Genomic DNA, 72,089 nt, shown 5'->3' on the forward strand with positions numbered 1-72,089 from the left:
TTTCAGTACACTTCTCTACATCACTATCACAATATGATTTAATGAACATCTTGTCCATTAATTGATAGTGTTCAAAACTAATCCATTACAGGAAACAGTGTAATCTTGCAATTGTTCAACCGCATCTGTAGTCTTGAAGGTTTAATTGCTGGCACACTTGTATCGTACCAACTCAAAGATATCCAGTAGAGCTGGTTTCACTGTATATACAGCAAGATCAAACTGTGCCATTGACGAAAACCATCAATTGTTATCAATTTCTCACCATTTATAAGAAGGAAATACATTGGACTTTCCGTTTCGGCGGCCATTTTGGCGGCCATCTTGCATCATCCAGATTCGGATTCAGCACCCTCGAAATAGGGTAAAACCATCAACTGTTTTCTATTTCTCACCATTTAAAAGCTAATACATAAAAATTTCCGGTTTTGATTGGCGGCCATTTTGGCGGCCATTTTGGCGGCCATTTTGGCGGCCATCTTGAATATCTCAATACCCTCAAGGATGCAAGGTTTGCATCATCCAGACTCGGATTCAACACCATAGAAATAGGGTAGATCCATCAATTGTTTTCAATTTCTCACCATTCAGAAGGAAATACATGGGAATTTTCGGTTTTGGCGGCCATTTTGGCGGCCATCTTGAATATCTCAAAATCCTCAAGGATGCAAGAGTTGCATTATCTAGATTCGGATTCAGCACCCTCGAAATAGGGTAAAACCATCAATTGTTTTCAATATCTCACCTTTTAGAAGGAAATACGTGGGAATTTCCGGTTTTGGCGGCTATTTTGGCGGCTATCTTGAATATCTCAAAATCCTCAAGGATGCAAGAGTTGCATCATTCAGATTCGGATTCAGCACCCTCGAAATAGGGTAAAACCATCAATTGTTTTCAATATCTCGCCTTTTAAATAATAATAATAATAATAATAATAAATATCATTTATAAAGCGCTTATTACGATGTTTCTAAGCGCTGAAGGAAATACGTGGGAATTTCCGGTTTTGGCGGCCATTTAGGCGGCGATCTTGAATATCTCAAAATCCTCAAGGATGCAAGAGTTGCATCATCCAGATTCGGATTCAGCACCCTCGAAATAGGGTAAATCCATCAATTGTTTTCAATATCTCACCACTTAGAAGGAAATACGTGGGAATTTCCGGTTTGGGCGGCCATTTTGGCGGCCATCTTGAATATCTCAAAACCCTCAAGGATGCAAGAGTTGCATCATCCAGATTCGGATTCAGCACCCTCGAAATAGGGTAAAACCATCAATTGTTTTCAAAATCTCACCTTTTAGAAGGAAATACGTGGGAATTTCCGGTTTTGGCGGCCATTTGGGCGGCCATCTTGAATATCTCAAAATCCTCAAGGATGCAGGAGTTGCATCATCCAGATTCGGATTCAGCACCCTCGAAATAGGGTGAAACCATCAATTGTTTTCAATATCTCACCTTCTAGAAGGAAATACGTGGGAATTTCCGGTTTTGGCGGCTATTTAGGCGGCCATCTTGAATATCTCAAAATCCTCAAGAATGCAAGAGTTGCATCATCCAGATTCGGATTCAGCACCCTCGAAATAGGGTAAATCCATCAATTGTTTTCAATATCTCACCACTTATAAGGAAATATGTGGGAATTTCCGGTTTTGGCGCCATTTTGGCGGCCATCTTGAATATCTCAAAACCCTCAAGGATGCAAGAGTTGCATCATCCAGATTCGGATTCAGCACCCCCGAAATAGGGTAAAACCATCAAAAAACATTGGGTGGACGGTAAAACAAGGTTAGACCCAAAAAGTGGCTTTGGCACCCAGACTATTATACTGACGATGCCAATTGTCTGTATTCTATTCCTTATCTCATAGTTAAGGCAGCCAGTTGAGCCCGGCCTACTGCTGTGGCAAATCTCTTCTCCTCCTCAGCCTCCCGAATCACAAGATCGTGTTGCTCCTGGACTGTAGCTGTTGCCCACCAATAATGGTTGAGGTTCATCCCAGACCCTAACGACCTATTTGTTTTTGCGAGGTTTTTTTAATCACCATATTTTATGCTTGTTTGGCTTCACTCGCTCTCCTCGACAGCTATCTGAGCACGTCATTTCTGCATGATTTCAACTGTGGCTGATAATTCTTTATGATATAGGCCTATTGTAGATAATGGACGATCTAGCCTTGGCCACATTGACCTCTTCAACCAAGGGGGCAACATCAGTCAGGCAACTGGGAACGCTAAGCAACCTCTTGGCACAGTCATTGATCTTCCGTTTCATAGGTTCAACATAGGATAACCCAACATTATAGACAGTCAACGGCCAATTGATGTCTGGCCTCAAACCAAGTGAATGACATCCAACCAAACTGAAGTCATTAGAGTTTAAGTTTACCCGGGAGACCACACTTATCAATTTCCCTGCAGACCTTTGCCCATCTACTACTCTGTCACCTGAATTCCTCCTGTGACCTTCGATTCTTCAGTGTACCACCGACTTGATAGGCTCCCTTTTACCGGTTGTTCTTGTGTCGACGGGATTCGATGGGTGCACGTCACGAGACCGACACCCATGAGTCATACAGCCCACAAGTCATACAGCTCACAAGTCATACAGCCCACGAGTCATACAGCTCACAAGTCATACAGCCCACTAGTTATACAGTCCACGGGTTCGACACTGAGTAAATAAAGCCCACGAGTTCGACATCAAGTAAAATAAGCCCACGAGTTATACAGCCCATGAGTTCGACACTACGCACAAAAGGCTCACGAGACCGACACTAGGCAAAAGAGGCTCACGAGACCGACACTAAGCAAAGAAAGCCCACGAGACCGACAGGATGAACAGCGCCACCTATGGACCAATTAATTGTTTAGGGTGTCCAGATAATGGCATAGGGAAGATATAAGAGATGTAAAAGGAGAGTTGTTAGGGTATTACAACGTCAATTGCCCCCTTTCACCCCCTCGACGGTTCTTTGACTGTGTTTGTGTATTGAGTGTTTGTGAGAAATACACAAAATTCAGTAAAAGTGCAAAAGATGTTTCAACATTAATTTCGAAAATGCCAAAACACGTTCGTTTCCTTTTCCGCAAAGCCAATACCGGTATACACCTACAAACTGTACTTAGAAAAGAAATATAATAAAAGGGTGTGGACATTCAGATCAAACAACTAGAAAAATACCCAGGTATGAAATGAAGTTCACTACAAGAAACTTACTCACAAAATGGTCAATGTTGCAGTGCACACCTGCTTTACACTATGGGGGGGGGGGGGGAGTCATCTGCAAAGGTGTTGATTTAGCATAAATTCACAATAAATAATGTAATCGTCTATTATGGTAGTTTTATTAAGAATTCGGAAAAAGAGGATGCATCCATTAAAACAACTATTCTATTTCCTGAAAAATGTACCGTTTTGAGAATAATTTTACAAAGACAAGTCACAAACCGAGGTCAATCGCTGCGATATTAAACGTTTTCATCCGTTGAATTTCACACATTATAGTTACATAGAAAATCACAAATGTATTACTCTAAGCAGGCGGGTATAAGCAGGCGGATAGGATATCAAAATGTAATAAGGCCTACTTAACTTTTGAAGCAAGAAAGAAAAGAGTGAAAAAATCCTGTCCACACGTTTAGCTAGAAATTAGGAAAGCTTATTGAAAATAGCACGATGGCATCTAAAATTAAACCACACATCGTTCTTGTCCTCTATTATTTTTCATACTTTTCTTTCTTTCCTTTTTTTTTGGGGGGGGGTCCCATGATGAGGACAATTTTATTTTAAAAAAAGAAAAATTGGTCACAATGTCGCTCCCCGAAGTGTGACAGAGCTGCCCCATAAAAGCCACACGTGTAGAGATACATACTTAATGTCGTTGATATGCAGATGGTGCAGTTCAATTAGTTACAATCTCTCGCTTGACCGCGTGACGAAATTGCACCCGCCAGTTTGTAATTTTCCCCTTCATGGAACACCCTGTACAGGTACATATTTGTAATTGACATGTAGATGGCGCTGTTCATCCTGTCGGTCTCGTGAGCCTTCTTTGCCTAGTGTCGGTCTCGTGAGCCTTCTGTGCCTAGTGTCGGTCTCGTGGGCTTTCTTTTCCTAGTGTCGGTCTCGTGAGCCTCTTTTGCGTACTGTCGGTCTCATGAGCCTTAATTGTGTAGTGTCGGTCTCGTGGACTTTCTTTGCTCAAGGCTCGGTCACAAATACCTTTACGAACTGCTACGAACGCCATACGAACGATTTTTAGAAAATTTCTTAAGATCTTCTTAAGAAGGCCGTACGAAACCAGCGTTCGTAGACGGTCCGTAGACCGTTCGTAAGTTCGTAGCCTGGTCGATGGTCTTGTCCAAGATTTTATTTTAACTTCGTACGAAACCCTCTCTTCGTAAGGCGGGAGTAGGAACGTCGTACGATCATTGTAAGAACTACGCAAGATTTTGTAGGATCGAGAGACAATTCTAGAAGCATTCTTACGATGATTGTAAGAACGTCTTAAGTTGTTCATAGAGGGCTCTTACGTCTTTCGTAAGATGGCCGTAAGTCTAACGAAAGTATAAAGCTACGGTCACAAAGCTTTGTACGAACGATGCGAATGTTACTGTTCTTACGAATTCTGGAATTCTTAGAGATTCGTACATCGGACACAGATTCTTTAGGCCTTCTTACGAATTTCGTACGAACGCTTTTTAATTCGCAAGAACAACTTAAGACCTTTTAGAGAAACGAAATGATTTTCAGTTATACAATGGCCGTAGAATTCGTAAGTTATTCGTAAGAATGCCTTGAGTTATTCTTTCGTCAGACCTACGGGCATCTTATGATTTCTTTTTGTCGTAAATTGGTCGTACCTGCAACTCACGGCACTCTTAAGTCATTCGTAAGAAGATTTCACTATTTTTTGTATCTGTAATCATCTGCTTCCTACAAACCAGTCAGCATACCGCAACCTCCACTCAACAGAAACTGCCTTGTTGAAAGTGCTCAACGATCTCCTTCTTGCTGTCGACAAGGGCAATGAGGCTGCTCTTCTTCTTCTTGACTATTCGGCTGCGTTTGACACGCTCGACCACACGTTGCTACTACAACGACTTAGTAATGACTATTCCATCACAGGCACTGCCATCCAATGGATCAAGTCATATCTTCAAGATCGCAGACAGAGGGTGATAATCAATGGGACCTGGTCACGTCCTAGTCCTATCAGCTGCGGAGTTCCGCAAGGATCCGTTGCCGGCCCCCTTCTTTTTCTCCTCTATACAGGTCCACTCACCAGAATCATCAATTGTCATCATGGAGTCAACTACGCTATGTATGCTGATGACACTCAAATTTACATAACTATGTCACCTGGCGACAGGATTGCTGCTGTTAATTCACTGAGAGAATGTCTCAACGACATCAAAACCTGGTCCACTGCCAACAGACTCCGTCTGAACGAAGACAAGTCTGAACTCATCCATTTCTCTTCACAGTTTAGGAGCACAGTTCCTCTACCAGATCTAACTACTCGGGATGGGATTATTAAGGTCTCTGACTGTGTTAGAGACCTTGGCTTTACTTTGGACAAACACTTAACTCTTAAACACCATATCACAAACATTTGTAAGTCTGCATCATGGGGTATTTTCAAAATAGGGAAGATCAGGCGTCTGCTTGATCAATCATCAGCTGAGCGGCTCGTCCATGCCTTCGTCTCCTCCTATCTGGACTACTGCAACTCCCTCCTTGCCGGCCTCCCTCTTTCTCACATATCCCCTCTCCAACGTATCCAAAATTCAGCCGCTAGATTAGTCTCCCTTAGTAGGAGACATGACCATATATCTCCTGTTCTCCGCTCACTCCATTGGCTTCCAGTACATTCCCGTATTACTTGCAAGATCCTACTTCTGACGTACAAAATCACACGTAATCTTGCACCCATATATCTTCAAAACCTAGTCTCTCTCCGCTCCTCCTCTTCTGCCAGACCCCTCCGTTCATCTTCCTCTCTCCAATTACTTCATGGCCCACGTACAAAAACCCGTGATGGTGACCGAGTCTTCTCTTCCATTGCTCCCACTCTTTGGAATAAACTTCCTCTTTATATTCAGAATGCCTCATCTGTCGAATCATTTAAAATTCTTCTTAAAACTCACCTGTTTAATCAGCTGTAATATTTTTTTTTCTGGAGGCGCACACAGTTATTAATTATTGTACCATTGTATCACATGTATTTTATTTTATTTTCTTTCTTCTTCTTTTGTTACTGTTAACGTTAATGTTGTTAATGTTATTGTGTTTTCTAGTCTATTTGTATGAGTAGCAAAGTGCGCTTAGAAACGTCAGTATGAAGCGCCATATAAATGCAATTATTATTATTATTATTATTATTTTAAGGCTTCTAGAATTGTCTCTCGATCCTAAAAAATCTTGCGTAGTTCTTACAATGTTCGCACGCCGTTCATACGGCCGTCTTACGAAGAGAGGGTTTCGTACGAAGTTAAAAAAAATCTTGGACAAGACCATCGACCGGGCTACGAACTTACGGTCTACGAATGGTCTACGAACGCTGGTTTCGTACGGCCTTCTTAAGAAGATCTTACGAAATCGTTTAAAAATCGTTCGTACGGCGTTCGTAGCAGTTCGTAAAGGCATTTTTGACCGAGCCTTAACTCAAGGCATTCTTACGAAAAACGTACGAATTCTACGGCCATTGTATAACTGAAAATCATTGTGTTTCTCTAAGAGGTCTTTAGTTGTTCTTGCGAATTAAACAGCGTTCGTACGAAATTTGTAAGAAGGCCGTAAGAATCTGTGCCCCATCTCTACGAATCTCTATACGAACTCCAGAATTCGTACGAACAGTTACATTCGTACGAACGCATCGTTCGTACGAAGCTTTGTGATCGTAGCTTCAGTGTCGGTCTCGTGAGCCTTTTGTGTGTAGTGTCGAACTCATGGGCTGTATGACTCACGGACATATTTTTGATGTTGGTCTCGTGGACCGTATGACTCGTGGGTGTCGGACTCGTGGGATGACCCCAAACTAATGCCCGTTTGTTTTCATTTTGCTTTGTGTTAGAGAAAAAAAAGTTGGAGATTTGAATTAATCAGTCATTTGTTTTAACTGTCAGATTCAATTTATACTGTCCTCAATTAGTTCGTTCTATTGACTTTGTATTTCTTTTAAGAATGAAAAAGAAATTCATAAATAAAATCAGATCAATCAATCAATCAATCGATCAAAAAGAAATAAGGTCAGTTATTCCAAAAATGAAAAGTACTTCGTTCCAATATTCTGAAGGTTTGTTGATCTGAAAACGAGAAGTGGTTTGTAATTCTGAACGTTTGTTAGTATTCACATTTTTTTAAAATTTAGGATGAACTAGCATTGTTTATTTTTGGACTATCGAACCAATTCCTGTCATTTAACGAACCTTCGGGATAACGCCACAAAATTTAATTCGTGATGACGAAAGCTTCATTTCTGGCTTAACGAACATCTATATAAGTAAATTCGCGTGTTTCGGAATAACGAACATTATGTCATCTTGGGAACAATGCACCTTCTGAATAACGAAAATCATCCTATAGGATTCCAAGTGTGTTTTCTAGTCGTAACGTGTAATAACACAAGGTCTCCTCGGAAACGATGTGTAGCAAATTGTATTAAAACACAGAAATGCAAAGCGTTCGCCCACGCAAAGACACTGTTTCAATGTTTGTTCTGCTATATAATTTCGTAAGCGAGCAGCATTTCGTGAAAATATTTTACATTCTTTTTGTATTTCTTTATTAGTAGCGCTTGGAAATTAATTTGTTATAACGAGAATTTTGCTATAACCGCGCTCGTTGTTAGCAAATGTTGCACCATAGTCTTTATTGACGATGATTTTGTGACCTGTAATTTTACTTCGTTGTTACAAATGTTTGTTATAATCAAAGTAAACCTATCATTTGTAACAGGAGCGCACTGTAATAAAAGTGTGTATTTGGTGATCATCACTTCTAAACATCATCAGACATAAACGTAACCAATGGAAACAAAATATTTGGGTTTGATTTGCTAACGTGAAAATAACTGAGTTTCCCTGACGACCAGCGGAAAGTATGTCTCGAAATTGATTCAACTTATTAATTATTCGAGGAAGGGCATGATCATTAATTGAAATCACGATGATGCTTTCATGTAGCACGTTATCTACAAGGTTACTCCTCGTAAAGTGGTGCAATAGTACTACTCGGGACCCTATCGTTAAAAAAAACATAAAGACCGAGAGAGCAGACCTCTGTCAAGCAGGTGTGCCTAAATTATGTTGTTGTTGTTCATTTTCCATCTGTGAAGATGGCTGGATAGCCCATATTCAGCTACAATAAGCTGGTCTTCCATGGGGTCCAGTTGGATGTGGGGTGGGACCACTTCACCGGGTTAGACACCCTGCTCTTTTCGATGAATGAATGAAGCGGGATCTTTTACGTGCATGAGCTGTGACTCTCTCATACACGGGACCTCCATTTTATGTCTTATCCGAGGGACAGAGTGTTTTGCCTCTTGCTAGAGGGGACGGTATGTTTACACACAACATTGCTCAGTCCAGACTCGGGTTCGAACCCGGGCCGCGTGGTCGTGAGGCAGACGCGCTACCGACTGAGCCAACTCACCGCCCTCTGACCACTTCGTAGGCAGTATCAGTGTATTTTCAGCACACACAAAAAAAGATTGATCTTTGACCTCGTGACCCTACTACATGCTATATTTATAGTTTCTTTCTCACTCTGTCATAATCACGTAGAGCAAGTTTGGTGAAAATCCAATCATTCGTTCTTGAGTTATTGGAGAAATTAAGCTTATATCGTTTACGATCTCTGTGACCTTTGACCTATGATCCCCCAAAGCAAAGTGTTCTTTATGACTTCATTATTAACATACCCTGCAATTTGGGTGAAAATCTGATCATCCGTTCTTGAGTTATTAGGAGATTAGGAGATTCATGTCCTCTATAGGCATGTGACTTTTGACCTCGTGACCCCCAAATTAAATAGTTTATTTCCTACTTCACCTTGAAAACACCCTGCATGTTTGGTTAAAATCTGATAATCCATTCTCGGGTTATTGGAAAATTAAGTTTATTTTGCACGTTTCCCTTTTGCTTTTGCTCTGTGGAATTCACTGCCGCCTCAAAAAAGAAATGCATCATCGACGGAATTCATCTAAGGCTCAGGGTAACTACTACAAAAAATTGTTTATTGTTTGAATGCACACACTAGATTGATTGTAATTATACCTGATATTAGATTATAATTTTAGGATATTTCATTTGGGTTACATTTTAAACAATCATTATTGATTCGGGTTTTTTTAGGATCTATTGATTTTTGTTAAATCAGATGAAATTAACAAAAATACTAAACATTTTTTCTCTATTATTTTTTTTTTTACCTTGAGAGATTTCTATCTTTCGCTCTCCCTACAGAGGTACTTTTATTATTCTTTTTGAAAACTTCATCGAACGAACTTTCCTAACAATTTATTGAATGGATATATATTCAGAAAAATACACAATCTCCACTGGTTAAAATGATCTCCGCATGTTTGATATAATCTCAGAAACATTGTCTGACAGTATTTCATTTCTTAAGCTAATCCATATTTTCAAACCATTGTATGAATGTCCTTCAAATAAAACATGCATTATGCAGGCCCTACGCTTTACAGATTGGATACTGGGCATTTATCTTTTTTTTACATTCGTTTCATTTGGACTCTTTGATTCCACTCTCATTTAATACAATCGAATTGAATAAGATTAGTGACATTTTCCCAAAACATAGTCACTTTAGGACACCCAAGAAAACATGACTAAACAATTCTATTTTAGAACAAAATGTACACAAATTATCACTTACAATTGTCATTTTGAAAAGGTTATTTATAAGGTAAAATACAGTGTAATGTCCTAAAGCAGCATTGCTTTACGTTGTTGTTCCTTAGTTTTCAAAACGTTTGTTTCAAACATCATTCCAACCAATTGAAATGTTCAAAACCAGCCGAATCCCTCCACGAATTTTTCAGAATCCCTCCCGAACCCATTCGGGGGAGGAGAACGAAATGCTCCCGAATCTTCCCGAATACGTGTCTTTGGGTGGATTCGCAGCTTATTCGGTTCCTGTGTAACCGAGGCTTAACACACGTAGGCCTACGTACAAAGCTGCCTTTAAAGTGAATGTAAGAAGTATGCTTTGTGGGTCGCTACTTACAGATACACTATTATGACATCAGTATACTTTACAATACAGGCATTATTTTATTCCTGCCACCAAAAGCACGTTTGCAGATTGCTTTTGTGCAGAAAATGCATAGAATGCACCTCCCATCAATCCATAGCAGATTCATTCAACTCAATACTGCTTCATTGCTGGAAAGAACACAGTATTTTAAAGTGTGAAACACAATGTGAAACTACGGTGTATTCACACTGTTAAATTCAAGCGTTTTAACATTGTTAATAATTGTTTATCACCAATTCACTGTGTGAAACAGAACACTACATTGTGAACTCTTTGTATAAACCACACAACACTGTGGCCTCACACTATGCGGTTTTTTCTTGCGACTGCTTGCGGTTTCGAGAAGTCGCACGCGGTTCTCGACCGCATGCGACTTCTCGCGACTTGGAGGCGTCTGCAAGCCTTGCGACCTCCTTGCGGTTGCTATCAAATTTTGAAGATGTTCAAAACCTTTCGATCGTCTGCGGTTGCCTCTGCGAACTCTTGCGACTCTTTCAAATCCACAAAAAATGACATTAAGTCTACTTTGAAAATTATACATGATGTATTAAAAAAGAATGATGGAAAGAAACTAGGAATTGATAAAATAATACAAAATGGAATGATAATAATTGTTTACTCCCATTGAATTGCTGAAGCTTTCAACACGTATTTTGTAAATATTGGTTTAATTTGACCAGAAATATTCCAGTAAAGGGAAAAAAGTATTCATTTTTAGTGAATCCCAATCCTAGTTCTATGTTTTTTATGCCCATAAATGAATTGGATGCTATTAATATTGTAAAAAGATTTTAAAGCTAAAAAAAGCTCAGATTATGACGGCATGTCAATGTTTCTTATCAAACAAATTATTTATGAAGTAGCCGCTCCTTTGACCCATGCATTTAGTTTGATTTTAATTACTGGTGTTTTTCCAAGTAACATGAAAGTGGCCAAGATTATTTCTGTTTTTAAGAAGGGCAGTCAGGACGACCTGTGCAATTACAGACTTATATCTCTTTTATCATCATTTTCCAAAGTTATACTTTAAATGTTGTCTACGCCCGAAATATCAAGTTTTAAATGATCATAATATCCTAGTAAACACTCAATTTGGTTTTCGGGAAAAAACGCTCGACTACTCACGCCGTTTTGTTGTTAATAGATAAAGTTGTTCAAGCTTTCGTAGCTAAACCACACACTGTTGGAGTTTTTCTGGACCACTCCAAGGCGTTTGACACAATTGATAATGAAATATTACTGTAAACACTGTCTCATTACGGGATTCATGGCAGCGCCTTGGAGTGGTTCAGAGATTACCTCACAAATCGATCACAATTTGTATACATTAATGATTCCAATTCAAGCACAGCAAATATGAAATGTGGTGTTCCACAAAGTTTCCTTTCGGAATACTTCTTTTTATTGAGTACATATATGATTTGCCCAGGTCGTCCGCTCCTCTTGTTAGCGGACGTTCCAAGTCTTTCTTTCTTTTTTTCACGCACCAAAATCCTACTGAGTTACTTGATATGCTTAATTCTGAGTTGAGTCGCAATGATTGGATTCAAGGCAGCAAATTATCCCTAAATCTAAACAAAACTAATTTTATGGTGTTTAGTAATACAATTACTTGTTTACCTGGCTCAATTTCAATCAAAGGGGTTAACTTACAACAGACAAACTCAGTTAAATTTCTTGGCCTTTTAATTGATTGTAACTTATCTTGACAGGAACAAACAAATCATTTATGCAAGTCACTGTCAAGAAATTTGGGTGTTAAACAGAAGCTTAAGCATGTTTTTCCCATATATATATATATATATATATATATATATATATATATATATGAGTATATGAATATAAGAACGACCCAAGTCCATGGAAGATCATTTCGAGTAAACTAAAAAAAACTTCATATCTTTTTTATTTGTCCAATAATATTCTATTTAACTGTGATGGGAAGGCAACATTGTATATACAAATTAGAACATATATTATTATGACAATTAACATTTACATTAATTGTGGAGAGGCCATTTTGTGTGGTGGACTTGGGTCGTTCTTTGATTCATATACATGATATTCTGCTATAGAGATGGGAGAAGGATGAGAGAGGGCGCTATTATATGAATGTAAGAATGACCCAAGTCCTTCATTCTTACATTAATATAAGATTTAACTCATTCATTTCAGGCACTTCCGGGGGTAATTAGGATTTATCATTTACACACAAGATGAGTCCATGCATAAGCTACAATTTCCAATGTCAAACTAAATTTGGCCAAAAATTGGACTTGGGTCGTTCTTATATTCATATACTCATATATATATATATATATATATATATATATATATATATATATATATCGTAGTTCATATTCGACTTTATTACTTCCGTATCTGCATTATATAGCACACTGGCCTAGGGGGGAATTGTTCCAAAGTGCGCATGGAGTCTATCTTCAGAATACAAAAGCGACCTATAAGGATTATCAATTGTACACATTTGTTAGCACCAACAAGCCCACTTTTCGATAGTAACAACCTTACTAAAGATTTTTGATATATTTTCTTACTCCCTTGGGATATTCATGTACCAGTTAACTAAAGACGAATAACCTTATGCTTTTACTCCCATGTTTGTAAAAAATAAAGTTATACATTCCTACCCTACAAGACAGGAAAACTCATACCACTTTTCCCCAGTAAGAACTGCATTTGCGCTTAAAACAATAGTACACACAGGTCCGACATTCTGGAATAGCCTTGACTTTAACATCACTGAATCGTTTTCACTGAATTGTTTTAAACGCAAACAAAAAAAAAATCCTCATGCGGGCTTATGTTTATCTCATAAAACATGCAATTTTATTCGAACTTCCTCTTCCCTATCAGATGCGTTGTTTATTAGGTATTCCGGATTTGTTTTTCGTTCTCTTTACTGAGTCGTTCATGTCAAGGCAATTCCTGAATTCATGAATCATTATGTAATGTCCTTTTATGCGCGCTCTTAGTTACGTAACTATGTTGCTCGGGTGTCGAGGAATCTTGCAAGCGCATTACAGGTGGCTATTTCGCTTTACTCTGATGTATCTTATTTGTTTCTCTTGCTTTTATTTTTGGGTCTCTTTTCCTTCACGTCTCTTTCTTTCCTTTCATAGGTTGGTGGTTTAACAGGACTAACATTTTCATCTATATAGGGACCTATACATTACAAGCTCCGCTTTTTAGTAGGTCCCCCACATTTCATGTTTGTAAAAGTTGTCTTCTCTTGTATTCTTTATACTTACGACGTTATGTCCAGTCGTATGTTGAATCGATTGTATCATGTAATTTTTTTGAGATGTGGAACTATACAATAAAATCAAGTCACATCGTAGTAGAAATATGTTGGCATACTATACAGATGTGCTACATAACCATTGCCAGTCTCATTCCTTTACAATAGTTAACGGTACTCGATGCAATGCAGACATAAACAGCTAATTATACAACACCAGACTGTGTGTTAAATCGTTATTTACAACAATTTGCTTCATCTGTAAAAAAAAAATGTCTCCAAATATTTTGGAAAGCAAATCAGAGCAATTTTGACCATTTCCCTTTCTTTGCTTTTAGAGAAAAGAAGGGAGAAAAAATCTCATCCAAACTTTGATACTTTATTCATCCAGCGAATTTTGAATAATGTAGACAATACGTAGGGACTTTTCAGTAGGGAATCAAAACTGAACCCACTTTCAGAGTGCTACTTTTTACTTTTGTGGTGCCTTTCTTTTTACTCTCTACTACTATACAGTCGTATGTCACATTCCTTGATAATTCCGAAGAGTTCAGCATGAGCCCGCAAACGACAAACAATGAAAATCAGTGAATGGATATGGCACAACTGCAAGCCCATCATACCCTCATTATTAACCTATATACTGCCCCGATCTCGGTTAATTTGGAAAACTGTATAACCATGCAGTTCTGTCAGCACCCTTTTCATTTCTCCTCTATGTCTGAGAAGAGTGGGAAAGAATACATCATTTTAATGTGCGCCAGTTGGCACACGATCATGAACAACGGGTTTGAATAATAATGCCCTGAATGAAGGTCTTTCTTGACACTAACATCATTCCTGGAAAACAAATCACTTACATTTTTACAATTATTATCACTTTTCTATGATTGGCTAATAATGAAGAATGTATTATAGGTGTAGAGTATAGACTTTGGATGAAAAAGAAAATATTGTTCAAGATATTCTGTCAAGTGATATAAAAGCTATACCGCTTAATTACAATTGTAATTAATTTGTTGTCTGCCAATACTGTCCGCATGCATGATTACAGTTCATTAATCCGAAGCTTCGTTATTCCGAAGGCTCGTTAATCCGGAAAAAAAAATGTTCGTTATTCCGAAGATGAAATAAGATTCGTTTAATTCGGAAGATTCGTAAATCCGAAGGTTCTTAAGCATCTTCCTGCCAGTTTTGGACTACCAAACCTTATTTCATTTTGGGATTAACAAACCATCGGAATAGCGAACCTCACTTCGTTATCAGACTAACGAACCTTTGAAACAACGAAGAGAAGTTGCTGCTGTCATAAACAGTATCAACTTATTGATGTTGAATGTCATTATTGGGCATTCGTTGAATAGAATATGTAAAGGATAATATGGTTTCATAATGACGGCAGTTGACGATTTTCGTTGTTCTGAAGTACACAAATTCCCTTTAGGCCTACAGGTATACCTAGATCTTTGTTAATCAGAAAATCACATAAGATAAGTTATTCTGAAGGTTTAATAGTCAGAAAATGAAATATCTCAGGGTTCGTTAATCCGAAGTGGGGGAAAGAGGTCCGTATACCAACGAACATTCTCTTCCCCCCTTTCCCCAAAAGAGCATCTTCCGAGTAACGAACTATGCATACATCATTATTCATCGAGTCAAAATAATCCAATCCAGATCTAGTCCATTGGCAGCTTTCAAAATGGGATAAATGATTCATACCTGGAATAAACATGGAATAAACAAACATTCGGGTTTCACTTTTCTTTAATTGTCATGAGATCCATGAGAAGCATTATTCTAAATCAGAAATGTCTGGAGGTCCTCCATTCAACGAACGCAAAGTATTCTTAAATGACCATTTGTGCATCTATTCAATTGATAGCAATATCATACATGTCATAGTAACGGTGTATTTTCGCAGCAACCTTACCTGTGAGGAGCGTAAAGGTGTACACCGGGCTGCTACAGTAGCCGCTACAGTGTTGATAGTATAAGCAAGAAATCATTCAAACCTGATCTTTTTCCCCTTCTGAACCTGAACACACTCCCATTTGATGAGAGAGCAGTTCACACAGAAATTAGATGCAAGAAATTTATTGTCAACTGTTTCGCAATAAATTATGTTTATATAGTTCTTACTTATTCTTCTTTAATGTGTGGTGTTTTTTTTTTTTTTTTTTGGGGGGGGGGGTTCCATATCGGACTTCGACATCGGAATTACGTGGTTAGAGCCTTTAACTATTGTACACTGTACCATGATGTTCCCCATCAGATCAAGTAGGCGTGTAGAGTAATCAAGATCTTGTCGTTCATTTCATAATTCTAAATTCTTTTCTTCTTTTGTTTTTACATCATTTTCAGAACTCGTCTTTTTCTGGCGAGCACAAATTTCTAAACATGATGCAGGTCCCTGTTCACATGGCAATGTGTGATGGGTGATGAAATTTCGATCTCAAGTCGATGAGTAAACAAACGGACACAACCATGACAACGTATGTTATCACGTGCATTTTTCAGAGTAAAGTGCAATGTTTATGACTGCTCTTCTGTTGTATTGATCATGTAAACAGATTCAAACCCACTTAAAACCAAAAAGGCAATCTATAAAACTCCTCGAAATAATACACGGTTGTTGATTTTTGCTCAATGATATAGATCAAAGTATCACAAGGGTATCACCCTCCACACAGACACACACACAGACACACACACACGGCATTTCAGTTCATGTTCTCTGACCCGGATCGATACCTTGTTTTTCGTAGTGTTGCAATGCCGTAATATTGATATCTTATTTTCATTTCCCTGTACTGTGAAACAAGTACTGTTTCTGATATACTTTTACATTATATACGTACAGTACATAATCAGTTATCAAATGCTCTAGTCATGCATATAATCCATTTTCGGATATATACTTTATTTGCATATTGTTTATCAAACGAAATGAATCTTACAAGCTCTGCTCTTCAGTATAGATCACTCGTGCCCATCGCTGTTTTACTTTTGTCGTCCTTGCAAAGTAAACATTGTTTCTTTCATCGTAGGTTCATTCGTACATTCTAATTCTGTATCATACTTTTGTGACTCTCACTTTTTACAGATTGTTGAACAATATGATTTGAAAAATGTATACGTTGTGTTATGTATTACATTTGGTTGAATGTATAAGGTATACTTCGACTGAATTAATTGAATTGAAGCAAACTGGATTAAATGTCGAGGTACTCGTTTCCAACGTTCTCTGTCTAATATCTGTATTTAGCTTTATTATGATATCTTACTCTCTCTATCGTATTTTCAACCATTTTCTTTATTCTACTATTCTTAAGAAATGCACACACACAAGATGAACGCACAAAGAAAATATTCTGGAAAATTTTGCAAATAGTTGATGCTCATTCTTGGCAGAATACATGCTTTTATTCGAAATTTAATACGAGCACGTTTGGTTATCAAATTCAGGTGAAGTTGATTCAGTTATAGTATCATGATAACATCTTTAACCTTCAGGTTGTTGGGATGACTTCTAGGTTATGACGGTTGCAGCAATCAATAATAATTATCAACAATGTAGTATGCATCACGAATCATTCCAAAATAGCACTCTAATACATTACTTTTGAATATTCTACATGCTTCATGCCTAAGTAAATGAAAATGTTATAAAAAAGAGCACTCAAAGGTAAAGGTGAACTTCGTGCGACATTATGTCCCATATTTTTGTGCAACACCTACATGACGTTGTTGTTAGATTATCATGATTCTTTCATCAAGGTTAATAACCGGCCTATGTACTGAAGTTAGCAGTGCTTTAGTGGTCGGGATCGACCGTACGTGATAATAATATAATAATAACAAGGTCTTATTTACCCAGGGTAGCCTCTTCAGTGTTGCCACTGCTCTACCAGAGGGCCCTGCTATTATTATTACCCTAGTGTTGCCAGGTACCCATTTATACACCTGGGTCGAGAGGGACATTGTGGGTAAAAACATCTTGTCCAAGGATGTAAGCACTGGGCGGGATTCGAACTCACGGTCCTCCGTTCGGGAGTCGGGAGTCTTATCCACTATGCCACAGCGATGGTGAGGAGAAAGCAAATAAAAGAACAGCAACAAAGCTACAATAGCACAAACACGACAAAGGATATTGATAACTTTGAATCAACGCCAAGGAATGTGCAGTATCAATGTGTTGATCCTTGGAGAATGGGAATTTTTTATCAATATTCTTAAAATTATTATGGCATTTACACTGCGAAAGGATTAAAGAATGCAGTGCAACACATTGATATTCCAATAAATCAAAATCAAAATCAACATTATCAAATCGAATCTCAAGTCAACCTATCAAATGCGAAAAGGTTGAGTGTTTTTCTTTTTCTCAATAACGATTTCTGCGTACTAATATAAGTACAAGTTATAGGCCTGCCTACCCAAGCAAGTATATCAACGTTATGATGGTTGTCAACAAGACTGAAAGTACTTTATCTTCTTGCCGATCTGGTAAAATGCTCTGTCCGGCAGTTTGAAAATCAATTCAAATATCCACGTTATGCAATTGACCAATTTCAAGTCTTCTTCGGTATTTGCGCATTTATTATCATTATTTTTTTTTTTTGGATATGTCAAATACCATTTTGAGTCATTTCATGATCACTCATGTTCAACAACGTCCCATTTGCAGACTGAAATTGTAGACTCGTATGCAACACAATGGAATGTATATTGATGGGTTATCTTAATACATCATACGGCACCTGGCATTGGTGATATTGTCAACGTTCATCCTTTTCTATCGATAATATCATGGTACAATTTCAAATATTGTCGAGAAGCTAAACAAATCTATAGATCTCTTTGACCTTCACGTCAAGTGGTCAAATTGATAATGTTGCTTAACTTGTTAATGGTACATGAATATGGAAGATAGTCACTACACCACCTTAATAGACAATAGCGCGTCTTACGTAAGTGGAAACCAAATTGTAGGAATATAATACTGCGGGTTTTTTTTTTTTAAAATTCTGAGTTGTCCCTCAATAAAGTTAATTTTCCACTCCACTGTAACAATTCAAATGAACAACGAAACCAATACTTAAGAATATGGTAAAAGAAACGGTGTCCCTTAGAAAGAAACATAAAGGTTTTACAATCATCTACTGACACTAGTTCAGGGATATATATATATATATATATATATATATATATATATAATGCCACATCATGATTACTCATAATTCAGATATATGGCTTGTCGCAAATCTTACGATTAATTTTTCATTTTACGATGCTAATTGTAGTTAGTTGGCTGTAAAAGCTGCATGGGCGGAAATTATACACAATAGAACATGGATACCAGACATGATTACGTCGACAACTTAGACATCAGCTGATACCACTCTTCAGCTCTTTCTCCGCCTACTCCGTCGGCGAACTTCTGCGACATCCGGCCTCGCGAGTAGTCGCTGGTTCCATAACGAATCTTTGGTTGTTCCTCCCGCAGACACTCGACCACGACATCGGCGACATCGGGGGCTTGCTGAGCGGTATTCTTCATGTGACTTGGGACCATCTCCAAGAAGGAGCTCATCAACTATTAGGGGAAGATATACGGTAATGTGATCACTGGAGTCATTGAATCATCATCATGTTCATAATCATCACAGTTGATTTGACAATGTTGCCAATGTTGACATGATTACGTTGTTAAACCAAGGTTGACAATAATTACCTCCGCCAAGGAAGGAGGTTATGTTTTCATCGACGTTGGTTTATTCGTTTGTCTGTTTGTCTCCGTGCTGAATAAGGTTGTGAATGGATTTGAATGAAACTTGCAGGAAAGGTCGATAATGACACAAGGAAAAGATGATTAAATTCTGGTAGTGATCCGGCAATTGTTATGGATTTTTGAAGGACTTTTTTCTAATCTTTTAGCATATAGGTTCAGTGGACTTGGGAGTTCATAAGTGCGTGTGATCTGCTCGGGCGTGGCGCCGCGTACCTGGTGGAAGCTGATGACGTAAACACAAGTCTTCTATTACACACTGTATTTGGAAATTGGGCGATCTTCATCATGGGTGTATGGGTGGTGATGAGCGGTGCTTTCATAGCGACTTTCTAGTGACCTCTGCCAAGGAAGGAGGTTATGTTTTTATCGGTGTTTGTTTGTCAGTTTGTTTGTTTGTTCGTTTGTCTGTGCCAAAAATAAATCCAAAACTTGAGGACGGATCTGGTTGAAACTTGCAGGAACAGACAAGGAACAAATTATTAAATTTTGGTAGTGACCCGGAAACTTTTATGACTTTTTGAAGGATTTTCTTGCATATGCTTGTGTGTGTGTGTGTGTGTGTGTGTGTGTGTGTGTGTGTGTGTGTGTGTTGTGAGAGAAAGAAAGAGAGAGAAAGACGGTAGAGGTATATGTGTATGTGTAATTATGTTAGACATTTAAAAGAATGGTGTATTATTGGATAGGGTGATGATTCAACTTTTAATGTTTTGTGAGATATTCATTTAGAAACCACTCTATGAAATGTTAAAGAGCATACAATTCTAAGGGGACTTGAAAGTTAATTTAATGGAAATCGGATTTGAAATGTGACTGAGATATCCAAAACTAAGGAGCAACAAAGAGATCCTGATAAAAGTCATGGCCTGTCACATTTTATTGGGATCGCGTTTTTTTTTTTTTTTTTTTGATATCCCAGCCATTTCAAGACCAATTTTCATCAAATAAAATTTGAATTCCTTTAAGGATTACAGGTGGTTTTTTTTTTATTATCTCACAAGCACACACAGACAAAAGTTAGAAACCTGCAGCCCCATCCAAACCAAAACTGTACCACTGATGGTAAGATTTGAATTCAGACACCTACCTTTCCCGAATGGGAATCGGGGTCGTTGGCGCGAGCTGCGAACTCGCCCGAAGCTTTGTTCGATGACAAGTTCTTGACAAAGTTTGTTGTGACTGCTCCCGGACAAATGCTGCTGATCCTTCGGGTGGAAGATGTAATGAAAGAAAAAAAAACACAATGTTAACCTCGATGATGTGCCTCACACTAAAATCCCTCTAGATTACACACAAGCAGGAATGTACCTTCTAGGTTTAGTCTTTTATGCCTCAATACGTTTTATCCTTCTGCCATACGCATGTATACAGGTGTGTTTCTCTCCGACATGAAATGAACGGTGATATAAAACAAGAACAAGGCTAGACAACATATTTCGAACAAGAGAATGAGAGAGAGAGGGAGAGAGAGAGAGAGATAGATAAAGTGAGAAGGGGAAAGAGAGCTCATAGATTTATCATCGCGCCCTCTATCGGTCTGATGCCTCAATATTAAATACCTATTTAATGAGTCCTGCTATTGGCTTGTAATATTTGTAGACAGAATAAAGATGTTTTAATGGAATCCACTGACATATCTTTCGAGGGAGACAGTCTGCTGCATGCGTAAATATAATATTCTCTATATACATAATTTGATATTTTATCTTTTGACGGGAAAGTAGCTTCTCTGAATGAAAACATAACAATAGCAGAATATGACAACTCATTTGATCCACATCGTCCACATCAGACCATTTCCTGACTGCAGCAGATCAATGAAACAAGAGTACAACATAGACAGTGTCAGATGATGTTAATAATTCAGGAGGAAGCGAACTGTCAGGTAGCTTGTCAAAATTAGACAGTTTGTCGTTTATTTCCTTCCTCTGTGACAGAATGAGATCATTTTAGGGAGGCACCGAATCTAAACACGAGCTACTAACAACGATTGAAATGCAACAATTGTCTGACCGACTGGAAAAGTCAAGATGAGATGGTAGATAGCATTTGGAGAAACCATTAACAAAATTGTTATGGGGGGGGGGGTCTCCGTCATTACAGGCTTTTTTAGCCATTGGGAGCAGTAATTTAAGACTATGTTCGAGTTATCACATTTTAGACATATGTGTTTATAGGTCAGTTGTGTCACAGAACACCCTACATTGTAAAAAAATCACAATAAAGCCTAACATATTAAAGAAATAATCCTAAGACTATTTTCTCAATAAACCATTGTTACTGTATAAACAGTTTATTCTAGAAACAATTTTATTGTAGCTATATTTAACATGCTGTATATTTAGCAATACTTAACATTGTTTACATTGATTAACATTTTTTACATTGGTTGCTTCTATCCCTAAGTCATATTTTAGAAGTCTTTTGAAGCAATAAAGCTGGGTTTCGTTTCATCTGCAAATGGTAGATAATGCCTTTAACATTTATCCTCTTGGACTAGGTACACCTTCGTTCGATTCAATTCTATTGCAGTGTAGTTCACCGTGATAGCAACTTGAAGTGACCGCAATGAATGTGACATAAGATTACAGTAATCCTTTCAGAAACAAATATGTTTTTTCCATAAAACCACTTTTTCGAGAATTTGGTTGAATATTTCTAGTTGAACATTTCCTCTTCCTTTATTGGTAAATATTCTTTTATATCACCTGAAAATGTACATTATTTTTTTTACGTGAATAACAAGGTAAAAGTGCGATTCATTTTGCTTTTTGTTTGTGTGCTTGCTTGCTTTTTTGCATTATCAAGCCTTGATAAATATCTGTATAGATGTTATTGCATTTATATCATTGGATTGGCAACGACTATTAAATTATCATCATTTTTTCATCAAATTCTTATCATTTTTAGTAATCGTTACGTTCATTCTTAGATATACAATGATCATCAGCTACGAATTATTTATTTGTGTCATAATCAAATAACTCGTACTTTTTTTTTCTTTTCTTTCTTATTTGGGGGAGAGGTTATAAGGTTTCTTTATTGTTTGTGTGGGTTTCTTATTTGCTTTTTTATTAGGATTGATCATTTTGGAACACATTGATCAATCGGAAAGCTTACCAAACTTTAAAGCACTTCAGTTCTGGATAGAGAGCCTCCGTTAAGCCTTCCATTGCAAACTTTGTAGCGCAATAAACTGCACTATACGGGGATCCTGGATGAGAGATGACAAATATGATATCCAAAATTGGCCTATCAATTTTCAAAATGCGTATTTTTGTATGTTTTCATGTTGTATCCTTTAATTGTAATTTTATTTATTATTTTCAGCATTCTTACAGTGAAACAAAAACATCTATGTCGTGTAAGCACTACTATGATAAATACCATTCTTTAATTCTGTTGCAGAATCATGAACAGGCTTGAAATCATTAATTTCATTTTTATCCTTAAATTGGCAACATATTCTATATAACTGACTTTAGTGTTCCTGTATGAAATTTATACTTTTTTTTGTTTTTGCTTTATTCCTGTGTAGACTCAATCGTCTCAATCGATGCAAATTGTCGGTAATAATCTTTATTTTTCTTTTCTTTTCCTTTTTGCATTATAGATTACTGAGGTACAATTTAGAGTTGCCGGTGTCATTGTAGGTATTGTTAGGACGACATGGTAATTCCTGACCCTATATTAACCTTGGACTTGATTGGTTAGCGCAACAGCCATTTAAGGGCTTTTTACACTTAACACAGTTAAACAAAATGTGTCTACAGATGAGAAAAGCATCTCGAGTGTAAGATACGAAATGCACACGGCAGAATATTGCTGAACACGGGTCGTTGCTTACCACAAACTCCTCCAATACTGCTGATGTTGACGATGCGTCCAGACATTTGTTTCTTCATAATTGGAATCACTTCCTGGGTCAAGCGGTAAGTCCCGATCATGTTAGTCTCCAACATAGACCTCATGTCATCCTCGCTCATTTCTTCGAATAGCCCAAAGTAGCCAAATGCAGCGTTGTTAACTGTTTCAGGAAGAAAAAAAAACAACCATGGAATTTGTAGATCAACGCATATTTCTTACAAGATATGCATTTTGTCAAATCCACTGTGTTTTACATCGAATCAAACAATAAAGGAAAAGAAACAATAACGAAGTAAATTAAAGGATGAATTAGAGTTTAAAGAAAACAGATTAGGCCCTAAGACAGGTTTTATGTCGACAGTGAGACTGCAATTTGTATACGAGACCGACGAAGATAACAAGAAAGTAAAACCTATACTCGCTTAAGACATCGAGTTTTCCGTGTTTTTCTACAATTTCCTTCACAGTTGAGACAACTTGGTCCCCTTTGTTAATGTCAAGCTCCCTGACAAAGAGAGTGTCGTTGAGGGCGTTGTCAGCTTCCTTCTCCAGGGCGTCTTTCTTGGACAGGTTCCTCATGGTGGCATAGACCAGGTACGACTTATTGGGGTCCTGGGCCAGCTTGACGGCAGTGGAGAGACCGATTCCTGACGAGCAGCCGGTGATAAGGGTGATTAGAGGTGCCATACTTTTGGAATTTAAGGCTGTGTGAAACCAGGGTATGCTGAAATGGAATGAAGACAAAATATAACTATTTATGAATGGAGCACTGCCTACAAGCTATGCGCACGTGCACTACATAGAGAGCTACCGTTGTTCTGAATCAGACAGCTTCAGACACAGACGTTTGACATGGAACTGCTTCGGCAGAGAAATCGACAGAATCGATAACAGCTGTCAGGCGATATAACAATTAACGGAATTCCTGTTTCCCTTTCTCAGCGGGTGTTCCCGCGTTGTTATACTTCATTCTCTCGAATGTACTCGGACACATTCAGTTTCATACTGTAACCATGTTGAGTCTCATTGAATTTACCTGTTCGCATTTACCGTTGCATTTTTAGTTCTTTAATACATGTATTATAGTAGTAATATATCACTGCTTTTGGAATCGCATCAAAGGACAAATAGCATTATGTCATGGTATCTGCGCATAGATCATTAATTTGACTCTGGAAATTTTATATGTGCATCTATTTCTGGTCATCGGAATTGATAATCCATCATCCCGATATCATACCTAAGTTGGAACCTTTACCTAGATAGGTTTGCAGGTTATATCATAATAATTGCTGTGGGACATGTTTGTTTCTCAATGAAAATGAGACTTCAGTCGTAAAGGTGATTTTACAGAAAAAGACAACGTCATTAACGCAACATGGAGTCCAACTAAAGAGACAGTAAATGTAATATGACAATGTTATCTGTTATTTACAATTACGTGTGTTATGACAAATTAGAATATGAGAAACGAAATTGGATGAATTTCTTGCTGATCATGTGAACATAAAAAGAATTGTAAATTGTGCACTGGAAGCGTCATCTGGATCATTTTTTTATGAACTAACTACTATCCTCTAGCAGAAGAAGAATTTAAAGGGAAATATACACAAAAGTGATGGCGAAGGCACTGTTATGAAAGCCATGTGAAGTTAATACCAATATTTGCTCATTTTCAGTGGAATCCATGCAGCTTGCGCGTTATTTTTTTTTTTTTAAGAGAGTGCAAATATTAACTCGACGGGGCTCCATTATTAGACTTCGCCCGGTACCGAATCTAACAATGCATGTATTAAGTTATGCACTTAATGAGATCGTATATCGTATATCTATATAGCGTACATTTTATATACTTTGGGGGTTTTTTTGTCCATCATGGTCAGCCGTTGATATAGTCCAATAAAATTATACATAATCAGCGCTCCACACTAATCTTTCTTTTACTGTTGTTGTTGTTGCTGCTGCTGTTGCCGTTTTCATGAATCGTTATGATGATAAAGAATCATAATATATGTTTAATATTTCACAATAAAAAATCGAGTTATAGGCCTACATCTCAGTGCGGTTATGATAATTAATAGGGTAAACTTTTTGAAAGACCCTGAGTGTATTATACAAAATACTCTAATCAAATTTTCCATGGAAATCACTGAAAAGGAATGTTGACCATAATATACAAAATGTACTTGACTTGTTTGTCAATTACCCAGGTGCGACACCGAGGGAATTCCTGTCCATGTAATATGTTGCTCTCATTACAACCTACTTCATGAGACTTGTTCCATTTTGTTAAAATCCCATATGCAATGGACACAATATATAAAGGCACATAGGTTATGGAAAGACCACGTGACTCTGCAACCTATAGCCCTATATTCATACGCGTACTTTGGACTCGGCAATGATTGCTCCTAGCTCTTGACCTTACACAAGAATAACCTGCTTTCATTTCTCAAGTAACAATGGACGACTAGCGAATTGAAAAAATATGAGAAAATATACATGATGAGCAGCAAAGCAGCAGAGAAACACGGTTCATATCACGCACAAGAAAATAAGATCTGCTTTATGAATTGGAATGATGGGAGGATTAATCAGACGAGTCTGTATTCATACGTGTGCCCTACATCTAATAAAATCATATAACAAAAATTACTATGCACCTAGATGTAAATAATTAGTCTACATCGCAGCCCGAGCTTTCCTTCGTATGTAGTGTATGTATGCATCACGCCCCCCCCCCCCGAAAATATGAAATAAGAATAGAAAATAAGTCGTGAATAGTGGTTGGTATACATCATATGTTGCAGATGGGTGAAAAATCAAGTGCCTGAAAATTATCTTTCTGGAGTGAATCAGGAATTCACCGATCTTCATCAAAAAAAAAAAAAAAATCAAGTAACCTAGCTTTTTCAATACCGGGTAATATTATTGCGTGCGAAGTTGCATTGTCACCATGCGTGCATAATATTATCATCATGCACCACAGTAGAGACATGTGGACAGACAGACGAGAATAATGGACAATACACACACACACACACACACACACACACACACACACATACACACACACACACACCGAAGCATACAACCTTTCTTTGTGTAATACCCAATGTAAACATTATGATACAAATATGAACTGTATTCTTTTTTTCTTTTCCGGGATATTATTGTTGCCCTGAGGGATGTCAACTCCATGCTATGACCCGAGGAGCTTGCTCGGAGGGTCATAGCGTGGAGTGAACAAGGGGCAGTTATTTATCACTTCTAATGCCCATACAGATTAAAGCAATTCATGTCTGACTGATATAAACAGAATAAAAGTGGTTACAGTTTTGCTTGGTTGATAGCGATCGCGCTAGCCAATTTACACACATTTATAATTGTAAAACTAATTGTCTTATATGCTCTGCCTTCGCATTGCGATCGAATCGGACAGGGGTAACCTCAAGCGTTGGAAGCCAAGCGTTCACAGCAAAATGTATAACATAACTTTTGCGAACCAAAAAGAGGGCGTTTTGTTGCTTACTAGTATACAACTGTATGGGGCAGTAGGGGACGCCGACATATACGGACACTACTGGGGTGGTTTAGCACGATCTTTAAAAGATTGAAGGCAATTATTGAAGTTATTCCTCTATTTGCAACCAACTAGAACCAAGGAACCATCAAACAGTAAATGAGGTATACTAGTATAATGTCCCCTAGCTACGACTATATAGGTGCTTCGCTTTAGTGTGAAGCATGATACGAATATTAGGTGTAACCTATATTAGTCACACTTTCGTTATTTCGGTGTCATGCTGTTGCTGTTGCTGTTGCTTATAGTTTTATCACGTAACCAATAAGTCTTGTAGTATTTTTGGATGGGGCAGAAAGAGCATCGTATAATGATAAAAATAGGCTTGTCAATGTATGCACCTACGTATGAGAAATGTGCATATTCATTGCATGTATGTAGCCTATGTATAAGCAGCATACAAACTATAGCATGTATTATCATGTAATGTTATACATTATGCATGTAGGTAGCCTATATGTAGGCTTATACCAGTATGTATTTTGTAAGTTTTTACCATACTGTTCTGTTTACTATACCCATACGTCACATAACACACAGATAAATGCCATGCAAAAAGAATAATGGTGCCATGTGAAACTACATACAATCCACATGATCTAATACTTATTTGTAGGCTTCCTACCGGTTGTACGTGTAACGGAAAAGATGGATAGGGCACAGAAAGGGACTTGTAAGGTTTCATCAGGCATCGAACATAGTCACGGGATGTGCTCTCGTGACAGCAACACAAACGGGCAAACACAGTCCTTGCAACTCGGTTGTTCTCGCTGCGGGACTACATTTTGAACATGACATTCATACACATGAAGGTACTCGTAACTACATTGTGTGTAACAAGTGGTCGTGATTGGGTTGGCCCCCGGGAAATCCCCACTCCGCAGCTCCGTCATTAACTGCATATTTATGTACTATTAATGTGACAGAAATTGGTGATTTCGTGTGAGCTTTACCGGACTATGCATGAAGCAAGATTTAAAAGTCTTACCTGGGAAAGCAGGGAGCAGTCAGCTTATACTTGGTGTTCGCTGGTTGATACCAAAGCTTGGACTGTGAAACGACCAACGACAGCCAGATGTGTCGGCAGCTGGCAGTGGTGGCGGGGGGGGGGGATGGAAATTTAGGGAATCAACGACACTGATTTACAGGCCATTGACTTTGAACGTTGTTCTGAATATCAAGTAACCAACAACCCACGTTAATCACGTTAGTAAGTGTTGCTTCATTACAGCATAAAGGAGATAAGATATGCCATGATTTATTGTTGTAATGTACATGATGTTCAGTGTCATTATGATGCACGAATTGTTATGATATCATTTTGCCTTTTTTTAAAGATTGTTCAGAGTGTCATTTCGTTGGATATTGTCAACAATTTGTGCGTGTCCTCCATTACCGGTGTTTGCTTTTACACTTCCTACCTGCTCTTTTAGTCAAGACAGGGTCAAAGACTCGATAATGACTTGATATGTTATCAGGTCAGGGCCATGTTTTATGAAGATTTATATTTGATTATAGTTGATTTCTATCATAAGTCTATAGCAGCCTGTGTGGTAAGGAAATTTATAATCGATTATATCTTTTTTATAAAACGGGGCCCAGGACAATTCGGACCATGGAGTAATTCCATGTTCGGACCTTGATCGAGACCCGACGTGAAAGGGGGGGGGGGGGGGGGGGCAAATTAAAATGAAACGGCAGCACCCTCTACAAAGTCTCTGTAAATCCGTCAACTCGACGGGTTGTTTTTCAAATGTTACTTTACGTTACAAAGAATTGCGAATACAATGGACTCCCGTTGTAACGAAATCCCCGGTACCAGCAGTTTTCTTCCGTTACATCGAAATTTCGTTACAACTGAACAATATCCTAAGTAAACAATAAAAAACAAAGGGAGAATAATGTTGCGGCCTGAATTTTTATTTCGTTGTTACCGGAATTTCGTTATAACCGTGTTTGTTATAACTGGAGTGCACTATATTACATATGCTCAATCCTTTCAAATGTTTTGTGTCTTTGCATTCTGAAGAGAAAATTTAATTTTTATTGATCATTTTTCTTCATTAGGAGTATGACATGATTGCACGCTATACAAAGTAAACTATGAAACTGAATATATTGAGGATTTTGTATCATCATTCGCGTTATACGCGGCACAATTATTATGTAAGCCTATACTCATAGAAGATCTCATGATAGGGAGGGATCTCACAAAGGAACACGAGTGCTTGATTTCTAAGCAACAAATGAAACGGATATGAATTGTGCTTTTAGTCCGTTCTGAGATATAGAATCCAGGCGTTTGGTGAAATAGTAAAACAACTATTTTAATGAATATCTTTCATTTTCTCGTCTCGCTTTCTTGGCGATATTTCCTTCATTCTTTGTTCACTTATCGTATGTATATATTTCAGTACATCTTCGCGTTTTTCTTTGTTTTTTATATTTAACTTTTTTTCCTTTTTATCTCTTTATTTCAAATTATATCACTCGTATTTCTTTTATTACTGTTAATTTGTCATCAGTTTTGGGGGTCTTTCTCACTCTTCAATCTTCCACTCCATTTTTCCTCTATCTCTCTCTCTCTCTCTATCTCTCTCTCTCTCTTTCTCTCTCTCTCTCTCTCGTCATATTGTCCTTCCTCGTTTTTGTTCACTATATCGTGTATATTTATAAACATTTTTCCCTTTTCATCGATTGTATTCCACTCTTGTTGACTTTATTATAGTTATTTGTATATTTTTAAAGTGATATGAAACTAAGCTTGTAATACTGACTTGATAATGTGAAAACAATCGTGTTTACATTGGACTCCGATACCCAACGTATGGGTTGTTAAGTATTATAAACTCTCAAACGCTCAAACTTTCCTATCACGTTTTAGACGAGTAAAGGACCTGCTAAAATAAATAAAAGTTATAGGCCTACCTACCCGAGCGGGTACCAATTAGCTTTTATGATGGTTGTCAGCAACATTGAAACTTCTTTAGCCCCTTGCCTATACCTGCTTGCATGCTGTGGTCGGCAATTTGAAAATCAATTCAAATATCCACGTCATGCAATTGACTAATTTCAAGTCTGAGACGGCATTAGATTTGCGCATTAATGGAAACGAATGCACTGGATAACATGAAGGACTGAAGGAAAATGATAGGAGTTAATGGTTTTTCCAAAAGCAAATGGTCATGAAATTATTGAAAAAAAAAGATATCAATTACCATTTTGTGTCATTTTATAATCACTCATGTTTAACAACGCCTAATTTGCAGGCGAAATTGTAGAATAGTAGCTATACATGTAGACTAGTATACAACACAGTTGAATGTATGATATTGGTGGGTTATCGTAAGCATGGTACGGCACCAGACATTGGTGAAAATGACTTGTAAACGTTAATCCTTTGCTATCGATAGTAGTATGCTACAGTTTCAAATATTGTATAGCAACTAAATAAATCCATACGTCACTCATTCATTCATTCATTCATTCATTTATTTCTTTTCCATTTCAAACAGAAACATAAAAGTATTTTACAGAAAATGAATACATAAACTACATCACAATGCATAATAAAACATAAGTCTTCGGAATATTGTAAGTATACGGAAATGCTAAAAATCAGTGCTTGTAGGGTTCATCCCCCCCCCCCCCCACACACACACACACACACAAACACATACGTAATACAATTTACAAGGCATATGATTGATACACTTTTGTACATAAGAAGCGGAATTACAAAAGAAACTAAAATATGGAAACCTATTAAACTAACCTGAAACGGACACCCTGGACAAATCCTTATACCCTATGTTGCTGTCATGCAGTAAGAGAGAAGGAAAATAATGTCAAAGAGAGAAAAGAGAGAGAGAGAAAAAAAAACTGACTACGTGGTGTGAAGATAAAAAGTTAGAAGACTATAACAAAACGAGAGTTAATGGATGGTTGGAGTCGCTCAGCAATAATCGATTGGTGATTTTTTAAAGAAAGAATAAAGCTGTACATTCCGGTCCTTTTGCAACCTTTAAAGATTCAGCGATTCAGCGATACGATTCCATGAGGTTAAGTATAACATATCAATATATTTAACATGTTTAGACAAAACTCAGACCGACACGTCAAATGACCAAATTGATAATGTTGCTTTAAAGACCTTGTTAATAGTACATGAATATGGAAACTGGTCATTATATCAACTAAAAAGATAATAGCCACATTTTTGGAATTTAATACTGGATTGTGTGTGTGTGTGTGTGTGTGTGTGTGAACTTTCTTATGAGTTGTCCCTGAATAAAGTCAATTTTTCACTCTTCTGTAACAATCCTAATGAACATTGTGTACCAATATTACTGCTTCAGGATAAGGCAAAAAGAAATGGTGTCCCGTAGGATATAACATACTGGTATCATCTACGAATACTGGTCGAGGGTCATACATAGATATACCCCATAAGGAATACTAAAATTCAAATTAATGGTCTGTCACAAATCTTACTAATATATATATATATATATATATATATATATATATATATATTAATTTACGATACACTCTAACAAATTTGGTACAATTTGCAATTACTTGGCTGTTAGAACTGTAGAGGCGGAAATGACAAACAGCAGCCCCCAAACGGACGTAATTACGTCGACAACTTGGACATCAGTTGATACCACACCTCAGCTCTCTCTCCGCCTACTCCGTCGGCGTACTTCTGCGACATCCGGCGTCGCGAATAGTCGCTGGTTCCGTAACGAATCTTCGGTTGTTCATCCTGCAGACACTCGACCACGACATCGGCGACGTCGGGGGCTTCCTGACCGTAATTCTTCGTGTGGTTTGGAACCATCTCCACGAAGGATCTCATCAACTGTTAGGAGAATATACGGTAATGTAATTACTAAAATCATTGATTCATCATTTCATTTCATTTATTTTCCATTGGAAATCTTAATGAATCAACATACACAGTTATACATATATAGAGCACACATTTCAAAATGAGATACAAAAGGTGATAACACACATTTGTTTAATCATTGTATAAATAACACAGAAATCATTACTTTCTAAAACAAAAAATACATCCACGACATATACATTACACTTGTTTCTTCTCAAATCCACAACATACATAAATGAGTGTGAAAAAAAAATCTAAGCGTATGTTTGCCTATATATTTCTATAAATTTTTGTGTATGTGTGTGTCTGTGAAGATATATAAAAATTACATGGTATAGATATATACGTTTATAAAATCCACATTTACATAAGATTATCATGTTTGTTATCATCGTACATACTTTGACAACGTTGACATAATTACGTCATTACACCAGGGTTTGCAATTATAATAAAGGCATATTCACATTGCTGTTTTATTTCATTACATTTCATTTCACTCGTTTTATTTCTTATGAACGTAGACGTAGAGCTACCAAGATTTTGTTTTTTCATTGATGGCAGTGTCGATGATACTGAAATGATTATTGTAAAGGGCTTATCCACATTGTCGTACTATTCGATTGAAATGTGATATTCGACGATGGAGTTGCATATAAAGGGCTCCTTGCGATGTAAGAGTAAACATATGCCTGTTTGCATATTCTTGTGATTGTGTGTGTTTGTGTGTGACTGTGTGCGTGAGAGAGATAGGCTTATGCGTATGTGTATTTATGTCAGACATTTCGTTTGCAGTACTCGTATCATTGAGGGTAAAATTTAAAATCAGACGCCTACCTTTCCCGAAGGGGAGTCGGGGTTGTTCGCGCGAAATATGGACTCGCTCGAAGCTTCGTTCGATACCACGTTCTTGAAAAAGTTTGTTGTGACTGCTCCGGGGCAAATGCTGCTGATCCTGCCATCCGAAGATGTAATGAAAAAAAAAATAAATGCCAACATGATTGCCTTAATGTTATGCCTCAGACCAAAACCCCTCAAAATTGCGCGTAATGTAGGGATGTACCTTCTAATCTTAGTCGCTTATGATATCTACTTCTTATCCCTTTGAGATACACATGTATGCGTGTGTCTCTTCAAGATGAAACGAACGGTGATTAAAAAAAAAAATCAGAAGAAAAGACAAAACGAAAAGTAAGAAAATACAACAAAACCCAGACGAGAGAGAAAGAGAGAGATAGAAAGTGAGAAAGGAAGGGGGGATCACAGACCCAACACAGCGCTTTCTTCTCGACGTGATGTCTTAATGTTAAATGCCTAGTCAATGAGTTCAATATTTGAGTCCTGCTATATGTTTGTAGGCCACCGTAGACAAAATAAAGATGTTTTCATGAAAACCAGTGATATCCTTCGCAGGAAACACATTGCTGCATGCGTAGATATATACATATTGTTCTCTTCATCACTTTAAATTTCACCCTGTGGCGGGTAAATGGCTTCTCTGATTAAAAACATAACAGCAGCAACAACAACAGAAAATGACAACTTATTTAATCTACATTCACACCAAACCACTTTTTCTTTCTGATTCCAGCAGATTACAGTCATGAAAGATGGGTAGAATACAGATAGTCACAGACGATGTCATTAATTCAGTGGGAAGCTGATTGATAGGGAGTTCGTCAAAATTAGATTTTTTTTATTTCCTTCCTTCTGTGAGAAAGTGAGATCATTTTAGAAAATCACAGAGTCTAAACATGGAGTAATAACAACGTTTGAAATGTCATAATTACCTGACCGACTGGAAATGTCGAAATAAGACATTTGGTAGCATTTTGACAAGCCATTAACAAAATTGGCATTCGCTTTTTATTAACATTTTGCCCTCCTGAAGTGTGTACACCTTCGCTCGATTCCATTCTGTTGTGGTGTGGTTCACCATCATTGCATCTTGCGGTGACCGTAATAGATATGACAACTTTGGTTTTATATTGATCCTTCCATAGAAATATAATGTTTCTCAATCAAACTACTTCTTAAACATGTTACAGAATTTGGTTGCTGGTGTATTTTCTTATCACCTGAAAATGTATGTTATATTTTTACATGAACTTTAAGCTACAAATGCGATTCATTTTCTTTTGTTTTGTTTATCTGGTTTTTTTTTTTTTTTTTTTTGCTTGCTTGTTGTTGTTGTTTTTTTCTTCATTATAAACCTTTGATAAGTTACGTTAAGTTATCTTTTTGAATACAGTGGACTCCCGTCCTAGTCCTAGGGACAGGCAGTTTTCTTTCGTTATATCGAAATTTCGTTATAACCGGAAAATAAACAATAGAAATACATAAAGCGGATAGTATTGCAGCCTGAATTTTCACTTCGTTGTAACCGGAATTTCGTTGTAATAGTGTTCGTTATAATGGGAGTGCACTGTTTCTATCACGGGACTATATAGCACACTGTTATCATCATTATTTCATCATATTCAAAGCACTTGTAGTAATCTTTACCTTTGTAGTCATGATCATCACCCAGCTATACATGATAAAATTCTAGTACATTTGTACAGAGTTCCCGTATTGTTTGAACGTGATTCTCAATTTCCTTTAGGGATTAGAATTGATCATGATGGAACATATAGAACAATTGGAAAGCTTACCAAACTTTAAAGCACCTCAGTTCTGGATAGAGAGCCTCCGTTAAGCCTTCCATTGCAAACTTTGTAGCGCAATAAACAGCACTATACGGGGTTCCTGTGAGAGAGACGACAAATATTTTAATTGCTCGTTAGCCTATCAAGTCCCCATATACATAATTATTTCTGTATAGTTTGATGCAGTACCCTTTAGTCGCAATCTTATCTATCATTTCCAGCATTTTTAGGATAAAACAAAACTTGTTTTCATTTAAGCACAACTTTGGTAAAATACCATTGTTTATTTCTGTTGCAGACTCATGAAAAGGCTTCCTAAGTTGATTTTTTATCCTTAAGTTGGTAACATATTTCAGAAGATTGACTTCAGTGTTCCTGTATCAAGTTGACACTTTTACTTTATGTCTGTGCAGACTCAATAGTCTTAGTAGATGCAAATTGTCTGTAGTAATATATATATATTTTTTTGGAGTATAGATTATGTTATTAGGCCGATGTCATTAGGACGAGATAATAATTTCTGAACTTAGATTAACCTGGGATTTGATTGGTCAGCGCAACAGTCAGTTTCATGAAAAACGCAGTCAAATGTTCGGAAGTATATATATTAATATAGGATACAAGGAAAGGACTTACTAAAAAGAGGACGACTCAACCCCACATACAGTGTACATGATTGTAAAGAAATGAAAAATAAGAACATGTAAAATGTTCGCTGAGATCGACTGGGAAACGAGAAAATCAATGAACGAGTAACGCAGGCCTACCAGAATAGAATTACCCGTGTGCATCGAAGCGTACTCTCATCGGTAATATTCGACTCCAGCCGAGATTCTTCGGGTGTGTGAGTTTGTACATATAGATCTGTGATAAAGCTGTGCCCAATAATCGTTAAAGAATTCCCGAATATATCCGCGGCGGGCCAGGCTTCGCATTGCATGGTATCCCCGCGTGTTTAAATTCTGACTGTGTGTATTGGTGTGAATAGTGATAATTATTAGCTGCTTCGAAGGTTTACAGAAAGAGACAGTCATGATCTTAACCACCATCGATTTTGTCATATCGTTTTCTTTTTTCCCTTTTTTTTTTGATTTTTATTTTAAAAATGGTATATCTGGTTTTAAAAAAAAATCTACTTGAAAACTCGTAGATCGAAGGCTAAAATACATTGCAATCATACATATTAAGTACTTTAAAACTATATATATATTATCAAACTATATCACACGTAAAGTCCACAGAGAAATAGATAATGACATTGATAAAACATATACTTCTAAAATGATTAACTGGCAACAACAACAAATGATCACACCAAATCACTATCATCTGCCCGCTGCTTACCAAAAAATCCTCCAATACTGCTGATGTTGACGATGCGTCCAGACATTTGTTTCTTCATGATTGGAATCACTTCCTGGGTCAAGCGGAAAGTCCCAATCATGTTAGTCTCCAATATAGACCTCATTTCATCCATGTTGATATCTTCAAACAGCCCAAAGTAGCCAAGTGCGGCATTGTTAACTGAAAATTTAGCACAACAAAAAGAATATCCAGGTATACTTCGTTTTTATTGTTTAATCCAACAACAGCAAAACGACATGAAGGGCGTATTAGATTTTTAACAAAACAGAGTAGGCCCTAAGACCGTTACATGGCGACAGTGAAACAGTTTGTTTACGAGATTGGAAAAGATAATGAGAAATTAAAGACTATACTCACTTAAGACATCGAGTTTTCCGTGTTTTTCCACAATTTCCTTCACGGTTGAGACGATTTGGTCCTCTTTGTTGACGTCAAGCTCCTTGACAAAGAGAGTGTCGTTGAGGGCGTTTTCTGCCTCCTTCTCCAGGGCATCTTTCTTGGACAGGTTCCTCATCGTGGCGTAGACCAGGTACGACTTCTCTGGGTCCTGGGCCAGCTTGACCGCCGTGGCGAGACCGATTCCCGACGAGCAGCCGGTGATGAGGGTGATTAGAGGTGCCATACTTTTGGAGTTTAAGGCTGTCTGAAATGAAATGAAGACAAAGTACAGCTGTTTATATATGGAACACTGCCTATAATCTAGGTGCACGTGTATACACAGGGAGTCACCGTTGATATGAATGGGCCTGCTGACAGCTGTGTCACAGAAACAGATGTTTGACTTAGAGCTGATTCGACAAAATCGAGAACCGCTGTCAATATTAAAGGAATTCCTTTTTCCTTTTGGCATTTGTTCCCGTTTGGTTGTGACAGTTCATTTTCTCGAATGCACTTGGACACATTCAATTTCATACTGTAACCATGTTGACTCCAAAGCCCCATCTTAACAGTCCACAAAACGCAGGGTAGCTTCGGGGTAGCCTTCGGCGAAGATTGTTCCCAGGAGAAGATTGTGTCTGTTTAGACGCAGCACAGTGGACAGCCTCGGGGTCGCCTCGGGGTAGCCACAGGGTAGCCTCCAGCGAAATCTTACCCTGCGATCGACCAGGGTAAGATGAGGGGCTTTACTGAACTTACCTGTTATCACTAACCATGCTGACGGTTGCATTTTAGTTCTTTGGTAATCTATAGGTATTTGGTAATATATCACTGCTTTGGGATATACCTAAGTTGGAACCTTTACCTATATAGGGTTAAGATAACACGTAGCCACTCATATTGCTACCTTGTTTCTCAATGGGAATGAGACTTCAATCGTGAAGATGATATTACAGAATTATAGGGCACCGGCATTAGCTCAACATGACAGTGACATGGGGTCCAAATGATAAGAGACAGTAAATGTAATATGAAAATGTAATTTGTGATTTACAATTACGTGTGTTATGACAAATCAATTAGGAATGCAACGGGACAAATTTCTTCTCTATCATGTGAATTTAAAAAGATTTACTCATATTGTGTATTGAAAGCGTCATCCATCAACTTTGATGTAACTTAAAGCCTCTAACAGAAGAAGAATTTCAAGGGCGATATACACAAAAGTGATGATAAAGGGACTCCTATGAAAGCAATGTCAAGTTAGCGCTAATATTTGCTCGATTCAGTGGAGTCCAGTTTGCGCGTTAATTTTCTGAAAAATGCAAATATTGCAACTAACTTGGGCTCCCTTATCAGACTTTGCCCGGTACTAAAATCACACAATGTATGTATCACACGTGTATTGAATTATGCACTTCACATATCGCACTGTTCTTTCTATACACAGCGTACACTTACACTTGTAGTTTATTCCAGTCATTGGTATAGTTCCATGATAATTATGCATAATCAACGCTCCACCTTAATCTTTCTTGTACTGTTGTTGTTGCCGTCTCAACGAATCGTTATGACAATAGTTCAAAGTTCAAATTCATTTCCATTTCCATCACATAAACAGAGAAATTATATACAATTTATAAGCAGAACATATTTATGATAATTGCAAAAATTAACAAAAATGCATGCAAAAATGAGTAACAAAATGAAGAAAACATAATTGTATTTTTTAAATATATACATATGCCTAATACAAAAAAAAAATAAGGATGGGAATGGAAACGGAGGGTAACACTAAAAAGCAAATCTTGTGTGATATGGGATCCTCCGAAAATACATAAGAAAACGTAATAGAAGTGCTTAATCTAAGAGTGTTAAATGTGTTTTTCCCCACGCAAGAATACCATAATCCAAATAAAGCAAGATAACAGATGAATATAATGTAAGCAGGGACGATAAAAAGACAACAATAAAGCTTATTAATTATATCAATGTTTCGTGAAATAGTTTCGCATACATTCTATCAATATGAAATTTCCATGAAAGCTTATCGTCGACTGTTATTCCAAGAAATATAACATGGAAAACATTTTCCAGTGGAGTATTATCAAAAACAATGTCAACAGGTAGTGCCTCTAAAAAGCATAGATTTTGTTTTTTGAAGATTTAGAGGTAATTTATTTGCTTTTATCCATTGGGCGACATTTTCTAATTCTGAGGTTATTGTAATTACAAGGGTAAAAGGATTATTGTGCGAAAAAACCCAAACAAACATAAATTTGAGTCATCCGTAAAGAGAATAAAGGAAAGAACATCTGATGATCTGAAGAAAAAAAACATATTTATGTAGACAATAAACAAGAGCGGACCTAATAAACTTCCCAGTAGAACCCCACATTTGATGTTTAGCTTTTGTGAGTTACAACCATTTAGAGACACATATTGCTTCCTGTTCATGAGGTAGCTCTTGAAACACTCCAAGGCCTTCCCACGCACTCCGTAATGATGTAATTTAATTGAAGTAAAATATCATGATTAATGGTGTCGAAGGCCTCGGAAAAGTCCAGGAATAAAGCTATCAGATGAGAAGATGATATGTCGATCGCATGTGCCACTTTTTTTTATAAAACTTAATAGTGCATGTGTAGTACTATGTTTTTCCCTAAATCCAAACTAAGAATTTGAAAATAAATAATTGGATTTTAAAGAAATCGTTAGTTCATTTTATAAATAATTGTTTTAAGAGTTTTTGACAATGTACATAACAAAGAAATTGGTCGGTAATTATTCACATCTAATTTGTAACCTTTTTAAAACAAAGGGATGACTTTTGCTATTTTCATATTTTGGGGACAATACCGTTAAATAGGGGTAAACTAAATATGTGAGCTAAAGTATCCGCAATTGACGATATAAACCCCTACAGAAGAAAATTACTGATGTCATCATGTCCAGAACTTTTTTGGAACTAAAATCAGAAACAATGTTTATTATATCCTGATTGTACTTTGGACCAAAAACATTGATCTAGTATTTGATGGACCTAGACATTCAGAAAAATATTTTGTTGAAGGAGGAATATAACTTCCCCAGTTGAAGACAAATTATTCTTTAGAATATTGAATATTTGATGAGAATCTTCAAAAATTTCATCATGAAATCTAATTTTAGTAATATTAGATTCATTATTTGATACATTCATAGCTTGCTTTAAAACTTTCCATGTATTTTGAATATCATGCCTGTGAAATTGTAACTGATTAGTATATATATATTTTTTTTTTGTACACGTACAATTTTTGTCAGAATATTTCATAACTATAGTATATTTGAATTTTGATTGCTCAGTTCGTTCCATTTTAAATTTATAATGTAGATTATTATTTCTATTAATTGAGGGAAAGAGCCATTTAGAGATCCATGGGAGCCTTCTTTTTTCTTTTTCTTTTTTTGGAGTTAGATTATTTTTCTTTACATTTTGGAATAATGAATCCATATTCTATTTTTCAGTATATATAATCAATGCGGTCATTATGATTAAGAGGGTCAACTCTTTGAAACACCTTTGAGTGTATCGTACAAGATATGCTAATCAAATTTCCATGAATTTTCCATGGAAATAACTTTAAAAGAAGGCACTTCGAACATAGCTGATTTGTTGTCGCCCAGGTGCAATACCGCGGGAATTTCTGTCACACCGTAATATGTTGCCCTCATTACAACCTGCTTCACGAGACCTGTTCCACTTTGTTATGATCCCATGTGCAATGCATACAATATAATTATGCACAAAGGTCGTGGAAATTAAGACCACGTGACTCTGCAACCTATAGCCCTGTATTTACATGTGTACTTTGTGGATGTTTGCTCCTAACTCTTGATCTTTCACAAGAATATCCTGCCTTCATTTTTCAAAGTGCATTTGATGGCTAGAATTTAAAAAAAAAACACGAGAAAATAGAAATGATACAAAGCAGCAGCAGCATCAGCAAAGAAACACTGTTCATATCACGCACAAGAAAATAAGATCTGCTTATTAAACAGGAATGGCGGGGAGATTTAATCAGATGAGTCTGTACTCATACGTGAGTCCTACTGTATGATACATCCGATACAGTCGCATAACAATAACTACCATGCACCTGTAGGTGTTCATACAATAGTCTACACTTCAGCCCGTGCTTTCCCTCATATCCATAGAACATAGTGCATGTATTATGTGGACCACAGCCCCCCCCCCCTCCCCCCCCCCAAAAAAAAAAAGAGAGACAAAGAAAAAAAAAGAGATGAAATAAAATGAGAAAGTAACAAGTCGTGAATAATGGTTAGTATATTATTGTAGATGTGTGAAAATCAAGTGTCTGAAAATTAACCACATAGAGTGAATTAAGAAATGGGCGATCTTTATAAAAAAAAAATCCAGTAACCTAGTTCTTTTCAATAGCGAGTAGGCTCTACTTGTTCATGTGTGCGAAGTTGCATTGTAATCGATCGTACATGTAATCTATAGTGCACCATTGCAGAGACATGTAGACAGACAGACAAGACAATACACACACACACATACACACACACACATACGAATCATGCAATATTTCTTTGTGTAATGCGTTGTGTCAACATATAATACAAATAAGAAATTTTTTCGGGGCATTGTTGACATTATAGCCCCGAGAGATCTCATCTCCATGATATAATGACTCCATGAGCTTGCTCAAAGGGTCATAGCATGGAGTTGAGATCGCAAGGGACAGTTATGTATCACTAATAATGTCCCAAATAAAGCAATTTATGTCTGATTGATATCAACCGAATAAAAGTGATAACAATTCCGCTTACTTGATAGCTTTATCTGCCCAATTCGCACACTATCATATTGTAGACTAATTGTCGTATGCTCTGTCTTACCCCAAAACAGGGCGGTTTAGCACTATCTTTAAAAGATTGAAGGTTATTGTTCAAGTTATGCCCCTAATTGCAAACCCATTCTGTGGTCGTTCCTTTACACTGTCACCACGATCTCCCCGCTTGCTTCACGATTCAAAATAGGTCAATTTTAATCAAGATCGGGAAGAAATTTTGAACAGGTTCAAAATTTCTTCCCCACGGATCTGGGCCCCGTTGCATAAAAGTTACAATTATGGTAACTCTGCCATCCAATGGTAACTACCATGGTAACAATACTCAACAGCCAATCAAAATCAAGAATTCCATGGAAGTTACCATTGGATGGCAAAGTTACCATAATTGCAACTTTTATGCAACGGGGCCCTGAAAATATGCCCGCTCCAACCCCGTCTATGGCGCGCCATTTGCTCAATAATTCCTTTAAACTGGGTTTATCACGAATAAATTTGATTTATCGGCAAAAAATTATGTTTATCAGTCGGTAAACTTACCTTTGCACTTGATAAACAGGGTTTATCGATAAACTTAGTTTTTCGCTCGAATAACAGAGTTTTCCTCGATAAACCTATAGTTCTCCGTTCCTTGCATTGGTTACCTGTAGAAAAAAAAGGATTATTTTCAAGATTCTGTTGTTAGTACATCATTCAGTTCATTCTTTCTCCCCCGTATACATAAGGAATTCTGTTCAAAAATACAATCCCACACGAAGGCCACGTTCATCATCAGATACACTCATACTCCAAACAGCCAGAGTTAAACATGGGTATGGTGATTGTGCTTTTTCCGTTATGGGACCAAAATTGTGGAATCAGTTGACTCTTCAGTTAAGGGAACTGTCATCTACAGAGTCATTCAAATCCAACCTTAAAACTTATCTGTTCCTTTCATACTGAGGACTCACTGTAATTGCTGTATGTGATTAATGTTGGATCAATATTGTATTTTTAATTGGTATATGTTGTATTCTTTATTTGGTATATATTTGTTTTTGTTTACCATTTTCTTCTTTGTTGAAATGTTTGAATATGTATATGCATGTAAATATCTTTTCATTTCTGAAGCGCCATGAGCACTGAAAAGTGGACCTGTGCGCTATATAAGTAGACACTTATTATTGTTATCATTATAAACAGAGTTTATCGAAAAACTCAGTTTAACGATAAACTCTGTTTATCCTGCGAAAAGCTAAGTTTAACGATAATCATGGTTATTTAAGCTTTGCCGAAAGGGGAAGCTTGTACAGAGTTACGAGGATTACGACCTGCTAGAGCTCAGCTAACTGCAGACTTACGACTAGTCGCAATGCCGAACATCCATGTGAAATCAAAAGTGCACTTTGTCTGTGCAGGCCTACAAAATGTTGGTTGTATAGTAAATCTTTACTACACTGTGGCTCAGTCTCATCGACGAATTGCGGTAGGCCAAGCGAAATACACTATGTCATTTGTTTTTTTGACAACTGCCGAAATGCAACTACTGGTTAGTACAGTGTAGGCCCTATCAGTGTCGTTTAACGTCAGAAGCGGCAAAGTAAGACGGCACACGAGCACTGGCAACGCTATAAGCTCAAAGCGCCCACTACTGACAAAGCTTGAATTACTCAGATTATCGATTAACAAAGTTTATCGACCAAAAAATTTTATTGCGATAGTTTATCGCGATAAATTGAGTTTATCGTCGAAAAACTCAGTTTATCAGTCGATAAACTAAGGTGAGGTTTTTTTTTCGAGAAAACATGTTTATCAAGATAAACTTAGCTTTTCACTTGATAAACTGATTTTTTCTTTTTTTTTCATAAACAGAGTTTAGGTAAGCACACTTAGTTTATCACTCGATGAATACTTTTTCGGCAATAAACTACTAGATTTTGTAGATTATTTGGCAAGTGGCGCGCCATATCCGTCCCCCAAACGCTGCTGCTACGATGCTTTCGATGGCTGTATACGCGTTTGCCGTTCTCTCCCGATCTGCTAGCTGGGTTGTTTACGCGGCGAGACTACATTTTTAACATGATGCGCACATAATTAGTGGTCGTGATTGGGTTGTTCCCTGGGAAATCCCCACTCCACAACTCCCTCATTAGTCATTATTAATGTGACAGGATGGGTGATATCGTGTGAGCTCTTACGTGACGATGCATGAATCAAGTTTTAAAAGTCATACCTGGGGAAGTCGTTGTCAGCAGCGAGAAGTATGCTTCCTAGGTGTTCACTGGTTGATACCAAAGCTTGGACTGTGAAACGACAACCAAATGTGTTGGCAGCAGTGGTGGAATGAGTTGGGGGGGGGGGGGTCTTGGAGGATGGAGCAACACTAATTTACTGGCAATAATTAGACTTTGAACGTCGTTTTTCACTATCACGTAACCTACAATTGACAATTCACGTTAATCACGTTGATAAGTGTAGCTTCGTTACAACATAAAAGATATAAGATATTTATGCACACTCGTACTACTATTGTAACGTGCATTATGTGAAGTGTCATAACGATGCACGAATTGTTATGACATCATTTTTGGATTTTCCTCCTAAGATTTTAAATTGAATGTCATTTCGTCGGATAGTGTCAACAATTTCTGCATGTCCTCCATAACAGTTGTTTGCTTATACACTTCCTATTGCTCCAGTCAGGACAGGGTCAAAGGCATGATAATGACTTGATGATGTTATCAGGTTAGGACAATGATTTATTCGGACCTTGTCCGATATCAAAAAATGAAGGGGGGGGGGGTAATTAAAATGAAGCGGCAGCGCCCCTATACAAAGTCTGTAAATCCGCCAACTCAATGGGTTGTTTTTCAAATGTTACCATACGTTTCAAAGAATTTGGAATACTATTTACTGCAATCATTTCTTGCACTTTCAAAATATAGTTGATCTTACACTATATTTTTTTTCTCTTCATTAGCAGTAGGACATGATTACACACAAGGGCTGAAATTATTTGAGGATTTTGTTGTTACTATATGTTAGCCTACTCATCAGATCTCATGAGAGGGAGGGATCTCACAAAGGAACACGATAACTTGAATTCTGAGCAATAGATGATTGGTTACTGAATGTTGTTTTTAGTCCGCTAGAGATAAAATCTAGGCGTTTGGCGAATGATAAAACAACTAACGCACAATCTACCCGGAATAGAGACTTATCGGGGGTAGATGAGGAGTGAAATTGAATGGTAATTTTTACTTTACCATGAATTAAGAAAACGAGTAACGCTTGTATGGAAAATGGCTTCGTTTCATTTTCATATCTACATTCAAACAACGTTACACAAACTGAGCACGTGCAGAAATAGCAGGTTATATGATTAAGACGTGAGGCAAAATTTTGTAAGAACCCGTCGTATAGTAAGCGCATCCAATGCATGACAGAAAGATGTAGATATACACAAATGCACTACATTCACATGAATACATACACAAACATGACCACATTACACATACAAGTAAAGAGTCCTGCACGTTGTTATAGGACCCACGCATTCTTCAACAACACTTTCATTCACGCACAGAGACTCAAAACAAAACAATATTCAAATTTGATTAGGTTCAATTCAATCATACTTAATTTTCATCTAACAGAAGATAACATAATTATTATAATAAAAAAGTATACATTTGACATATTATAATGTTTATGAACAGTAGATGACAATTTTCAGAGGTGTTAGACATAAAGTCTAATAAAAATGAATAAGTGAATGATGAACTTAACAATGCAAAAATTTTTCAGTGGTGTAAAAAAAGCAAGGCTCGCACTCCGCATCACGTGGCTGACGGTTAATTTACGTGCTCATTTCCAGTCTCGACCATCATCAGTACTCTTAGAAAAGGTTATTTTCATATTCAGTTTACTGAATCTCCACGAGATAGAGACGATATTTTCACAGCTCTTTGAAGCACACACACACACACACACACACACATACACACATACACACATATGAAAGCAAGCGATTTTAGTAATCCTCGACCTTCTTATAAGGTCAATATTCTGTTTATTGAGTTAATACAATTAGTTAAGGTTAAGGCAGATAAAAGAAATCAATCAAAGTCAAGGTCTCTTTGTGTGCAGATAACAAATACAGTTTTAGTTTGCGTGAAAACGAACAAACACCTTAAATTCATTCAAGACTATAAGGACTCTGAGAATTTCTGAACGAAGTGGCATTGTTTATGCAGACATTGCAAAACTGATGTTTGTTGAAAATATAATCATCCGATCGTTGACTATGTGATTATTTAGATGCAAAAGATACTCTCAGGTCAGTCGGTGAATGCGTATAATGTAATTTAAGTTGTTACTTTACAATTCTAAGTGAGGAAAATTATTGAACTCGCTATAGGGAATGATTTCATGAAATACGGACTGATCTAACACTTACTGATGAAAGGCTATATACAAGAAATCAACGCGAACCGTCCTTTCATCTGAATAATCTCAGGCTATTCTAGCCTGAATAACAGGATTTTACACATAGTCTCTATCTTCACATTATCCACAATATATTTATATTTCAATTTTCAAATTGCCATGAAAAGGACAGATGAGAAAAAACGTTTTGTTTTGTTTTGTTATTTGGGTTTGTTTGTTTTGGATTGTTGTTAGTTTGGTGTTTTTTTTAGCTGAAGTATCTATATGTCCTGCTTCGTTCTTATTTGTCCTTATATGAAAAAAAAAATGCATCGCAATACATAAAATCATTGTACCATCTCTCCGCAATGTTCTACAGCAACATTAAGAGGCGATATCCACGTCATAATAAATGACAGCTCATTCTTCGCCTCACGTCAAATTATATTATGGCCTCTCCATACGATATACCCTTCTTCTGGTTTCCATGGTGTTTCGTATTTCTGACACACAACCTCAAACTCTCTTCATTCAGTGAGCGAGCATGCTCCATCAAGGCATTTCTTTCTCTCTCTTTTTTTTTTTTAATGGGGGGGGATGGGCATCGATGGATGTGTGAGTCCTTTGTGTAGAGAATTTTGTCCACGGTGAGTAAGCAAAATTTGCTGGTTTGCTCTGTCAATAAGAAATTATAATAGTATATGCACGGGAGCAGCGGTGCGTGCATATTGGCGAGAATGGACTTGGCCATACTTCAGCTATAAGCTGAGGGACAGAACGAACGCCATCACACCTGCTGAGATACCATTCGGACTTCTCCCGACTATCGCTGATTGCTGTAGCTGGCATATTTCGCAAGGAATTTTCTACTCTCTAAGGTAAGAATTCGACACAGGTTTTTCCATCGAATTTAGTCTTTTTTCCCCCATTCGGTTTGATGCATTATTATAAATTATGTACTTTAATCCTGACCCTCGAACCCGAGTTGTACCAATACACATTTTCATTTTCGTCTTTGGTCGACCATATTTGCATAATGTCTCAGTCATTTTCGTCAATGTACTAACATCATTGTCATAATTATACAAATCAAAATCTTCGGTCGAGTTAACTGATGGGCAATATGACATGCAATAGATAGTCATGAAGCATTTCATTTTCGTCAAGTTTCGTTGAAAATCTTGGCAAATTTATTTTGGTGCAAAAACAGACACATGCTACCACTCACACGTATACACACACGCACACACAGCTTCTTATGCTCCAGAGTCCATATGCATAGTCCATGTATACAGAAAAACAAAATGTACACACAAACATAATATTGTATGCATCACGATGTTTACATTTTAGCAGTCGGCTTGTCAATGTTGAATAATAGGCCTATAGGTATAGGCATATTATATATATTAGCTCCTGTTTATCATTCTAGCTTGTGTAGCCTGCTGTTATCATACGAGAGAGAGAGGGAGAGAGAGATAGAGATAGAGAGAGAGAAGGTCAGAAAATGAATGGGAAAACCATGCATTATCAAACCGTTCGCTGCAAAGATAAAGGGAATGGTATGTATAGCCTATATTGCTATACTTCATCGGACATGGCCAATAGTTGTGTATGAAGGACGAGGCACAACACACACATACACACACACACACACACACACACACACACACACACACATACACACACACACAATATCAATATGGGTCAATACTTTTTTTTTGCAATATACAGCAGCTCTCGTGTTTTCAATTAGGTCTGATGACACGGATCATGTGGCCATTATCTGTCTATGAGGTTGGGTTTCCTATATGTTGTAGAGAAAGCTATGGAAAGATCATTGGCTATGTCAAAAGGTGGCCGGGTGTTCCAAGTTGTCTGACTTACGTTGCCCTCCATAGCAGTAAGACGAAGCTGAACATCCTAGTCCTAGTCAAGGTGACAAAGGCTGTAGTTCTCTCATGATGCTCCGAGAGTCTCACGATCCGATCTTCTAGAATCATCAGCCAGGTGTGAAGTCTGGTAGAAGGTGGCGTGCTCAGATAGCAGTGGAGGAGGCCAAGTAAAGGGTAAAGCATAACAAATGGTTGGTGCAACTCAAACAGGTCTTATGGGTCTAGTTGGGGTGGACCTCAACCAAGCGGTGGTGGTCAACGGCTTCAGTCAGGGAGCAACGTGACCTTGTCATGCTGAAGATTCGGGAGGCTGCTGTACGTGGCTGCTGTGGAAGCTTCTTGTGGAGGAAGAATCTGAGTTCCTGTGAAGCACAGCCGCCATTACGGACGTACTGAACTCTCGGATTACCACTGACAGCTATCTACACAAGACGTCCTTGTTTTTCAAGAAAGAGATCCTTAGACAATATTTCATTTCATTTCCGGCAAAAGTAAACAATACAATGATAATATCATGACATTTGCATATATTAAAAAAATCGTAACTTCATCTTTTCAGGATATTCATTGCTTATCTGGAATAACCGTTTTCCAAACTGTGTTCTATTTGTATAAAGAATAGATTTGCGTCTGAACCAGGTAGAACAGCATGGCATCCCCAAGAGTGACCCTCATTACCGGCTGCTCATCCGGAATTGGCCTCAGCACCGCGGTCAACCTGGCTAAGGATCCAAACAAGTCGTTCCGGGTCTACGCCACCATGCGGAACCTTGCCAAGAAAGGGGACCTGGAAAAGGCGGCGGGCAGCACCCTCAACAGTACACTCTTCATCCTGAAGCTCGACATCAACGAGGAGGAGCAGATCGTCTCGGTTGTCAAGGAGATCATGAAGAGAGATGGACGCATCGATGTTTTGGGTAAGTGATCTTCAGTGGTTGCAGTAGAGGGACACTCGGGGTGAGACAAATTGGGAAAAAAAATATCATTTCGCTGTGATTAGTCTAGGAATCTTAAGATAGTATGCCCTATGAGCCTATACAACTCTCTGGGGGAGAAGGCGCCGCGACTCTTGCGACTTGAAAGACCTAATGGCTTGCACTCCGGGGCAACTTTCGATACGTCTTCAAACAAGGTGGTAAATTATTCTCCTACAAGTCGCAGATCCGTCGCTGCAACACCTCCGAGGATTCTTTTCAGTCGCGGAGTCGTCTCCACAACGTTTCCTATGGGTGGCAAGGTCTCCGCAAGGTCTCCGCAAGGTCATGGAGACGCTTCTGAGCTCAAGCAGACAAAACTTAGTCCCCGCGACCTATCCGCGACTAAGGAGACGTCGCGGAGACGTCTCCAAGACTAGCTGGAGACTGAACAAATTCTCCAAAAAAAGAATCGAACACGTTTGATTTTCCTGCGACTCCCGGAGACTCATTTAGATTACGGGAGACGTCGCGGAGACGTTGCAAAGACGTCTTCCTCTACTAAGGAGACTGAAGTCGCCAACAGATTGTGAACTAGTTTCCAGACCAACGGGATACCCAATTTTCCATTATCGCCAGTTTTCTTTTACTGCCACTGTAGCATTTGTTGTGATAAGTATCTCTGTATATCGATTAGGCTAATTCATCTATACTCCCACAATGTTGTCTACCATGACAAATTTGCAGAAAAAAAAAACACCTATAATATTAGCTTGACTTTCGTGAGAGCAATGACTGGTTTTTCGTAGATATTAACCGATGATTCCATACAGAGTGCAATTATAAAGCTGCCCTAGGAAACAGAAGTGCAAAGAGATTTTACATCTTCTAAACATTGAACACTATTCAACTTGACTTAAATAAAGCTGTAAACATTAATACAGTATACTTTTACTAACTTATTTTTCAGTTAACAATGCTGCATTTGGACACATGGGTGTCTTTGAAGAGATGAGCATGGCACACATGAAAAGTATGGTCGACACGAACATCCTCGGGACTTTCCGGCTGACCCAGGAAGTAATTCGGGGCATGAAGGTCCGAAGGTCAGGGCGCATCGTTAACATCAGCAGTCTTGCAGGCATTATTGGTAAGCAATGATTGTTGTTTTAGGTGATTACAGAGCCGTGTTTACTATTGGGACTCTTACACCTTTATGTCAGAAGACACAAATCTACATTTACTTGTGCCGGTATCACGTGCACATGGGTGTATGTGTGTGTGTTTGTGTGTGTGTGTGTGTGTGTGTGTGTGTGTGTGTGTGTGTGTGTGTTAAAAGGCGAAGGCAGACAACCTTACCTGAACAATATTGGCAGAATCTGTGTTACAGAGAAAGTTAGCTCCAATCTTGTGATTTTGTTATATATTTACATCTAAACTGCACAAAAAAAAAGAAATAGTAAGATAATATGTGATAGGTAATTCAAGGACTTTCTTTTTATGTAACAAGTGAGGTATCATTTTAAAAAGCCTCTGTTTTGTTCCTTCTTTATCTTCCTCTATCTCTGGTTCAAATGGTTGACTTACTTTAACATTTTTACAAATGAAACTGTTTTCTCCTTATGTATCCCCGCCAAGGTTTGCCTTATACCCATGTGTACGGAGCGACTAAATTTGCACTGGAGGGCCTTGCGGAGACCTTGTACCCGGAACTGCGCTGCTTCAACGTTTGGTACTCTCTCTGTCATTTATACTGCTGATTTTCACGTTTATTCTATCAGTGTCAGGAATGGAACCCAATACAGCGCCAATATTATTAGAAATTCGTAGAAGAATCGAAGCGACCTAATAAAGCTGGGTGCTTGATTTGCCTATACATTTCTTGCCTTAACAGTTGCTTAGTATCCTCACCATTGGCCTGCATATACTGCACATGCATGACCATCTTACCGGAAGCAGAAAAGTAAAACCAACAACAGAACAAATCGAATGATAGTGTGGCCATCTTGAATTGCATATTGTACAATGAATAATCATTTAGACCATCGGGCACTGCATGGGGAACAATCATTGAGCAGTATGACAGCCTATTATTGATATAGTTAATGTTGTGGTTAATACCTTTTATGATGACGTTGATTAAGATGATTATGGTGGTGGTGGTGATGATGATGACGAAGATGATGATGATGATGATGACGCAAATAGTATTCTTGACCGGAGGGTTTGGATTTAAAAAAAAAAAGGTTCATCTTATCTCCTTGTTTATCTCCTCCAGGCAATTTATGTGTTTTATTTTTGTGTCCTCCTGACAGGATCAGTACAATTTCCCCCGGTCCTGTGCAAACCAAATTCCAGGACAACATGGAGGCCAACAAAGAGGACGCTCCATCGTCTACTGATCCAAACTCACCATCAGCCAAGGTAAGACGTTTGTACCAATAACCATTGCCGATAATGTGAGCAAAGTTGACCAGATTTCGATTCTCCATTTTGTGGCCGTCGCTGCAGTGATTAGTGTGCTATTTTTATCAGTTCCATTGATTTTTTTTTTTCATGGAAGGAGATCTTGCCTACTCTCCTTGCCATGGTGTTGAGTATCGTTGAGTATTCAATACTGTAGACAAGATGAAATGTTGCCTAAAAAGTGTTTTCAGTTTGCGTTTATATGAAAGTGAAGGAAAAGTGTTTTAATGAGGCTGTTACGTCGAAGAAGATTTTATAATTTTATACTGGAAATGACGGAAGCAAGATAAACGCCTAAGAGTGTGTCTCAAATTGAGAATGGAGTGGATAAAATTAATGCAAATATGAAATAGATTTTACTAAAGAAGAATTTACATAGCGCAAGAGCATGCAACAATTTAGAAGTTTGAACGTGAATCTTTGTAATTATCAAACAGATCAAGAAAAACTGTCATTGCTAAGCCATATTTTCTCATATAATCTCTCACAATTCTCTCTTGAAATTGTTTAACTTTTTATGAATGGTTTGGTTTCTTCCGATGATAATAGTGCAACGTCAAAAGATTGTTTGTTTTATGCTAGTAACCGATTAGGTCTGTAATCATTACGACAAAATTGTCTGTCTTGTCCATTTTCAGCTCATGGGGGCGTACTTTGGCAAAATGTGGGACTCGTTTATGAAGGAACTGCAGAGCGGAGAAGACGTTACCAACGTCATCTTGAAATGCCTGAATAGCGCGGAGCCGCTCCTCCGCTACCCAACCAGTGGATGGGTGGACGGCTACATGAAGGAGCGATTCGCGGACGGCGTCGGGTCGGCAGCGGCCAAAAATTTCTTTGAAATTATGGAACCAGTTGCCAAGTAGAGGCAAACTATAGTTATCAGGTAGAGACGGAGCCAGTTCCTAGATAGATGGCAAAAGCAGTTGTGACGTAAGAGGTTCACTTAAAATGACACACTCGGTATGGTTGGGTATAAACTAACGATAGTGAGACCTCGTGAAACGAAACAGAAAACGTGTAGCTGAGTGGATATTATCTTTGTAAATAGTACGCGGGTGAGATACTTATTGGCTGACCACCGAGTCATATTTGACTCCATTAAACAACTCATCTCGATTTGCTGTCTCGAAGACACAAAGTGCTTATAAGATGAATCATAACCTCGACCATTTAGGATATTGTTATAATCGTTTTGTTTTTGTCTGTTGGAAATATCACTCAGAAACTTATGAACTGATTTTGATCATTCTGTTCAAGGAAAGAAAATGTACTCTGTTGTTAAAAAAATAACAACAAAATAATAACTTTGTTGTTGATCCAAATTACAAATTTTTAACTAGGATTCTTTCTTTTTTTTTTCTTTTTGAGCGGATGCTTGCGGAAGCTCTATTGCTTTAATGACTCGTCACCTCGTAGAGGTTGGCGCTCTTCGAATGCTTCTAGCGTTACAAGACCGAATACGTCGTTTTCACTAGCTGTCTTTGTCTGTATAATTCAATAATAGAGCTATCTTCAAATTCGATATCATGACACATGAATGATTCGGTTCAACCACTTCATAAGTATGTTATACTGTTAAATTTCATCGAATTGAATGCACTTACTGAAGGGCGAAATTAGACTGCATGTAAAATCACAGTTATGGTGCAATAATCTTTTTGCAAGAACAATAACAGGCTTTATTTGCTTTAAGGTGATTCAGTGAACACCATAGAATAATTGACGAAAGTGACGTACTATATCACGATATTTCCACTGCAATCATGTGTTCTCTCGTTTTGGTTTTGTCAAGGTGTGAACTCTGTGTTATGAATATAGATATGAGCAAAGAAAAATATCTCAATAAATGAGTAGAATTTATTACATAATAATAGCTTGTTAAGTGTTTAAACGCCTACATTTGTTTAATGAATTGAGTGAGTCATACAGGTACATAAGTCAAGGATATGAAGTACTAACTGCACATGCATAACACATTGGTATAGCAAATTGTTTCTGCCAATACGGCGTTTGGTGCGTTGTTAGCAGGAGGCCCTCTATTGACAGAACCTCAGTAAAGGTCTTACAAAATTGTACAATGTTGTTAGTGCACGTCTACTATTACATCGTAATTGTTCATTGGCCAAAACATCATTGAAGTCAAAGTGGAAAGATTAAGTAAGCGTGCAATAGTCATGAAGCACTGATACCGGGGAGCTTTTGATCCATTATGCGAACGGTTAGACGACGGAGCTTCTCGGGTTGGACGATGGAAGCAGCTGTCTCGCGCATGTGCGTAACACCATTTTTTGATATAAAGTATGTGAAGCACTAAGCATATACAACACTTAGGCAAATAAAGAAACCAGTGCCTGTTGGTAATTATGAGAGTTTTGTCTTGTTTATTCCCTTTTTATGTGCGGTTTGTGTGGATGAATACGTGTGCATGTGTTTATGCGTTTGTTGGGGAAGAGAGATGCGGTGGTCTTCCTAGTTTAACCTGTGTGTCATATTAATTTCCTGTCCATCCGTTTGTGTGTGAAATTTGTACGCATTTTGACTTATTTGCACAGAGAAGGTTAGAAGTAGATCAACAACTCATTCCACTTACTATCACTGGAGAGGAGGATTGATCTCACATTATTTTGTGAGAAATGCGAGAAAAAAAGTCGAAATTTTTTTTATTTACTTAGCGAGCATGATCCGTCACAACATTTTTTTTTTTTTGAGGGGGGGGGGGGATTTCAACAGGTGTCAGAGGCTTCTATAGAGAATTTTGTCCATTGACGAGTAGGAAAAAAAGAATTGCCGGTACGAGCTATGCAAATATGACATTTTGAAATACATGCAGCAAATTTACGTGCATTTGCGATAAGGAGCTTCGCCACTGCATTATGCTTCACCTAGAACTGAAGGACCGAAGTAATGGCACCTGGGGATCGGGGAGGAGGGTATTTAGGATGGGGTCACACAGTCCCGACGCAGACACAAGATGGCGACACGACCATTGAATGTTCAATTTCTTGCGAAGTCGGCCTCGAACATGGCCAAAGCCAATAAACAGGCGACACAAATTACAAAATATCGCACGATGACAACCCGCACCACAGAAGAATTTTTGACGAAAATGTGAATCTTTACTTTAAAAAGAAAAAATATATATATTACAGGGACGGTGTGGTTCTGGTTGAGATGGGGATTCAGGTATTAACTTTTTGTGAGATAATTAGAAACTACTTATAAAATTATGAAATAAAATGGCGTACAATTCTAAGAGGAATTGAAAGTTTATTTGATTTAAAAAAAAAATGTTTTGAATGGCTGAGATATCCCAAAACAAAGTAAAACAAAATGGTCCTAATAAAAGGTGGGACCCGTCTTTTACTAGGACCACTTGGTTTATGGATATCTCGGCCAATTCAAAACCGATTTTCTTCAAATAAACTTTTAGTTCTTCTTAGAATCAGATGCTTTCTAATATGGAATATAAGTGGTTTTTAATTATCTCAAAAGCTAAAACCTGAATCTCCATCTCAACCAGAACTATACCATCCCTTTAAGATATTAAATCTGCTCACAGTTTGTTTATTTGCAGATGAAACAGAAACTCAGCTTTAGTGCTTCAAAATAGTTCTAAAATGTGAATAAGGGATAGAAACAACATGTAAAAAGACCAAAAAAAGTTAATCAGTGCTATCAATGTATTGTAAAATATGCAAAAATTAAAAAAAGTTCTAATGAAATTGTTTCCAGACTAAACCGTCTACAGTTATGGTTCAGTGAGAAAAATAGTGATATCTCCTCATATTTTAGGCTTTATTGCAAAATATTCATGTTTTGTGATACAACTGACCTATACACATTATGCTTCAAATGTGACAACTCGAACATATTTTAAATCACTATTCCCAATGGTAAACAGTGGCCTACCTTTAAAGCACTTCCCTTCATCATATTTTGATTATGTGTATTTTAATGCAGTTATTTCTTCTGTAGCTAATTGTGTATCATTTCAATTATGTCACCACGATCGGATAGGCCTATGTTCTGAGGCTGTAGAACATAATATACTTAAGGAGAACGTTTTGGGCTAATATGTTGCATTTTCGTCGTTGCCCAGCCGAAATCGTGGCGTTATTTCACACATTCCTGTCGCACATGTGCTACAGTTTAGAGCAAAAATTGACAGTTCTGCAGGCATGTGGGAGCTATACGTTTTCCCTTTAAGAGCTTTCTCGTTCACGAAGATTTTATATGTTTGCACTCATGAGTCGATAAAGTCGTACTAAAGGCCTGATTTCAAGGAGCATGCGAACGTTCAGGGAAGGACACTATAGCCCACTATGAAACTCGACTGACCAATTGCACGTACACGCTATACTTCCGAACTGCGAACATCCGACTGCGAACGGCCGCGAACGGCCGCCTGCAGTTACGCGCGGATACTTGTGAAACAGCTTTGGCCCTGCTGATATCCACTCGGGTCTGTTCCAGCAATTGCTGACGCTTGTGCACCGGATATATTTCCCAGGGAAGCTATATCTTAGATCGTTCTTTTTTCAGGTAAGAATATGATTAAGGCTTTTTCGTCGATTATCATTTTCTATTCCATCCAGTTTCATGCATTTTCTATACCTCAATTTCGTCTCGAGATATCTGTGTAGTGCCGATACACATTTTCAATTTTCGTCTCTGGCCGACTATCTATGCATAATGCTTCAGCCCGTAATGCGTAATGTTTTAGTCTTTTACGTCAATACACTTATATTATGCTCTTCATATAAAAATCAAAATCGTCAGTCCAGGGGGGCGTTTCATCAACGAGTTCGTCGGAGTTTTCACCGACAAATTTGCTATCAGCCAATCAGACCAAGGATTTCATTAGCTTTTGATAGTTGTCAGTGTAAATCCTTGCGTCTGATTGGCTGATAGCAAATTCGTCGGTGAAAACCTCCGACGAACTCGTTGATGAAACGCCCCCCAGGTTAGTCGTCATCATTTTGATTTTCGATATTTACAATAACTTAGTCTTTCCATAGTATAAAGTTTCACCGGAAATCCTCTCATATTATACCGTTCTTTCCATACGATAGATTCTTGTCAAATTTATCACAATACACTGCAAAAAGTCCGGTGTTAAATATGAAACACCAAGCTGGTGTTAAATTTTCGGTACTCATTTATGGTGTTAGATTAATACCTCCTGGTGTCATTTCAAAATATAAAATTGTGTTTTTTTTTAAAGAATTTCTTAGTAACTGCACTTCTTGTTGATTTTGAACTTCAACAAGACGATCAAGAATTTTCCGATAAAGTACTTGATTTTTGAAAAAAAGTGTGTAAACACATTTACACCACAGTAACACCAGTGGGTGTGGTCTCTTATTGAAGCTGGACGGGTGTTATACCATTGACATTAACACTAGCAATATCAAATCAACACCATGCCGTGTCATAATTGAATTAACACCAGCACAGTGTCAAAATATCACCAGATACTGTGTCAAATTAACACCATGAAGTGCCAGGTGAACACTTTTCAACACCATCACAATACATTTTCTACACCTGTGGGTGCGGTCCACTATTAACACTTGATCGGTGTTGAATCTAACACCCATGGTTTTAAATCTAACACCGATGTTTTTACAGTGTATGGTGTGAACACAACCATACTTCTATTCACTCACCCAGCCACCCCCACCCCACAAAGCCACCCCACCCCAACCACCCACCCCCCCCCCCCCCCCCCACACACACACCAGCAAATATGCACACTCATAAATCATCAAGTGGTCTCATGATAATAGTTCACAGACAGGCAAGCAAATACACGTCTGAGATACACCAGTACATACACAATATGGGTTCTTACACTTTTCCCTAGAACATACAGCAACCTTAACTGGGACGTGTACATTCACCCATTTATGATTCTGTGTACTTACATACATAACATAATTTCACACAGATTTACTTCAAACACATTACAGAGGCTTAGGCTTGTGAGACTTATGTATATCGATATACATTCTAAGGTGATATGAGGCAGAAATGAATCATGGTAGAAACGTGAACTTGGACATAGATAAACAACGTTTAGCAGAGGGCTGCTGTTACAGCCATCCAGGGTCCAAAGGTCCCACTGGAATTCGTGCACACGGCTCAGTCAGTAGCGAGTGTGACCTCCATGATCTGTGAGAGTCAAGGGCGGTACAGCCAGGCACCTCCTGCCTATATCGAAGCAATCAAATAGTATAATGCTCCTGCAAAATAGCAGTCCGCTCATCTTATAAAGGGGCAGCAAGCTGCTGTACAGTTAGTTGTGGTCTATCAAGTTCGTAATTTTGTAACGACCATAATTCACATTAATAAACAAACAATAACCAATGAATCGATCGATGTTTAGGCGGTGTATCAGCAATGACATTTTCGGTATAGGACTTGACTTTGCTGTCGCTTGTTAAAATCCGCTAATATTTTCGAAAGGTAGCGATACCATTGGATCGTGTATTCGTTATAATCGCCAGGAAATAATGTCGGAAAAAAAATATGCTTGATGTACGGATGAATGATCCACTCAGAAGTATATGTAGTGTAAACGGATGGGAACCGGTTATCGGTACTCCAATAAAATAAAACCCACGGTGATTGGCCTAGGCTAACTGCAAAACACATGCGCGTCCAGTCAGAGTGTGACCCACATTGCAATAAGTTGTCATCTAGCAAGTCAAACTTCAATACAATATATAGCAATGTCCACGTGGAGACGGCCACAAAATGAGGCAATTACTTCCCCAGGACTTACATCCACGAAACATCAGGTCAGCAAGTAAGACAGGATTACAACTAAATTTACTTCAGAGCAAAATGTAAGGCTGGAAGTGTCGTTACATCTTGTCTTTCGTCGCTGCCTGATTTATACACTTCATTAAGTGTTATCATTCCCCGAAATGTAATTATGTTTCATGAATGTGGTTAACTGATTAAAGCAATATCATTGGATTTGATGACCGCGCATTCTTTTCCCTCTTTTTCTGCTTAGTATATAGGGGCCTACTGGCTAGTGGGACCAACAATCCACAAGCTTCACTTTTTAATGGGTCCCACATCTCCCATCCTCTAATTCATTTATCACCAAAATGCCTTATCTCTTCAATCCCCATCAAAGTATAATGCATACCCCCTTTTTATTCTTACGTCGATATTTCCTTTCTTTCATTCACATTGTGCGTATATTGAGATGGAGAAAAATAAGATAAACTTGAACTTGAACACGTCACGAGTTTGACACCCATACAGTCCTTAAGTCATACAGGCCATGAGCTGGACACTAGCCAAATAATGTCCATGAGCCCGAACCTAGGCAAACAAGGCCCACGAGTCCGACACTAGACAAAAAAGGCCCGTTAGTCCAACACTAGGCAAGCAAAATCCACGAGTCCAACACTAAGCAAACAAGGCCCACGTGTCCGACACTAGTCAGAAAAACAAAGGTCCATGAGTCCAACACTAGGCAAACAAGGCCCATGAGTTCGACACTGATAAGCCCTACATCACGGGGCTTACTGTAAGTACTGTCTCGCGGGCTTTTTTTTTTTTTTTTTTTTTGCCTAGTATCGGACTCACAGTCATTATTTTTTATGATGGACGGATTTTGCCAGGCAAACTACATTTTCACAATGAAGATCCATGATCGTATTTGTTAGGGTAACTATCTACCTGTCTGTATTCCCCACTCTTACTGTATTTTACAAGGACAAGTTTTTTTTTTTCTTTCTTATTTTGCGTCGAAACCAGGAGCATCATGGCATCTCCAAAAGTGACCCTCATCACCGGCTGCTCGTCCGGCATTGGCCTCAGCACAGCGGTCAAGCTGGCCCAGGACCCAAACAAGTCGTTCCGGGTCTACGCCACAATGAGGAACCTTGCCAAGAAAGAGGATCTGGAGAAGGCGGCGGGCAGCGCCCTCAACGACACGCTTTTCATCCTGAAGCTCGACATCAACGAGGAGGAGCAGATCGTCTCGGTTGTCAAGGAGATCACGGAGAGAGATGGACGCATCGATGTTTTGAGTAAGCCATCCTCCATGGTGGCTATGGAGGGACACACTCGGATTGAAACAAATTGAAATAGAATTTCGCGCTATATCTGTAATACTGGAGATACCTCGCATTATCGCCAGTTTCCCGTTAGTGTTTCTTTTTCTTCTTCTTCTTCTTCTTCTTCTTGTCCCTGTCTCGTTTCAGTCAGCCTCTGCATAGCGTATCATCGTACCTTGCAGTGTTACTGCAATAGGTATATCCGTATAACGATTACCTCTTCCTTACCTCTTCCTTTCCTTATATAGACATATTTGAGGGGGGAGCTGTGATGCTAGCACGACGTTCGTAAAACCACAGTTTACTAGTCCTTCGTAGATATTCATTTTCTATTTTTTTATTCATGTTTCAAATTCCACATATCATACAACTTGTATATTCCATTTGATTTTAGAACCAAAAAAAAAATGTTTATTTAACACAACAGTCAATTTAAAACAAATTGCACAAATGTATAAGAACATAATCATTATAAGTGACGCGTAATATGAGAAACCCACGAAAAAGTAAAGTTTGTAGGATGTTAGGTGTTCCAAAGATATGATATAGGCTTTTAATACAGTATGTCAATGTAAAAAATGACGAAACATGCAAAAATACATGTCGAGAATATCATTAAGTTTACGAAATGTACAAGGTATTGTATGATGTTCATCATTAAACTTAAGGTATCAATGCTAAGTAAAGTAACAAATTGATCAAACAAGGAAGTCATCCGATCGAGGCATCATTTTGAGTATGCAAAAATATTTGAAGTGATCACGGCAAAATGATAGAGCGTAAGATTTCAGAAAATTGGCTTTAAGGTTTATGAGATTTATTCATAGTCGATAACGACTCCATGCAGGATGTCAGCGTGTATGGTATACAATTAAAATGTTAACGCATCAGAAGTGCAAATAATTTTGACATTATTTTATGAACATTGAACACTTTTCAATTTGACTCGATTAAAAAGAAACACACACTATAAACATTATTGTTCTATACAGTACTGTACTTTCATTATTTCCATTCCCAGTTAATAATGCTGCAATTGGGCAGATGGGTCTCTTCGAAGAAGTGAGCATGGCATACATGAAAAGTTTGGTCGATACAAACATCCTCGGGACTTTCCGGCTGACCCAGGAAGTAATTCGGGGCATGAAGGCCCAAAGGTCAGGGCGCATCGTTAACATCAGCAGTCTCGTAGGCATTGTTGGTAAGCAATGATTAGTGGCGGTGTTTCTACTGATTATACTTTGACGTGTTTACTAAGGGACTCTGGCACCTGTACTTCAGAAAATACAGATGTACGTTTATTCATACCGGAATCACGAGCAAGCGTGTGTTTGTGTGTGTGTGTGTGTGTGTGTGTGTGTGTGCGGGTGTGTGCTTGTGGTGTGAACATTTTTCACGATCAGTTTAGAACCTTTAATCCCTTTGCCTTCGAGATACAAACTGTAACTCTCACTAGACTTGATGACATGGCAGAATCGACTTTATAGACAAAAAAGTAGACAGTCGAGATCATTTTAATTATATTGGCAAATCTTTGTTAATAAAAAACTATGTTTATTGCAGCACATTTATGATGAGAATTTGTTTAGCCTTAAATGGTTATACGTACTGATCCAGTTAGTCATTGTGAAACATTTTGATTGCAAATGATAATCAATTTAAATACTCTATCAGACTGACGAGCATTTCACCATTTGGAAACCAATTTTCATCGAATAAACTCTGAAGTCTTAGAACGATATCCTCTTTCATATTTCATAAGAGGTTTCTCATCATCCTGAAAAATAGTCAAAGAAAAGTTGAAAAACTAAAGCTCCATCTCAACAAAAACTTTACCATCTCTATAAGATCGCGCTGAAAGATGCTTCTGAGTTTGGTTATAGAATTTGCAGCATTATTAAAATAACATTGTTCGTATTTTAAGGGTAGGGATGTAAATCATGATGAATTATTATTTGCATGTGTACATGCATGCATGCTATATCTAGCATAACATAACTAGTAAAAGCGATTGTCATAATCATAATACTGCTTGTAACTAATGATGGGATGACGAATTAGACATAACTGCTCTCTTCGTATCTATCCTCGCCAAGGTATGCCTTATTCGCCTATATATGGCGCGACTAAATTTGCACTGGAGGGCCTCACGGAAACCTTGTACCCGGAACTGCGCTGCTTCAACGTTTGGTACGAACATGTGTGATTAATGCTGTTGATTTTCATATCTATTTTTAATCAGAATCATAATTGAAACCATACAGTGATTATTGGTCCTTCGTAAAAGAATCGAATTGATCGTATTCTTTGTATTTCATCTGGTTGGCAAATCTGGTTGAGTACATACAATAATAATAATGCATGATTTTCCTTCAGGAAGCAGGAAAGCTAAACAAATACACCGCAAATGGAATGATGGCGTGGCCATTGTGAGTTGCACACTGTACAAGGAATAATTGTTCAAACCAACAAGCACTATAACGGAAAAACAATCAAACAGTATGACAGCAGCCTAATGATGTCATCATTGTTACCGTTCACTGTAAGAAGAAAGGGTTTTTGCAAAGAGGTGTATTCCAATGTTACACTGGGAGCACTTTAAAAGATGCAACATCGCATGTCTAAAGGTGCAGAGCAAAGTCAGACTGGGAGCACCCTTGAAGATCTAACTCCTCACTAAAGTTTCAACTTCGCACTTAAAAGGTGTAGACCAATGTCGCACTGGGAGAACTTTTTAAGCTGCAACTTCGCTCCTTCAAACGTGCAGACCAGTACCACACTGGGTGCACCTTGCAAGGTGCAACTTGCACGTTTCGTAAAAGTTTCACTCGTACCTTTAAAGGTGCGGACCAATGTCACACTGGGAGCACCAGTAAAGGTCCAACTTGCACTTTTCCTAAAGGTCACACTGGGTTCAAAGACCAACTTGCATTGTTTTTTAAACCTCAACTTCGTATCTTTAAAGATGCTGGCTGACGTCACTCTCGGAGCACCTGTAAAGTTGCACTTTGCAATTTTCCTAAAGGTTCAACTTCCCACGGTTAAAGGTGCAGACTAATGACACACTGGAAGCACTTTTCAAGGTGAAACTGGGCACCTTCCTTCGACGTGAAACTTTGCACGTTTAAAGGTGCTTTCAGTATGACATTGACCTACACCTTTAAAGTTGCAAGTTCCATCTGTAAAAGTTTTGGTGAACTTGATGATGTTGAACATGTTCTGGGCTGGAGAATTTTGAATAAAGATAATAACAATGAATAACTAATTTTATCGCAATATCTGTCTTCTCTGTGCAATGTGTTTGTGTTCCCCCTCACAGGATTAGCTCAATTGCACCGGGTCCTGTGCGAACCAAATTCGTGGACAACATAGAGGCCAACAAAGTGGATGTCCCATCATCGACTGACCCGAACTCACCATCGGCCAAAGTATGTCGTTTGTATCTATTTATGTGGACATTATAAATCATATGAGCTTCGATGCTCAGTTTTGATTGTAGCCGTTGTTGTGATAATCATCGTTACTGCTATATTTATGCTTAATTTGTTATGGAAGCTCCTCCTTCATCATGACTGCGCTCCTTGCCACGATGGCGTTCGTTGAGTTGACAATAAATTATACACGACAAAATGAAGTCCAAAGTATTATTTTTAGTTTAGGTTTATTTATGAAAGTGGAGAAACAGGGTTTGGAAAGAGCCCTTCCAATCAGAGACGGCTTTATATGTTTATATATTTCAGATAAAAACAGCGCAATGTGCCCTCAATAGTCTCGTTGATGATGGAAAGGATAAAACCAATGCGAATGTGAATGTGAATGCATTTGACTTAATAAGTTATTAGCATGTAGAGCAAGGGCAAGCAACGATTTATAAGACCAGTCTTAAAGCTCTCGATTTCTTAAACAGATCCAAAAAAGCGTCTTTGAGCAGCAGTGTCTTAAGCAATATCGACATTTCTACATAAAGTACATGTAGACATATCTCCCCTCCAAATCTCTATAAGTTCTTCTTTGATTTTTGTTGTTGTTTAAGTATTTAAGAGTGACTTTCTTAGTTTCTCCCGATAATTTCTGCCTGAGACAGAAAATGACAGCAGTGCTGCTGTAGACATGAGTATATGATTCATGCGAATTATGATAGTTTTCTATGAAACCTTTTGCTTTATACAATGTATTCAAACCACTGACCTAAATGGTACATTACAGGTCAGTGACTGAAAACCTTTCCTTTGTGCTATGATAAAAATATGTCCATGTTGTCCAACTTTCAGCTGATGGCGGCATACTTAAGCAAACTGTGGGCCTCGATAACGAATGATTTCCAAAGCGGAGAAGACATTGCCGACCTCGTCTTGGAATGCCTGAATAGTGCAGAGCCGCTCCTCCGCTACCCAACCAGTGGATGGGTGGACGGATACATGAAGGAGCGATTTGTGGACGGCGTCGGGTCGACAGCGGCCAAAAAATTCTTTGAAGTTATGGAATCAGTTTCCAAGTAAAGACGTAACTGCTTACCAGGTAGAGAAGCGGCAGTTTACCAAATATGGGCAAAAGCATTTGTGACGTAAGAGGTTCACATTGAAGGTCACCCTCGATACGGTTTAAATATAAACTAACGATAGTGAGACGCCATGAAATAAAAGAGAAAACGTGCAGCTGAATAGATAGTTATGTGGCATTAGGAGAAATGTACATGTGAGATACTAATTGGCTTACCACCGACATAAGTTGACTCCATTGAATAACGCATCTCCGTTTATCATCTGTAAGACACATAGTGCTCATAATGAGAATGATAATGACATTGATAATTACTTCGACAAACCATCTAACTCAATCTGGGTTTTGTGTGTGTATGTGTGTGTGTGTGTGTGTCTGTTGGCACTATCAGTCGAAAAATTATGAACGAATTTTGATATTTTGTTTCAGCAAAATCATGTCCAATATAAAAAGGACAGGTGATTTGGTTTTCGTTGGTGATGATATATCATAAACCTTAAGCAGGGTTTTCTGTTTTACGCTTGCACCAGTTTATTACTTTAATTATCCTAGAACGTAGTAGAGGTTTACCCTCTACGAGTGCTTTTAGTATAACTTGAAAAAAAAACTGTTTTTTTTTAAAGCCAGATATGTGTTTTGTCAGTAGAATTCAGTCATCGAGCCAGCTTCGCACTCGATGAAATAATCATGATACATGAATTATTTCTGGCAGTCGATTTACAGAAATGTTTTACAATGATTGGTTTGGGCAGAGTTATTGAAGCGTGACATCAGACTGTTCGAAGAAAAAAAAACCACTGCTATCTCTTTTAAATAATCCCAGTGGAAAACTCCCAACCAGCAAGAGATCTCGAGATGGAAAGTAGGACCACTGGAAGTTGGAAAGTTTGACCAATATTGTTTGCAAATGTGGGAGAGGGGAATACTTTCATTCATCGATATCATAGAATTACGGATGGACTGTGGAATATGCTCGTTAACATCTCACTCGTCATCTAATAATGCTTTCGAAAGAGCAATTAAAGGCATTCGTCAGCTTTAAAGCCACTGTTTACTATTGGGAACAATGATTCAAAAGAAATGTTCCATTCATCACATTTGATGCATAATGTGTAGCTCAGATGTATAACAAAACATCTTACCATATAACAAATTGGCATTAAGTTGCAAATATGAGGAAATATCACTCATTTTCTCAATAAACCATATAACTGTGGACGGTTTATTCTAGACGTTTGCTAGAAGCGATTTTTGATAAAACTTGTTCACATTTTGTATATTTTATAATTCTTAACATTGATTATGTTGACATTTTTTACGTTGGTTGTTTTTCTCCCTTTCTCACATTTTAAAACTATTTTGAAGCGCTTAAGCTAGTTCTTTGTCATCTGCATGTGGTAAATCGTAGTTTTAAGGTAATGGAATGAACACCATGACATTGAAGAAAGTAAGGTACAGCAGTATTTGTACCATGCCACAGTAATTCCAACGTGATCATTTATGTTCTCTCATTTTGTTTGTGTCACTTCGTGAGCTTGGTGTTATGAAAACAGATTGAGAAAAATACCCATAAATAATTGAATAAAATAATGAAAAATTTTCACTTTTAATAACAGTTATGTGCGTGTTGTGTAATGAAGTGTAGTAAGTCACACATCAGTCACATCATAATACAAGTGAAGGATACGTGGTGCACAAGGGATAATTATTTCCATGGGCAGTAGGCCCTCTATTGACAAAATCTGAATAATGGGCCTTTAGGTGGGACATTTAGTACCATTTTACAGTATCTGAAGCAAATGGGAGAGATTTACTCAGTGTACCATAGGAACGATCCATTGATACTACATACATTTGAAACACTGACACTATTATAGAATGCTTTACTCACGCAACCAAAGAAATCAGTTCCTGTAGGAGAGTGCACCTTTTCGTTTTTCTCGTGCTTTTTTTAGTATATGTATAGAAAGTGTGCGTTTGTATGTTTGTTTGTGCATATGTTTATGCGTTTGTTGGAGAAGAGATACTAGTAGGCTAGATCCATGGATAACTTTACAAACAATACCGTAATACAGCGGAGGCTTGCTGTCGCACAATTTGTGAGTTATGTGGAGCCCACTTTTTGTAAGGTAGGAAAATCATAATGCAATTTGTTGCTTTTGTTGCCCCAACATCTTGGTGACGAAACCAATGACGAAATGAAAATATGAGATATATAACAGCCTTTACAGGAAGAGTAAAGCGAAGTGGATCCAAATGCTATTGGGCTGAATGACAATAATTATTAGCATACGGTGTGAGAGCAGAACATATAAGGACTGATGCAGACAATCATAATAATCTTGTGATGAGGACTGCGGACATGACGTTTGCTAAACAATATCTCGGTAGATGTTTGCACTGCTATGACTGGCATATTTTGAAGCATCTGTCCAAGGAGGCTCAAGAGAACAGTCTTACGCCCTTTGAACCCAAATTCAATATGTTTGATAACTAACAAAAATATATATCTATCCTGAGTTGGAATCGTAAGTTAGAATAACTATATATTAATTTTATTACAAGTGTTAATACACTGCTTTACATCATTTTCCTTATAAAATCAATATAATATAGAAACAAATTGTTTATAGAAGGACAATATTACCCTTCATCATAAACTCTTGAAAGATATTAAGAAGTATGTTAATTGCTTCAAACGATTGGGAAGAAGATTCCATACATCAGACCCATATTCTCTTAGGGATTTGTGAGCCAACGTGAGTCTTTGGGTTATTTAGATATGTTATTGCAGGTATGGGGTTAGATTTGAATTAACGTTTTCATCGTACGAAAAATGATTCGTAAAAGCGTAAGGCAACTTTTTTCATTCTTTTGTTTACTTTAATATAAATGTTGCTATCTGAAAAATTGATATCGTCTAGTTTGAGGAATTTTAATCGGTAAACTTAATTATCTGTATGTATTGTAAAGGTTGAGTTGGCACAAGTTATACGTACCTTCATTTGTTAAAATGAAATACTTTTCTACTTAGATTTACCACACTTTCCCCACAGAACTGGATAGGTGATTCGTCAATTTCTAACAGACCAATTATCAAACACTGCATGGCTACAAAAATCGTGACGAATGTACACTCTAATTGACACATTTCAAACATTCCGTCAATAATGAATCTCTTCATATACGTGAACATCGTATTACAAATCCACTGAAATTTCAACCATTTTCAGCCATTAATTTTCCCTCAAAGAATGGGGGAAGAAATTACGAAAATTGAATCTTTTTTCTTGAAATGTATGACAATTAAAATCATTGTTGTTTACTAGAGGATATACAGTTTCAGAAGACGTTGAGAACTTTCTAAAGTTAAAGATTATTAAAACTTAAGAGACATTACACGTAGATAACCCATAATTTTGAAACTCTTTGTAAGGTCCTTAATCTTTGACCCACATCAAATTACAATCGTGACAACTTCCTACGGATATAGTTCAATCGCCTTGTTTCTATAGACACTCGTTTTGCCGCTTAGATGTTTATTTTTCCCAATACCAAATCTCGAAATATTTTCGTTTAATCTTTTCCCACTTCTTCAGAGAATGTCACAACAGCTTATATGAATAGAAAATGGAAGAGGTGAGTCAGCAAATGTGCTAGTCCGCTAAGTCAATAACGAATGATGATAATGCAAAATGGAGCAGCGTTTATATTTTGTGCGAATGAACTTCACTATTGCATTGTAATTCAGCTATAACTGAGGAACAGAAGTTACACCATCGCACGTGCTGATATACCACTTGGGCCTCACCCGGTGATTGCTGATTTTGTGTAGCTGATATATTTCGCCCATAACTCTTTCTACTCTCAGGTAAGAACTTAATTCTTGGTATCGAATTTACTTTTTTAATCTGTTTGATACATTATTATATTATATCCCAATCCCAGGACACCTGCATAGTGCTAATCTGCTGATATACATTTTCAGTTTTGTGTTTCGTCGATCACTTTTGCATAATGTTCAATTCAGTTCCGTCAGTATATACTAACATCAATTTCATATGCAATTTGAATTCATCAGACGCAGTCACCTTGAGCACATGGCAGAGAAAGCTTCCCTATAGCCATAACATTGAATTCATGTGGAATTTCGATGAAATATGAATTGGTGAAAAATGAGAACTGGACGGATTGAAACAGAAGGCAAAAAAGAAAAACCAGAAAAAACAAACAAACATATCTTTGATCATGCAACGAGCGCTGCCCGAATTTTGAATAAAAACCTGCGTCAAAGCAAGGCTTCTGTAGTGGCGCAAATTCTACTAGGCTATCCTCAATTCTCTTTCTTAACGTAGATACATAGTAATAGAGACTTCTGATATCAGCCATTGGTAATGATGTGTCCGGTGTCGTTTCTAAAGAGAGAAAAGTATTTGAAAAATGAGGTAGCCTCTTTAACACAGCCCCAAGATATTCAAATCTATGCATAGATGCAAGAACTGTTCCAACTTGGTCTTTGTTGGGATAACCAGTTTATCTGTAGAATGTACACTTTCCCCACTCTTACTCCAGTTGTATAATAAGCAGTGGCGGATCCAGAGGGGGGCGCAACCGGCGCACGCCCCCCTTTATTTTTCATAAAAAACAAAAGAAATAAAAAGAAAAACAATGAAATGAAACCCGGAAGTGGCACCAGAAATATCAGTCACGCCCCCCCCCCCTTTTTTTTTTTTTTTTTTTTTTTACAGAATTTCTGGTAAGGGTAGCTTTTTGCGTCGGTACTAGAAGCAACATGGCATCTCCAAGAGTGACCCTCGTCACCGGCTGCTCCTCTGGCATTGGCCTTAGCATTGCGGTCAAGTTAGCCCAGGATCAAAAGAAGTCGTTCCGGGTCTACGCCACCATGCGGAACCTTGCCAAGAAAGGGGACCTGGAAAAGGCGGCGGGCAGCACCCTCAACAGTACACTCTTCATCCTGAAGCTCGACATCAACGAGGAGGAGCAGATCGTCTCGGTTGTCAAGGAGATCATGAAGAGAGATGGACGCATCGATGTTTTGGGTAAGTAATCTTCGATGGTTGCAGGAGCAAACGAAAATACATTTCGCTAGATCTCGATAATGAGGGAATTTGATATTACGAACGTTGAATGCTATTTAATGAGACTGTGAAAGAAATCAATATACGAACACTAAGAGTTTTTACGTTCCTTGCCTTCTTTTGCAGTCAATAATGCTGCTTTTGGCCACTTTGGGATTTTCGAAGAGATGAGCATGGCACATATGAAAAGTATGATAGATACCAACACCCTTGGGACTTTCCGGCTGACTCAGGAAGTAATTCGGTGCATGAAGGTCCGGAGGTCAGGGCGTATCGTTAACATCAGCAGCATCACAGGCATTATTGGTAAGTGATGATTGAGCATGTTGTTTCCATTCATTACATAATTTGGCACCTTTGAAGGATGCAGGTCTACGTGTTTCTCGTGCTGGTACAACGTGCATCGTGGTCCTTTGTGTTGTGTTGTGTTGTATGTGTGTGTGTGTGTGTGTGTGTGTGTGTGTGTGTGTGTGTGTGTGCAATGCTGTATGCAGGATTTTTTTCCGTGATGGGGGTGGGACTAGAATTATCATATTCAATATATAGGAAGACGCAAGCGAGGGAACGCAGCGACCGAGGGTTTGGGGTGTGGTGTGGAAGGGGGATTATTAATCATTCTGAATTTATTAACCAATATTCATTATTTAGGCTTATGTACATTCATTCATACATATAATATCTACAGTAAGTTAACCTAACTAGTAACAATTATTATAATTATGATCTTTACATGCGTGTGACTAATGGAATAAGTAACTCTACATCGTTGTTTCCTTCGTATGTTTCCCCGCAAAGGTTTGCCTTACGCCAATGTTTACGCCGCGACTAAATTTGCTCTGGAGGGTCTCTCGGAAACCCTGTACCCGGAACTGCGTTCCTTCAACATTTGGTACGCACATGATTGTGTGATTTATGCTTATAATTTTAATCTGTATACTCTAGCGTTATAATTATCAGAATGGGAACAAAGCAATGACGATACATCACTTATAGAAGAATCGAAGAACAGAAGCGACCTAATTTCAAATGGTTGCCGAGTTTGCCTATCTAATAGACTTCTTGATCTTAAAATTGTTCTTATTATCGGCCTGCACAAAATGTACGGCCGTCCTGCCAGAACAGGAAAGGGTTAAATGAACTTTTATTTCAATTCAATCATCAAACGCACAGCAAAACAAAGCAAAACAAAAGGAAACAGAGAATGACATTGTTGCCATCAATAGTTGCACCACGTAAGATACATGTAGAATTATATACATTTTTTTCTTTTTATATGTTTCGTACACTTATATTCATAATCTTTGTTGAAAATGAAAATGAATGGAATAAATAAATGAAAAGACAATAAATTCGTACTAGCTGGTATTGCGAAACAACATAGGGGAACTACATGGAATAGTGGATAAGACTCGACTTTCATACGGAGATGCTATATGTCGTTCTTATATTCGTCCTCGGACAAGATGTGTCACTCATTCTGTCCCCCCTCTCGACCCAGGTGTACGAATGGGTACCTGACAAGCTTTATTGCCACTTGGTCTACTATCAGATGGTCTACTTCTCAGTTTGTCTAACACACCACTACGGCTAAACCCACTTGGTCTGTTACCAATTTCGTCTAATGCCCGTTTGGTCTTCTTCTCATTTGGACTACTGTCCAGTTTGAATACTTATCGTTTCGTAAAAAGACTAGATGGTCTAATTGCAGTTTTGTCTCTTTGGACTTTTTCTCATTTTGTCCAAGAAACGGTGGGTATTAGACGAAGTGGGCATAGCTTATCTGGAAGTAGACCAACTGGTAATGACGCTAAGTTGCAATTTGACTCTAAATGGTCATAAGACGAACTGCAAGTTGTAGACGAAACAGGATTAGACCATGTGGATTGAAACTAAATGGCTATTAGACAAAATGGGAATAGATCAAGTGATACTAGGAGATCATATATGGCAATGTTGGGATAATGATAATAGCACTGACTTCTAAAAGGACAGTGCTAATACTGAAGATACTACCCTGGGTGAATAAAACTACAGTTGCATAATGAATTATCATTATTAAGAACGTTATTATTATCATTTTGTTGTTATTGTTATTAGGTTTTTTTAATAATCATAGATATCATTATTGGTTTTATTATTATTATTATTTTATTATTATTATTATTATTATTATTACTATCATTACTATTATCATTATCTATCATCATCATCATCAATATCAGTATCATTATCTTTCTTTATATTATCATTATAATTCTTATTATTGTCACATAAACCACTATTATCAGCATCATTGCGATTATTATTATAACGATAAAGACAGTCTATCAATAATTGTTATGGTTATTAATGATGCTTACGATGATGGCAATGCCAATTATCGAATATTCGTGGCAGGAAGGTATTTGGAATTCTTTTTAAAAATGCCTTAAACTTATCTCGCTGTTTGACTCCTTTATGCACCTTATCGTGACCTCCTCAGGATCAGTACGATTTCCCCGGGTCCTGTGAAAACCAATTTCCTCGACAAAATGGAGGCCACCCAAGACGTCGCTCCGTCATCAGCTGACCCGAAATCACCATCAGGCAAGGTAAGGACGTTTGTATAAATTTTGTTGTGGGCCAGTATGATACGAGCAAAGTATTACCGATTTCGATTCCTCATTTTTGCTGTTGTCATTGTTGTGATTATCATTGTTATCATTATTGTTATTATTATTATTGTTATTATTATCATTATCATCATTACTATTACTATTATTATTATTATCATTATTATTGCTATTATTATTGCTATCATTATTATTATTATTATTGTCAGTATTATTATTTATTCATTGTTAGCTATTATTATTATTATCATTATTATTGTCTATTCATTATCATTATTATCTATTATTATTATTATTATTATCATTATTGTATTATTATTATTATTATCATTATTATTATTATCATCATCATTTTCATTATTCATCGACATAATGGAAGGGAATTCTTGTTCTGCTTGCCATGGCGTTGCTCCTTGAGTAGTCAGTAGACATGAAGTGTCGAAATGGAGTCTCAAAAATAATGGAATGGAAAAAATCATACTGCGGATGTGAAATGGATATGAAACAGATAAGAATCAACATTACTGCAGTGAGGATAGAATAACAAATTAGAAGACTGAACGTGCTAAGTATTAATTTCTTAATACAGCTAGGAAAAAATAACTGTGCCACTAGCAAGTGACTCTAGTGTAAGCTTAGAGATGATCTATACTGAGAATTAAGCAAGATTGCAATTTTCCTAAAATAAGAAATGAATCTATTTTTCTCTATATATATTTATCTCTCCCCTCTCGTTGACTGCTGTTCTAGCTCCGACATTTATGAATTGATTTGTTGGCTCCCTTCAAGAATACAGCCAGATGTTACTGTAAACATAAATGATATGATTCAAATTGATGATTTTTTTTTTCGAGTTGTTTTATTGCAACAGATTGATAGATTACCGTAAATGGTCATAGATTTGACAGTATTCAGTGAAACCTTCTGCTATATTCATCCTTTCCCATTTACCACGAGGCAAAGTATTAATTCAATTGAATTTCATTCATTTCTCAATATAACATAAGTTCTTTTGAATACAGCAAGTACAAAAATAAGTAAATAAATAAAAAGATAAATAAAATTGAAACAAAATAATCATTGCCATAAAATACTAAATATACCCAAGTACAATATCAATGTTGTCAATCTTTCAGCTAATGGGGGCGTACTACGGAAAAACGTGGGACGCCCTCCTGGA

General features: G+C 37.7%; 6 protein-coding genes across 6 annotated transcripts in view; 4 read left to right on the top strand and 2 right to left on the bottom strand.

Moving 5' to 3' along the window:
* Positions 1-18,912: 18,912 nt before the first annotated feature.
* LOC139738592 (retinol dehydrogenase 8-like) lies at positions 18,913-27,869 on the bottom strand. Its single transcript, XM_071649207.1, has 6 exons — positions 27,771-27,869; positions 23,622-23,923; positions 23,180-23,359; positions 22,453-22,546; positions 20,420-20,537; positions 18,913-19,140 (listed from the first exon to the last, which is right to left on the bottom strand). Exons 2-6 carry the CDS (start codon positions 23,884-23,886, stop codon positions 18,913-18,915), a joined length of 885 nt encoding a protein of 294 aa, XP_071505308.1. The 5' UTR covers positions 23,887-23,923; positions 27,771-27,869.
* Positions 27,870-31,333: 3,464 nt separating this feature from the next.
* Positions 31,334-36,317, bottom strand: LOC139738593 (retinol dehydrogenase 8-like). Its single transcript, XM_071649208.1, has 5 exons — positions 36,053-36,317; positions 35,675-35,854; positions 34,337-34,430; positions 32,520-32,637; positions 31,334-31,649 (listed from the first exon to the last, which is right to left on the bottom strand). Exons 1-5 carry the CDS (start codon positions 36,315-36,317, stop codon positions 31,422-31,424), a joined length of 885 nt encoding a protein of 294 aa, XP_071505309.1. The 3' UTR covers positions 31,334-31,421.
* A 9,764-nt stretch (positions 36,318-46,081) lies between these two features.
* Positions 46,082-49,309, top strand: LOC139738594 (retinol dehydrogenase 8-like). Its single transcript, XM_071649210.1, has 3 exons — positions 46,082-46,217; positions 47,857-48,151; positions 49,119-49,309. The coding sequence occupies exons 2-3, from the start codon at positions 47,884-47,886 to the stop codon at positions 49,307-49,309; spliced, it is 459 nt and encodes a 152-aa protein (XP_071505311.1). The 5' UTR covers positions 46,082-46,217; positions 47,857-47,883.
* A 461-nt stretch (positions 49,310-49,770) lies between these two features.
* On the top strand, positions 49,771-52,247 carry LOC139738595 (retinol dehydrogenase 8-like). The gene is made up of 3 exons (XM_071649211.1): positions 49,771-49,880; positions 50,464-50,572; positions 51,253-52,247. Exons 1-3 carry the CDS (start codon positions 49,771-49,773, stop codon positions 51,478-51,480), a joined length of 447 nt encoding a protein of 148 aa, XP_071505312.1. The 3' UTR covers positions 51,481-52,247.
* Positions 52,248-55,019: 2,772 nt separating this feature from the next.
* On the top strand, positions 55,020-65,115 carry LOC139738607 (retinol dehydrogenase 8-like). Its single transcript, XM_071649223.1, has 6 exons — positions 55,020-55,159; positions 58,397-58,671; positions 59,720-59,899; positions 60,795-60,888; positions 62,018-62,126; positions 62,970-65,115. The coding sequence occupies exons 2-6, from the start codon at positions 58,404-58,406 to the stop codon at positions 63,195-63,197; spliced, it is 879 nt and encodes a 292-aa protein (XP_071505324.1). The 5' UTR covers positions 55,020-55,159; positions 58,397-58,403; the 3' UTR covers positions 63,198-65,115.
* A 2,977-nt stretch (positions 65,116-68,092) lies between these two features.
* The window catches only part of LOC139738618 (retinol dehydrogenase 8-like), a 4,945-nt gene continuing 948 nt past the window's right edge, over positions 68,093-72,089 (top strand). Inside the window, exons 1-5 of the mRNA XM_071649236.1 lie at positions 68,093-68,258; positions 68,424-68,603; positions 69,093-69,186; positions 70,780-70,888; positions 72,046-72,089. The exon at positions 72,046-72,089 is cut by the window's right edge and continues 948 nt beyond it. Of these exons, the coding sequence (XP_071505337.1) occupies positions 68,102-68,258; positions 68,424-68,603; positions 69,093-69,186; positions 70,780-70,888; positions 72,046-72,089 (584 nt within the window). The 5' untranslated portion in view covers positions 68,093-68,101. The remainder of the gene's footprint in view (positions 68,259-68,423; positions 68,604-69,092; positions 69,187-70,779; positions 70,889-72,045) is intronic.

Source organism: Diadema antillarum, unplaced genomic scaffold (genome assembly GCF_040938485.1).
Source record: "Diadema antillarum isolate AM-2024a unplaced genomic scaffold, OU_Dant_1.0 seq00000759_RagTag, whole genome shotgun sequence".
Taxonomy (NCBI): domain Eukaryota; kingdom Metazoa; phylum Echinodermata; class Echinoidea; order Diadematoida; family Diadematidae; genus Diadema; species Diadema antillarum.

Bases quoted from the DNA above. Each gene is read 5' to 3' on its own strand.
- LOC139738594 (XM_071649210.1), top strand. From the start codon at position 47,884: ATGGCATCCCCAAGAGTGACCCTCATTACCGGCTGCTCATCCGGAATT. The intron at 48,152-49,118 runs GTAAGTGATCTT...CTTATTTTTCAG, and splicing joins TGGACGCATCGATGTTTTGG to TTAACAATGCTGCATTTGGA.
- LOC139738595 (XM_071649211.1), top strand. From the start codon at position 49,771: ATGTATCCCCGCCAAGGTTTGCCTTATACCCATGTGTACGGAGCGACT. The intron at 49,881-50,463 runs GTACTCTCTCTG...TCCTCCTGACAG, and splicing joins CTGCGCTGCTTCAACGTTTG to GATCAGTACAATTTCCCCCG. The intron at 50,573-51,252 runs GTAAGACGTTTG...GTCCATTTTCAG, and splicing joins CAAACTCACCATCAGCCAAG to CTCATGGGGGCGTACTTTGG.
- LOC139738607 (XM_071649223.1), top strand. From the start codon at position 58,404: ATGGCATCTCCAAAAGTGACCCTCATCACCGGCTGCTCGTCCGGCATT. The intron at 58,672-59,719 runs GTAAGCCATCCT...TTCCATTCCCAG, and splicing joins TGGACGCATCGATGTTTTGA to TTAATAATGCTGCAATTGGG. The intron at 59,900-60,794 runs GTAAGCAATGAT...ATCCTCGCCAAG, and splicing joins CAGTCTCGTAGGCATTGTTG to GTATGCCTTATTCGCCTATA.
- LOC139738592 (XM_071649207.1), bottom strand. From the start codon at position 23,886: ATGGCACCTCTAATCACCCTTATCACCGGCTGCTCGTCAGGAATCGGT. The intron at 22,547-23,179 runs GTAAGCAACGAC...TCTCTCATCCAG, and splicing joins CAGTATTGGAGGAGTTTGTG to GATCCCCGTATAGTGCAGTT. The intron at 20,538-22,452 runs GTAAGCTTTCCG...TTCCACCCGAAG, and splicing joins CTGAAGTGCTTTAAAGTTTG to GATCAGCAGCATTTGTCCGG.
- LOC139738593 (XM_071649208.1), bottom strand. From the start codon at position 36,317: ATGGCACCTCTAATCACCCTCATCACCGGCTGCTCGTCGGGAATCGGT. The intron at 34,431-35,674 runs GTAAGCAGCGGG...TCTCTCTCACAG, and splicing joins CAGTATTGGAGGATTTTTTG to GAACCCCGTATAGTGCTGTT. The intron at 32,638-34,336 runs GTAAGCTTTCCA...TTCGGATGGCAG, and splicing joins CTGAGGTGCTTTAAAGTTTG to GATCAGCAGCATTTGCCCCG.